Source organism: Typopeltis vanoorti, chromosome 4, assembly GCF_054136105.1.
Source record: "Typopeltis vanoorti isolate ZY-2024b chromosome 4, IOZ_Tvanoo_1.0, whole genome shotgun sequence".
NCBI lineage: Eukaryota > Metazoa > Arthropoda > Arachnida > Uropygi > Thelyphonidae > Typopeltis > Typopeltis vanoorti.
In genome coordinates, this window is record NC_143552.1 from 155,481,167 (window position 1) to 155,550,000 (window position 68,834).

At 36.5% G+C, this 68,834-nt stretch overlaps 1 protein-coding gene and 1 pseudogene across 2 annotated transcripts; one reads left to right on the top strand and one right to left on the bottom strand.

Moving 5' to 3' along the window:
• Positions 1-37,354: 37,354 nt before the first annotated feature.
• Positions 37,355-55,677, bottom strand: LOC150107779 (serine hydrolase-like protein 2). 2 transcript variants are annotated; one of them, XM_090391536.1, is made up of 3 exons: positions 55,594-55,677; positions 46,124-46,265; positions 37,355-40,780 (listed from the first exon to the last, which is right to left on the bottom strand). In XM_090391536.1, the coding sequence occupies exons 2-3, from the start codon at positions 46,156-46,158 to the stop codon at positions 39,814-39,816; spliced, it is 1,002 nt and encodes a 333-aa protein (XP_090247662.1). In that variant the 5' UTR covers positions 46,159-46,265; positions 55,594-55,677; the 3' UTR covers positions 37,355-39,813. The 2 variants fall into 2 exon arrangements, with proteins under 2 accessions (XP_090247662.1, XP_090247663.1); XM_090391537.1 differs by lacking the exon at positions 55,594-55,677 and adding an exon at positions 54,948-55,186.
• Positions 46,711-48,082, top strand: LOC150107780 (cytokine-like nuclear factor N-PAC pseudogene; annotated as a pseudogene).
• Positions 55,678-68,834: the final 13,157 nt, after the last annotated feature.

The window sequence follows — 68,834 nt, forward strand, 5'->3', positions numbered from 1 at the left end:
TTCTTTTCCCAACCTCCATAAATTGAAAAAATCCATCAATTGAAATCCTGTATGAACCTTTCAGAAGTTTGTATGTCTCAATCATATCACCCCTCTTTCTCCTATTTGATGGTGTCTGCAGCCTACAAATTCTCAATCTGTCTTCATAATCAGTATTCCACAATCCTGATATCATTTTTATCATTTTCCTTTGCACTCTCTCTCCAAAATATATCAGAATCACAATGGAAACCAGAAGACCAGACCTGCGCACAATAGTCCAAGTGAGGTCTTATCGAGGCCTTGTAAAGAGACAAAATAACATCCTTATCTTTAAATGTGAAAGTTCATTTCAGTATTGCAATTATCTTTTGAGTTGTATTTATAATCTTTGCCACATGGCCCCTGAACTTCAACTACCTATCTATTAATACTCCAAGATCCCTAGCCTCATCAGTTTCTTCTAGCCTAATGCCATTAATATATTACGACATTGGATATCTAAATCATGCCGAAGTGAATGACTACATTTACTCACATTGGACTGACACCCATTTTCCCATGCCCACAATTCCGGCCTATTCAAATCATTCTGCAAGTACTGCATATCAACAGCATTCCGGATTACCCTACCTATCTTTGCATCATCAGCGAATAGTTGTATGTCACTTATCAAATCCTTTCCAATATCATTAATGTACAGATTGAATAACAGTGGACCAACACACTTGTTACCTTAAACATTGCATTTCATGGGACTCAGATAACCCGTATACCACTTCTTGATATCTGTCAGTAGACCATCCTCTTATCCATGCTAATATTGTTTAACTCAAACTCATTTTCTCCAATTTATTCAACTGTCTGCCATGCTGTATTCTGTCAAAAGCCTTAGCAAAATCAATCCAAAAGTATCATAGTGTATCCATTCCCCTTGTCTAGTTCAATGGTAAAATTGTTATAGAATGTGAGGATGTTGCAAAAACATGACCTTCCATTAGTGAACCCATGTTGTTCATTGCAAACTAGAGATTCACGGTCAACCCATTTCTGAATGCGAGCCTTAACCAATTTTTCCAAAATCTTCACCACCGCTACTCCTGAGATACTGATTGATCAATAGTTTGATACATCTGTCTTTGATCCACAACTGTACAATGGAATTACCATACATTCCTTCCATTCCTGAGGAATCTTCCCTGTTTTGAGACTCATATTAAACTGCTTGTTCAAAGGAATGGTCAGTTCAGCTGGACACTCTTTTGGCACACGTGCTAAATTTCATTCCATCAGTCCCTATTGCTGAATTTTTATTCAATTTGTGCAACAGCTCTAATACCTCAGCCTCACACACACCTGCGTTTTTTCATCTAGTGAAGAGGTAACAGTGAGCTCAATGTTGCGTTCACCAGGTTGATAGCTTTTAACAAAATGGGCATTGATTAACTGAGCAACCTCTTCTGCATCTGTAACCCTCACGCCATCTGTATTCATACGTTATTCTTTAATATTCATTCTTTCTTTTACTTGCAGCATATCGATGGATTGTCTTTAGCATTCAGAGCCAGTTTCTTTTCATACTCAGACTTTGCTTTTCGTACAACATTTGTGACTATTCTAGCCTGCTGCTTATAAGTTCATAACGGACGTCATGCTTATGCAAACAGTATTCCTTCCATAACGTCCTTTTCTTACGAATCTCTTGCTTAATAAGATTCCACATCCATTTGACTCCTACCCTATTGATTCTTCGAACTCTCGGTACACATTCTGATATCGCATCATTTAAGTATTGTTTAAATGCTTCCATGCAATGTCTATATTCTTTCCATCCTGCAGCCGATCCCATTCCACTGAACTTAGTGTACATCTCAGTTGTTCTTAATTTCCTGCTTTGTAGTTCAGCATGCAACCTTTTCTGAATGGAAAATTCATAAACTTAGTCACTTCCCAAGTGAGTACTGCATGATCTCTGTCACCAACCAGAGACAGAATAGTTACCTCTTGTTACTTCTTTAACTGAAACGCCCTCTGACACTATAATCAAATCTAACACTCTTTGCCCTCGAGTTCCTTCTGTCAAATGATGCTTGAGGAAGTTGTCCAACAACAGCTCAATAAATTCATGAGATTCTACTGACTCCTAATCAATATTTGGATATTGATTGGGAAGCACTCTTTTCGTGCTCATCTTTTCTATTTGGTGTTGCATTTCTTCCTACCATCCACCAGGAAGGTGGATGGTAGGACACCAGGTCCGTAACAACACCACGCTATGTAATTGATCTTATTAGATTCCATCTTGCAACAGATGACTTCAAACTCACTTCCCAATGAAATACTGTTAGTAGTAGTACTACACCCATAGGTCTCAACTCTAATTGGATTCAAGTCATCCGATATCATTAGAAGCACGCTCCCTCCTCTCCTATCCTCTGTATCCTTCCTAAAACTACAGTACCCTTGACACTCGATACCAGTTAGTAGGTCTGATTCTAATAGCCAGGTCACGCTAATGCCTACAATCTGAGGTCGCAACATATTGACTAAGGCAACCAACTCTGCCCCTTCGTTTCTGATACTCTTAGTATTCGTGTACAGACATAATAATCTACCTGCATGTTCTTTTCTATACTGTTGTCTGCAGTCTGCATGACACATTTGCACAGCTTGCAGATCTCTATTCTTCTCTAGTGCCTTATACGTATTGACATCTTTGCACAGGTTTGATGGATCCGAACCGGACGAACACAGACCCAAAATCGTTCTCTCCTCGTCAACATTTCCATGACAATTATAGAAATTATGAAGGTGAAATTATGAAAGGCTATGAAAGGCTAATTATGAAATTATGAACGGCCAAAGGACATAATGCTGGTCTCACATCCTTCAAGGCGTTCAAGGATAAGTTCTTGAACGCATCCAGGGAGTTCAGGGACTCATCATGGGAGAGTACTCAATTCCACTAAACACAAAGCGCTCTCTCTCCAATAATCTTTCATCTGCTTACAACAACATTACTACTATCAATTTTAATTTCAATTTCAATTTAAAATTTTAAGTGTATGTCTTCAGGTATTTTTGAAAACAATGAAATGTCTGTCCTGCATACTAAATTCACGAATAGATGAAGACTCAATATACCTTTAACTTCAGGAAGCAATAATAATAATAATAATAATAATAATAATAATAATAATAATAATAATAATAATAATAAACTTTATATTGAAGTGTCTAATGGAAGCTGATTATAATTACTGAAATAAATTATTGTAATTCAAAAATGGTTTCCCATCAGATAGAACTCACAACTATATCTTTGATACTTCAAATCTTATCCAATCATATCAAATTCTGTAGCGTTTCTCCAGAAAGACATCATAAGAAACTTAATATCTTGGATACCAAAAAAGCTTCTGGTCCTGATGGTATTCCATCAGTGGTGTTCTCGAAAAAAAAAAAAAAAACACTGTAGAAATAGTATTGATAACGCAAGAATAAAAATTAAGAAAGAAATAGTAAGGTAAGTGTTTCTGTAAATTATATTTCTGAGATACATAAAAACTTCACGATTAGCAATAAAGTTAACATCGATTATTTTGTTGAATGCATTTGGGATCGAAACCGCAATTGAAGCACTGGCAATCTCACTACAAGTACTGTTGCACACACACACACACTCTCTCACACACACACACACACACACACACACATAATATATACATATATATATATATATATATATATATATATATATATATATATATATATATATATATATATATATATATACTAAATATATATATATACATACATATATATACTAAATATATATATATACATACATATTATATAACATTTTCATTCCAATCTGAAAGAAGGTATAGTGAGCAAGGATGAGTTTGTTGATGTAAATAAAAACGAATACTTCTGTGTTTTATGGAAAGACGAACTCTTCTTGGGAGTCTGTATCTATATGTATATAATCAATCAGCTAACTCCTTTTATTCCCGTATATAGGGAGTAGGCGAGGCCATTTAGCAGTATCTAACTTTTGGGGACTGAGTGGACAGTTCAATATCCACTGGTACCCAATCAGAGATAGCTGGCCAAAGGCACGCAGTGAAGAGAGAAGGCTCAACAAGTGCCTCCATCTCGTGGTCCCTAACCCTAACACAATATATTTAATGTCTGAAATAGTGTGGGTTCCACGGTCTATTTTCTTGAGTTTATATTATTATAAACTCAAGAAAATATATAGTTTCCGGGTTTTACGCCTCGGAAACTTGGGCCGTAAAAACCGAGTTTTCGGAATCAAAAACCCGCTTTTCCGTGCCAGGGATCCACTAACTAGGGAATCGGTAGAAAATATTTAGAAAATGTTCCTCGGCGACTAGATTCGAAAGCAACAAGTGTTCTTTCGTGCGGTCAAGCGCCGTGGTGTGTAAACGCTACAACCACTGAGCTGCACAGGTTCTTATTATTAATAATATAATATATTAATATATTAATACCAAGGTCCTTATAGTCCTTATAAGGACTGGCTTAAAGGGGCGAAGCAAGAATGCTTTTCATCTTCCCCGTTATCTGTAGAGGAGAGTGTATGGATAAGGTGTTATTGAGCAATTAAAGCTCTGATCATGGCAGGAGGATATTAGAACTTCATTGGCTACAGCATTACCCTCCACGGATATTGGATTGAATGAATCAATCACCGCATCTCACGGTCTCGTCATGCAAAGCTTATGAATTTTACCTAAATAAGTTGCCACAAGGTGCTTTGGACTTATTAAATAAAATCTCAGGATGATAGATAGATGTACAAAGTTTTTTAACCTGGGTATATTATGTATTCAAGATACCAAGTAATTTTATATAAACTTGGTTATATTAATATCTTAATAATAATAATAATAATAATAATAATATATATATATATATATATATATATATATATATATAAGCAGTCGTGTTCAATGGGACGGCATCTACCAACAAGAAGTGGTGAGATAGACAGTGGCATGGTTATCTCTATAAAAAGTCACACATTTCCACTGACGGGGATGCGACATGGCGAGATGTAACCGCCACTAATAAGTTACAGTCCGCTGGAAGTTGGGACAGCAACAACTTTCAATCTGATCAGCGGAAGATCACCATAAGTGACAACGGTGTAAAGGATACTGTGGTATGCAGATAATCATGAGGAATGAGAAACGGCTAGCACACTGAGCATCTCTAGAAGGCTATTGGTGGACAAAGAAGGCAAGAGGATACCACCTTGTTCTATTTTTCGATAGTAAGATAGCAGTATGGATGGACATTCTAAAAGACAGTAAAGCGCACAATGGCTCAATACTTGTGCACGGCAGGGGAAGAAGCAAGGCTTCCCAGGTCGTAAACCAGCGAAATCCTTCTACATTCATTGGGACGTGGAATGGGAGAACCCTCCTACAAATTGGAAAATTTGAAGAGAGAAATGGATAGATTAAAAATAGCCATATTGGGAATTAGTGAAATGAGATGGAATGGAACTGGAGACTTTTGGAGTGGTGATTACAGAATCATTTATTGGGGTGATGAGACAGCAAAGAATGGAGTCGCGGTGGTTCTCAATAAGGAATGGGGAAGCAGAGTAATCAACTGAGTAAAATGTAGTAGCAGATTGATAATGATAAAACTAGAAGAAAACTAACAAATATTATAATAATACAAGCTATTATTATTATATAATAGGATTCCGGAAACAGCAGGGGACAAGAGAAGCAATCCTAACTCTAAGAACAGTTATTGAAAGAAGATTGGAGAAGAATCAAAATACTCTGATAGTCTTTCTTGACTTGGAGAAAGCCTTCGATAGTATTGACTGGAATCAAATGTTTCACCTCCTAAAAACAATAAAGGTATATTGGAGAGATAGAAGGCTCATATAATCTTTACAAGAATCAAGAAGCCCTAATAGAAGCAGCCAGCAATACAAAAAAAACCGCAATAGCAAAAATACGTAGCTGTGTAAGACAGGGGTGCTCTCCTTCACCCATATTGTTTAATCTGTACATTGAAGATGCAATAAATAAACTGAAAGAACTCATAGAAACCGGAACTAAGATAAATGGAACGGTTTGCGGATGATATAGCAGTTTTAACTGATAACGAAAACAAACTGAAAGCCATCCTAACAAAGATGGAAGAAATCTTCACACAGTACAGCCTAAAAATTAATTATAAGAAAACAAAATAGGACTTAGCATCCAGCTCAAAAAAAGGCTAGTGAAAACATACATATGAGGCATTGCATTATATGGTTGTGAGGCCTGGACTCTAACAAAACAAGACATGAAAAAGTTGGAGGCATTTGAAATTTGGTGCTGGAGAAAGATGATGAAAATTAGTTGGACAGAAAAGAAAAGTAATGAAGAAGTTCTGAATATAGTTCGTGAAGAGCGGTCATTAATGAAACACATCAATGAGAGAAGAAAAAAGCCTAATTGGACACCATTTGAGGCATGGGGGACTGATTACAGAAATAATGGAGGGGACTGTAGAAGGAAAGAGGCCACGAGGCAGACCAAGAATTTTATATATAAATAACATAATGATTCTAACTGGCTAAGAGTTACGATGAGATAAAAAGGAAGTCACAAAACAGGATGTTGTGATGTGCTGCTATATTTACCAATTTTCGGATTGATGCACCAAAGAGATTATACATTAGTATTATTAATGCTTTTGATAATGACTTTTATTTAGTTAACATTTCTTTCAAACCAAGAGTTTGAAAGAAATGTTGAGTGAAGTTTCTTTCTGTTGGATTTAAATATTAATTGAATCATAATTCCCATTAACTTTGTTACCTTTTAATTTACTTTATTATATTAAATTAAAACTGCCAAGAAATTATAATCTTGGATTTTCCTTTATGTAAGCACACAAAGTTTGCGCGTGAAGTCACGACCGTATGTAGAGCCTAATGTGTTCACATTGATTAATGCGTAAAAGTACTTTATTATAATGTAGTAAGGGAAGCTATTATTTAAATATGAAATTATTATTTCACTTTATTATCAGATAATAAAGACTACAATCTTCGTATCTGAACATTCTGACTAAGATGAAAGTATAGCAACTGTTCTTATTAGCTTAATGTATGTGTCAGTCCAAAGATGAACTTTTTTTGCAAGGCAGACCTTTGTCACAAGTTACCTTTTATTGTACTACTGCGTTTCGTGCTATACACGACACCGACTGCACATTAACGACAATATTCCAGCAGGTAGCGGTGAGATCAGCCATATTTTCGTAGCTTCTAAGGATAATATCAATAAGCCAACCAAAAGCATCCCATATCATTAATTGTTCCTTGTTTGTACAAATACGAACGGAGTTGGATACACGAAACAATGATAAAGTATTTTTATTTATTTATTATTTTTAAACCTATTGTAGAGATAGTCGATCTATGGTTCAGGAAAGTGAGACGTCTCCCCGTAGAAATTAATAAATAAAATTAATAAACATTAATGAGATAACTGGAGCATCGTCGTGCAGAAGTAGCTCGCCTACCAACTTCTAAAAATAAAACAAAAATATTTAAAAGGTCCTCAATGGGTTTGATTAACGTTGTAAATTCAATGGCATTTTTCCAAAATCTTGGCTAGGTTTATTTAAGATTACAATCAAAAGCAGCTCATTGGAGATAAGAAGTGGCTATAAAAGTTGGAATTATTGCATTTATATTCTCACCCGTTGGTTATTGATAATTTTTAAGTGCATATGGCAGTAAGAAGCAGCCCTGTATGGTTTAAAAAACTTTATGTGAGATAATTTCTTCTCTTCAGGACTTTTATCATTTGCTTATTGAAATTTATAACCCTGTAACAAGTGGAATAAAACTCGCCATAAAAATTTCATGGCGAGTTTGATGCCATAAAACATGTGAATAAAAAGAGCAAACATCGTATCCCAGTAGATGATTCACGTACAGGTGATTTTTATTTTGAAATATTACTTTCTGCAAAATCATTTTCTGAGTTAAGGTAAAGTTTCCTTTTTTTATTTTTTATTTTTTAGTCTTAGTGTGTAGTGCGTGTAAAAACACGTCTGTTTATTGTGATGGTGATTAAGAATTACTAACTAAGGTCCGTAATAGAGAAATCAAAAAAAAAAAAAAAAAAACTAGATGTCCGAAAACAAATTTATGGAGATCACGTGATGTGTCTTTTAAATCAGTGAATTTTTTTTCTACTTTCAATATTCAAAAAAAAAAAAAAAAAAAGTCGTGTATTTGGTAAATAACCTGTTCATTGAAACGTGAGAGAAAAGAAACTGAATATTCCTTTCAAGATCATGAAATTTTCTAATTAATTTTAATTAGAAAATTCTATCCGAAGAACATTTATAGAATGATAAAAAACAAAAGAAGCAGGAAATGAATAGAAGACGAAGGCCGCTATACAATAGAGACGGATGCTATCCAATATCTATGTCAATGTAAGAGGAGTTCCCCACCCCTCACCAGTTATATACTGAAAAATTTCGTACGTATCGATCTTATAACCTTCCTTCCTTTAAGTAATTTATGTTTATATAATATCACCTTTTATCCACCTATCAAACTGACCCTCTAATACAGGATCTGGTTGATAGGCGGATAACAAATCTTCAATTCAATCTGTAACAAATCCTAAAACCCTGTAACAAATCTTCAATCTGTGTACATCACCTCACAGACCTGCCACCATCTTGATCACTGGCCTCTGGATGCATTCCATCTCTTCTACATCTCCAGTAAACCCGGGTGACCACACCTGTGCAAAAAAAGACCAGACAAGGACTTATCGAAAACTTTAAGAGGTAGAATGATCTGCTTGTCTTCAATAAGGATGTTCTTCAATAACCAGATAATGCTGCTTTAACCAATTTTGTATTATGCCCTCCGAACTTCAATTCCCTGTCCCACCAACTCTCAAATCCCTGGCTTCATCAACTTCCTGGAGCACAGTTCCAGCAATTTTCGACAGAGCTTGCAATTTTTATAACGCAAAATGCATAACCTTATACTTTTCTACATCACACTGATGTCCCACCTCCTTTGTCCATACTGCCAGTGTCTAAATCATCTTTATTGCTCTACCCAATTTCAATCATCTGCAAACAACCGAATATTTACCATCAAATCGTTTACTATACGATTAATGTACAAATTAACTAGCAGTGGCCCAAATACAGAGCGCTGCGCATCTCACTACACAGGTTTCTACGAGCATCTGTTCTTGAATAAACTACTGTCTGATATCTTTCAAACAACCATCCTCTAGGCCAGCGCTTCCCAAACTGTGGACAGCGGCCCTATTGGGGGCCGTTAGTTTTGATGAGGGGGAGCCGTGAAATAATGAAAGCAAATGTAAAATGTTTTAAGACTAAGTAGATATTATATCTACTTAACAATATATCTATCTATATAAAAATATGAGATAATGTGGCATGTCAAATGTGTATGTAAGATACTAAAAAGGTAATATTTGCATTTGAGTTTTGCGATATTCGCTGTGTATGTTTTGTATTGAATTTAAATACAATAAATATTATTATAATATATGTCTGTATTACTATTTGTTTTCGATGGGGGGGCCGTGAAATATTCTAATTTTTTCAAAGGGGCCTTTACATCCATAAGTTTGGGAAGCACTGTTCTAGGCAACTATTTACGAATGCTACTAGTCAATAACCGTGAATAGTGTTCATCACAATGGGAAAAACAAAGGACCTTCGGAAGTTCGATAAAGGGCTTGTTGGGGTGCCTGTCTGGCTGGAGCCACGATTTTGAAAACAGCAGAGCTGACTGGTTTCTCAAAAGATGAGATATCCCAGGTGTTTAATAAGTGAAAAAATGACCCCCATTGTTTGTCTAAGAGGTGTAACTGAAAGCTTGTACGGACAAACTGACTTTGACCGTACAAGCATTTAATGAACGCTGTTCCTGACCCATATCTCACTGAACTATGCGCAGGGAAGTGAAGATGGTGTGTATTGGTAGTCGCATGCCGATACGGAAACCACTGATTTCTGCGAAGAACCAGAACGTTCGCCTCCAGTGATGTCGGGAACAAACACAAGATGCCATCTTGTAAGGAGAATATTATATTTTTCTTATATATATTAAAGTAACGTTTACATATATTAGAAATATTAGTTTATAAAATAGATTATTCTTAAAATATGCTTAGAAATCTAAGAATATGTTTATATACCATCAAAATAATAATAATTGAAAACTATTACTACAGCTAAGTCAGTACATTCACCATGGAGTAGGAGAGGGCGCTGGTGCGTAATGGCGGTTGCGAAGTGTTTATATATGTAATCAGTGATTTAAATAGTTGTTATGAATAATATGGAGTGTTGATTCAGATTTTTGATATAACCGGAAAGCGAAGGTAAACAAGTAGCTGATGATTGTGTTGTTAATTAGTGATTGCGGTCTCGCGATAGTCCTTTAGTGTGTTATATTTTGTGTTTATACGCTATACGGAAATCCTTGAGATCCAGCTCAGTTAAGCATATATTTGAATATTTCAAACACGACCAGTTTAAGTCCCGATGACTTTATCAAATCGTTGGATAAGAAGCTAGCGCTCGACCTCCTCAAAAAAACTGTTGAAGAAATTTGAGGTAGAGTGGCCAGGGTTTCTAAACCTATATTCAGCGACAGACGACTCCACAGAACGGGACAACTCAACATCAGGAAAGATGAACCTGATAATCTCTGCTCCCATTCCAAAACATGATACAGAAACCCATGCACGGAAAAAACGTAAAACAGCGGAGACTCAGATAAACGAGGGGATGGAAGAAGATACCCCCAACACTGACCTCCCCACACCCAACAACGAAAAAGTTCTCCCAATTGTTCTACGGGAAAAAGGACGTTGGACGGCCCTTAGGCCTATTATGCCAAACCACCAAATTGCCTATTCATGGGCAAAAAACGTAGATGACGGAGTTAAAATCCAGCCTACCACAGTAGGCGACTACAGACTCCTCACAAAAACCATGGACGAGTCAAATATTAAATATTATACTTACTCACTGAAGTCGGAGAAAAACCTAAAAGTTGTACTCAGGGGAGTATCAGAAAACATCTGCACAGATGAAATTACTGAAGACCTCTGCCTCCACGATCTCCCACCTGTCAAAGTTAGCCGAATGCTACGGGCTGACAAGAGTCCAATGCCCCTAGTACTCGTTGAGATACCTAACACACACAAGAACATATACAACTTAACAACGATCTGTGGTCTGAAAATCACAACAGATTCACTAAGAAAAAGAGCCTCGTCAGGCCAGTGCTACACATGTCAGAAGTACGGACACGCACAGAAACTCTGCACAGCAGAATACAAATGCCTCAAATGTGGGCAAAACCACCCCACAGCAACCTGCTCAAAACCCAGGACCTCACCAGCCAAATGTGCGAACTGCGGGGGCCCCACCCGGCAAACTACAGAGGCTGCAGTCACTACCCTAAGAATAAAACAGACAACAAAAGGAAACAGATCTCTGAACCCTGCCCACAGGCACCTGAGTTGATGGCTCCCCAGTTGCCTGACACTCAACAAAAGACAACAAATTGCCAGATCTCACAAATGGAAAATACCAACAGTCTGGAAATCCACCGTCGAAGCAGGACATACGCCGAAGTAGCCCGCTCTTCCAAATATATCCAGCAGGACCAAATTCTTCCAAACATGACAACAGTCATCACAGCCTCATTGGCAAACATGCTTCAAGACTTCAGTAAGTCAAACCCTTCACCAAACTCCACAAAAAGTTTTCTAAAAGAAACTCAAACCATATTATCAATGATTGTTAATGAATAAAACTAGATTAATGTCAGACTCACTACAGATCGCCGCTTGGAACGCCAATGGCCTAAAAAACAAGACTCTGGAACTTCAAGAATTCTCTCACAGATACAACCCTGACGTCATCCTAATTAATGAAACTCATCTAAGACCTGCAGACAAACCAAAACTGAGAGGCTACACACTATATAGAAACGACTAACTGGACTACAGAGGTGGTGGTACAGCCATATTTATCAGGAACTGCATCAGGCACAATGGAATACTCCCTCCCCCCCAACCTCCAACCTAGAACTCACCGGTGTCGAAGTCCACACAAATTCAACTGGAAGACTTAAAATCTACGCTGCCTACAACTCCCCTGCTAAGACCCTGCTATTTTCTGACTTGGATGCTGTACTAGGCACAAATGAATCCATCATCGTCGCTGGGGACTTAAACTCCAAACATCCCTCCTGGAACAGCAGAACCACAAATAAAAATGGCCGTATCCTCTTCAGCTACACAGGATTAAACAATGCTGTCGTAACAGGACCCACTGAACCAACCCACCACAGCCCAACTGGCACAGCCGACATCCTAGACATCGCCATTCTACACAACATCAAATATCAGCACAGCATTCAAGCACTCAACGAATTATCATCAGATCACAACCCAATCCTACTTCACTTAGGGAACAAAGATCAGTCACCCGCCCCCTAAACCTCCATCATCTAGGAGAAACTCAAGAAAGTGCTACCAGAACACATTGGTCCAGTTCGCCATATAAAAGCCAAGGAAGAAATAGACATGGCAATAAAGAACCTCACCAATCAAATCAATAAAGCAGCCACAGTATCCACGATTACCCACAAACAAAATCGTCTCCCGGAAGAAATCATGGACTTCATAAGGGAAAAAACAAACAAAGAAAAGGATATCACAACAATCGTGCTCCCCAGGACAAAACAGCTCTCAACAGATTAAACAAATCTGTCCGAGAAGCTCTCCAGAACCACAGGAACCAACAATGGGACAACAAGCTCACCTCCATCTCCACAGGAGATCATTCTATATGGAAATTCTTCAACAACCTCAGGATCAAGCGCAAATCCCTCCCCCCCCCCCCCTCTGCAAGCAGAACAACACCTTGCATACACAGATGCTGACAAAGCCGAAGCCATAGCAAGAAACCTAGAGAAACAATGCATGGCCTGCATATGATAACCTAAACATCAGCCACGTATACAAGAGCCATCGTAAAGTCAGGTTCACATTAATCGTCCCGATGTCAATCCAAGTCCTATAATGCCTACCTCGCCTACTGAAATAATCGGCATCATCATCCATCTCAAGATCAAAAAAGCCCCAGGTCCTGACGGCATCACTAACCAAGTCATCAAGGCACTACCACGCAAAGCCATAGGATATCTGGCAAACATCATAAACTCCATCCTCAAATGGCAGCACTTCCCCCAGTCATGGAAAATAGCTGACATCATCCCAATTCACAAACCAGGCAAAGACCCACACCTACCTGAAAATTATCATCCGATCAGCCTGCTATCCAATTTAGGGAAAATAGCTGAGAAAATCATCCTCATGAGACTCCAAGATCATGTCAACCAATTAAATATCATTCCAGAAGAACAATTCGGCTTTCGTCAAAATTACAGCACCACCCATCAAATCCATAGACTGGTAGAATACATCACCACAGGATTCAATTGGAATCAACACACTGGAGCCGTCTTCCTGGACATCTCAAAGGCCTTCGATAAGATCTGGCACCAAGGCCTTCTCTACAAACTTATCATCGCTAAACCTTCCACTAAACATGATACACCTGATCAAATCATACCTCTCCAACAGGAGGATGCAAGTCAAAATCAATGAAACAGTCTCAACCCAACTGAAACTCCTCGCTGGAGTTCCTCAAGAATTACTGCTATCCCCGATCCTGTTTAACATCTATATGGAAGACATACCTCAAAATCCTCTCACATCCACCATCTCCCTTTATGCTGATGACACAGCTATTCTAGCCAGAAATCGTCAACCACTTCTCGTCACCAAAAAACTACAAGACACCATCCTGAATCTAGAAAAATCGTTTAAAGACTGGCGACTACAATTAAACCCCCAGAAAAGTACAACGATACTCTTCACAAGAAAACGAGCATCCCCCAAAGGAGACATCACCCTGTTCAACTCTAAAATTTCCTGGAAAACTGAAGCAAAATACCTAGGAATACTTCTCGATAAGCGATTATGCTTCAACAGCCACATCAAGAGCATATGCACCAAAGCTTCAAAAGTTATCGCCCAGCTATACCCCTTGATCAACAGACACAGCAAACTAAGCTCAACAAATAAAATACTACTGTACAAGACAGTGATCCGTCCCACAGTCATATACGCCTCCCCAGCCTGGAGCCATACCTCCAAGACAAACATCCTCAAGCTACAAAGACTACAGAACAAATGCCTGCGAATGATTCTGGACGCCCCGTGGTTCATCAGGAACGCGCCCAGATCCACCGGAACATAAATATCCCCTACATCTCTCCACTACTACGCTCCCTAGCAGAAAAATTCTTTATGAAGACATCTACGCATCCAAACCAACTGATACAACAAGCCGGAAACTATGACGGTAATGACTACTGGAAACATAAAAGACCGAAAGCCATCCTAACACTCAACGACGTGTAACCACTCCTGTCCTCTCAGGGCGAGTTAAAATAGTTCACAAATCTCTCCCATCACTGCTCCCGAGACAGACAACAGGGAATATGAAAAGCGTCAAGCTTCACCCTCTGCGCCATATATGTCCTGCGTCCTGCGTCCTTCACCATGGAATTAGGTAGGAATGAAAAAAGATGGCGTCTCGTGTGTTAGTGTTTCGTGTCGTGTATTATTGATGACGAATTGTAAATTTGATTGATATGTTTTTAGCGATTTATATTTACGCTTGTTCATCAGTAATAGTAGTTAATTGCTTGCTACCATAAACAGTCACTTTATTTTCCATAGTGCTTTATCCGGGTAAGTCATTTGTAATTACAAGGGCGATACGCTAGGCCCACAGCCACTAGTATCGCCTTTGTTTGTTTCTTATAGCGACATTTTATTGCTGGTAGACACCTAAGAGTGTCCACGGGATTTGCTAGTGGACCCTCAAAAGTCCACAGGATTATCTTTACCTGCTCGGGACACCTGAGAAATCTCTACTCTTTCTCCATATGTGTCTTGAAATGGCAAAACTTCTGAATGAGACCAAATTCGAGGAAGTATGCAAGAAATTCCTCAGACTAGGAAAGCTGCTGAGTGATAATTGGCCGGTAAAAGTGAAATTGTATGACACGTTTCCCCCCGAATGTGTCTCAGACGTTGTCGCTGAAGATCATTTAGAATCGGTGCCTTCTACTCCTTCAGACTTTGTAGAAGTGTGCGCATTCAAAAAGCGAAGAACAACAGATGAACCGCACATTGACAATACTGAAATGGAACAGGATTCTCAGGGTTCGGACGCCGTTATTTCTCCCAAAGAAAAGGTGCCTCCGATCATCCTTAGAGAAAAGCATAAGTGGGCAGCTTTAAGATCCACAATGTCCAATTGGCATATTGGCTTCATTAAGGCCAAAAACATGGATGAAGGCATAAAGATCCAGCCAGCAACAGTGACAGACTATAGAAGGTTGACCAAAGAACTGGACGACAGAGGCATCCACTATCATACCTTTGCGCTCAGCTCCGAAAAAAACTTAATAGTCCTTCTGGTGTCTGTGAAGACATTGACACAGCAGAAATAGCTGCTGACCTAAATTCTCAGGATCTGCCTCCAGTCAAAGTCAGCAGAATGTACAAAGCAGACAAGACTCCCATGCCATTAGTCTTTGTTGAGATTCATAAAATATACAAGGATATTTACAACTTAAAAACAGTCTGTGGTCTTATCGTCACACGTCACACCTCATCCAATCGTATTGCTTTATTGCCATCAACTTGGTTCAGTATAATAAAATTCGATTTTCGTGCTATTTTATCTGCTTCCACCACTGCTAAGGTGACCTTACATCCCTGTGTAATCTGTACAGCACCGGTTTCGGATCATATGTCCGATTTTTTAATGTACAATAAAAAAAAGTGAGGTCTTCTCGAATATAATTTATAATAATGAAATTGCATTAAATAGAAGAGATAAATAATCAACAAAAAAGTGGTAACAGTTATATGTCACTTCCTTCCTAGTCACTGAAACGTCAGTGTATCACGTCAGTGTATTACATAAATACTAGATTTATGTAATACACTAAAACGTCAGTGTATTACATAAATCTAGTAAACGGCGCCACTGTCCAAGCTTTTGCGCATGCGCGAGATTTACTAACTAAATATTACTGTAATCTCTCTGAATAATCATATTATGTTACCTACACAGCGATAATTGTGAGTATATTTACGAGAAATTGTAATAATTGTAATTAAATAAAATAATCTTTTATCCTAAGAGTAGTCAGTCTTTAGAATAAACTACTGTAAATTATTATAGTTAGAATGCGTCAAAAATTAGAATATATTAGTAACTGTGGGTAGATGAAGAATTCAAGAGAAAGAAGGTTAAAGGGATTGCCGATAGCAGATGCTCTGTTCTCATCGGATGTTTGGAAAGCGAATTATGGACTGTTCAATGGAGTCCCTCAAGCAGGTTTATTTCTTCATTTCTCAGTTCTTACACCCGTGGTATATATTCCGACCACAAGAGCAATTTCTACCGTTTACACACTCACACACAACTATTTTAATGACTTACATTCTCAGTACTTACCACCAGATGGGCGACGTTATTCTTGATGATACCACAGGATGGTACTCATTCCTTCGTATCTTCAGTCAGAACTCCAATAATACTTCGATGAAGTGTCTTGATCACGATATTATGAAAAAAAAAAATTTTTTTTTTTTAAAGTAAGTTTGAAACTTGCAACAAAAGGTAATTCAGTGGTTCGAAGTCATTCCAAAATCACAGAATGCTCGTAGTAGCAACGCAGCTTGCAATGATGCAACACGATAGAAAAATGAGTTTGAAACAAGCGATTTCTGAGTGATTCTCAGCCAACTGCTCCGAGATTAAAAAAAAAAATGCAATAACGCAAACGAGGATATATTTTGCTATTCCAAATAGACCGTAAAGTCAGTTATTGTGAAACGTAACTGAAGTTCTACCAATCGAACAGGTGAAGTATCCATTATTTTAGTTTTATTATTATTGCCCCTGTTTAACGAGGTTTTAAAAATGGAAATCAGCAATATCACTTCCATTAAGATCTGACAAATGATACTTTGTTAAAGTAAATATTGATCGATTAAAAAAAAAAAAAAAGCGACCAGACTTTTAGAAATACAAACCTGGATAAAATGGTTGTCAATCTAAGAAGGATCGCTACGAGATACTGAAAATATATCACTTAGTGTTCAATGTCAGATTTTATTTTTTTAAGTAAATGAATTCCTTTTGCGAGTCTTTAATTAAATTTCATTTTTTAGAGGCCAATATCATGGAAATTTCTAATAATTATCGTTTATCATAAACAAGCACCTTATCAATCGGAAGACCACTTAATATTATTCCACGCCATTGTTGGTTTCGTAGCCTGTCACGCATGCATATACACTTGGATTTAAAATCTGCATTTATTAGAAATAATTAAATAAATTGATAAATTGACAGAATAAGAAACTCAAAGACTGGAATCAGAGAGTTTCATGCCGAATATAGTAAACAATAAAAGTATCGGTGATACCCATCACCGAGCAGAACCGCTCATATTCCAGAGATTCCAGAGAACAGCATCCACCGACATAGCCCCTCACCGGGCCATGCCGGAAAACCTAGACCAAATTAATACCATACCCAAGGGTATAGCGAAAAGAACTTTTATACTCTGCTATACGAGTTGTCTAAAAGGTGCACCCATTAAGTTACTTAAACATAAAGAGCCAATAGGCTTCATTTCGGCGATATAAGCATTATTTAAATTAAGGGGATATTAACTCCCACATTGTTTTAAAACCGAATAAGAAACTCAAAGATTGGAATCATAAAGTTTCATGCCGAATATAGTAAACTATAAAAGTATATATTTCCTAGGAAATGTGTTTTACATTATGGAAAATACCAAGAAAAGTGATCAGAACTTTACCACCTTTGCAACGAGTTGCCCGAGTTTGTACTACGTACTTGGACTACGTGCATTAGCTCACGCTAGTAGTCGCCGATACTTTTATAGTTTACTATATTCAGCATGAAACGCTCTGATTCCAATCTTTGAGTTTCTAATTCGGTTTTAAAACAATGCGGGATTTAATATCCCCTTAATTTAAATAATGTTTATATCGCCGAAATGAAGCCTGTTGGCTCTTTATTTAAGTAAAATAAATTAACTTTTTATTTATTTTTTTTTTATTTTAATTTTTTTTTTAGTGTTAAGGAAGTGACATGTAAACTTCCTGGTTTCCTATCCATTATTTATTTCTTCGGTTTAATACAATTTCATTATTATAAAATGTATTCGAGAAGACTTTGCCTTTTTTATTATTATTATTATTATTATTGTACATTCAGTAACCAGAAATAAAGCACAAAAACTGGTATCTTCTAGAACACTGCGACAAACATCCGAAACCGCTACTGTCCTGGTCCCTTGGTCAAACCGGGAGGTATGATACTCTTACGTTATTATTGTCTTAAAAATTAACAAGGATAAGAAATTACTGAACCAGAAAGTACTGACTTCTTGTTGCATCTCGCTTGTCGTGCATTTTATTTGCTACAACAGACGGCTGATCTTAAACCAAACATTTACATGTGATAGAGCTAAAGCAGAAGATCGAATCGAAAATAAAATAAGAATCTGCAAAGTGCAAACGATACGTAGAGGATTTTTTTTGCTTAATCTCTTCTGATAAAGCGCAACCATACAAGTATATATAATAATTCCTGATTTTGTTTTAATTAATTAATTTCTTTATTTTTGTAAGGTAAGTAATGCTGTTTGCTTGTTTTGCTAATGTAGCCAGCTATCAACAGTAATGGCAGCTATCGATATTCTTTGAGTGGTCTTTCTTCTGGCGATCTAGCACAGTGGATGCGAACGTAATTCCCACAGAATTACATCATAATATGAATTTTCCTGGAGTCAAAAACTCACGAGCTCACGAGAGAGATTTATACCATTAACAATTATATACAATATACAGTACACACTATGTCCGCGCGGTTAGGCTAGTGGCTATGCGTTTCGCAACCATATGCCTGGGAAAAGAGTGTTCTAGGTTCGATTCCCGTCGACGACGCGAGGAGCTTAAGGATCTTCCTCAGGCATAGCGAAGTTAGCCGGTCTTGGGCGTGGACAGCAGAGCTTTTCTCCCCAGTGTATCTGTGGTTTTCAAACCGGCCCCATGAACACACACGGATTACAGTCATGAACACTACCCTTAGGGGATGCAGCAGAGGAGTGGCGAACCGGCTGCATTTAATACGCCAGTAACCCCTCATTAGGAGGGGACTCAATCCTCCTAGGACGGATGAGAAGGATAGGATGCACACTATATATGCTTAGCATTTATACATTTATTCGTTTTCATAGCGAGATCCTCAATATTTCAAGCTATTTTTTCTCGTATAAAATTGAAGAAATCTAAAATATGAAATATAATGTCGAAGGTCACCTTTTCAATCCCAACATTTAAAATAAATAAAACGTCGGAAATATACAATCCCTAACATCCGACGGATTTGTGCACAATAGTAGTAAGTTAGTTGTAACGAAAGAGTTAACTTGGTTAATTACTCCATTCGAGGAGTAATTAATTAATAATTAATTAAAATTAGCCCTTGGGGGAAAAAAGACAATCCGATAGGAATAACACACACAAACGTGTTTTTATTTTTTATTTTTGTTCTCCACACCAAACAAATCATTGTGCAACTCCAGGAAAGAGATTGACGTACTGTATATTTTTTGTGCTGCTGAAAAAAAATAATAATTATCCAATTTATGGTCCCACTGATTGGCTATTGATAATCTTTACGTGTGCAGTAAGAAGCAGCCCTGTGTGATGAACAAACTTCATGGGGATGATTTCATCTCTTCCTGGATTTTATTGTCTGCTTATTGCAATTTAATAGTGTATGAAACGCGCAATGAAAATTCTAGAATATTCCATGGCATGCTTTATGACGTAAAACACACCATAAAGTTAATGATAGCAAATATCGTGGATGACTCACGTGGATGACTCTTTCATTTTGAAATATTGTTTCCTGCAAAATCATTTTCCAATGATAAAGTGTAGTTTTCATTTATTAGCATTAATGTGTAGAGAACACCTTTGCTTTTATTGTTATGGTGAAATACGGGAAAATAATAATAATAAATCCCAAAACATTGAAATTTTGAACAAAATTTCTGAAGATCACGCCAGGTCCAAAATTTATGTTTTTAAATAAAACTTGTTATTGGCAGTGCATGACAATAAAAACAAAAGGTTCGTGTTTGATAGAAACGGTGCATTTTTGAAAAAGTGATAGAAGATTAATTGAATATTAGTTTTGAGACCAAGGATTAATTTTAACTGGAAAATTCTATTGGGAGAAAATTTATGGAAAGATTCAAAGAAAGGGGAAAAAAAAGTAAAATAGAATGAACAAGAAAAATTAAAGAAACAAAACATCGCATCCTAGAATATTTTGCACAATTCATTGGCTACCGTACGCGCAGTAGCGTTGCCATTACTACTACGAATAATAATAATAAAATAGCAAAGAACAAACCATCAAATCTATGCAATGGAAAATGTTCAGTTTTAAGTAATCATATTTCGAAATGAATTCGCTTGCTAACATTGAAATATACTGAAGCTCAAAGTATAAGGAATGTAACGTGGTTGTTACTCTGTTCGTGTTCTGCATTTTTGTTTTCTTTCGTTATTCTTATATTTGTATGGAGAGAGTTAAACATACAAATATAAGAATAACTCATTAGTCGTAGGGGGATCTTCAAGCTATGCCAGCAAGTCACCGAGTTCTTCCAATTCCAATGGTGAAAAGAAAAATCCACAAACACACTTTCAGACTTTTATTTCGTATACAAAACTTAACCAGAATCACAAAACACAATTTCCATTGTCGTTTTTGAAAGCAGGAAGATGGCGCAACAATACGTTCAAAGCTGCGCATGGCAATCGTCTCTGCCAATCGTGCAATGTCATTTTTATATTTTATATTTAAAGTCTTATGACTTTATATTTAGAGTCCTTATATCCATATAAGGACTGGCTTAAAGGGGCAAAGCAAGAATGCTTTTCATCTTCCCCGTTATCTGTAGAGGACAGTGTAGGGATAAGGTGGTATTGAGCTATTAAAGCCCTGATCATGGCAGAAGGGTAGCAACAATAGCCGAGCCTCAGTTAGAACTTCGTTGGCTACGGCACTGCAATCCATTACCCTCCAAGGGTATTAATCACCGCAACTCACGGTCTTATATTTAGAGATTTGTATGCAGTCTTATATAAAATCCACTTTAAACTTCGTTATTTCTTAAGGAATATTTAATGATTTAAAAAATAGTGAGAAATTTTCTGAATACTTTTAATAATATTCGAAACACGTTTTATGATGCGTACTAATTTTAATATATTAGATTAATGAAGAGGGTTTTGTAGCGGTGCTGTAAAGAATAAGTGTTATTAAAATCATTTATAATAATAGAAAAAAGAGTCTTATTAAATTAATTCATAATATGCGGGATAAACAGCAGCTGTTAAGAGAGCAATTTCTGCATTACAACATGTTGAAGCAGCAGCGTGTTTAACTTCAAGAACTCTATTTGGAAGATGATAAACACAATCCGGTGGTCTGTGGGAAGAAATGCCGTTTTCCAACAGATCACTGGCAACGATATGCATTTTCGCTATACAAGAGAATTAACGTATCAAATGTACTGGCATTATTGCCAGCTATGAAGTGCTAAGAGAGATTCACCTTCTGTGCCCCACACCTTTGCTGCAATGTGAACAAATGGATGAGGAATCTGCAACTCTCGAACTGCCCAAGAAAAAGCTGAAGTACTGTAAGATTTCTGTAGATAAGGAGAACCACTCTTGAAATGGAAACTGTTCGCGCAAAATGACCTGCAATGATAATCAAAAATTACTGCTTTCATATATCCACTCTTTATAAATAAAAAGATAAGCCGAAATTTGAAATTTTTTTATGTCACGTTTTTTGTCTCTTCATTGTTTGAAACGTACAACAGTGTGTTTGCCTTCATGAAACAACAATTTGTTGGACGTTTCAAAACAATGGAGAACCGACTTACCAGCAAAGAACTCGAAGGTTAGGCGCCTACGGCGCCTAACTCTCGAGTTCTTTGCTGGTAAGTCGGTTTCTTTGCTGGTATATATTTTATATACACCAGGGTATTAATACTCTGGTGTATATAAAATATTGTGTGATTGTGATATTCCTTATTTTGGGCAGACAGACAAATCTGTCGAATTGCGTATGGAAGAACACATGAGGGACATTACTTACAATAGACAGCGAGCCAGTGCGTTATCAAGTCATATCCTTTTCTCGGGCTAGTCCTAATGATGAAAACCAAAGTCACAAAGTCTGCTGGGAAAAATCTACTAACATCTTCCGTTGCAATGATGAACTAGAGAGAAAAATTGTGGAATCTAGAGAAATCATCTTCAATCCTGTTCATCTAAATAATAACTTGAGCAACAACCTCCCAGATAGTCATTCAGCTGTAATCCTGTACTGGCGTTCACGTGATGCTACAAGCACGCACTCTCCCAACAATGGAACAAACGAAAGAACAGCTTTAAATACAACTACGACGTTTTCATGCTAATTATGTATAAAGACTGTCTATGTTGTTCATTGGCTTTTAACCCTCAATGTTTAGTGTTTTTCTTCTTTTATAATGTCACCTGAAGAAAGCTGTTACAGGTCTTTTTACTTAAATAAATCTCGGTTCTAGTCATTCAATTCTTCATAAAAAAAAAAAAAAATAAAAAAAAAAAAATATATATATATATATATATATATATATATATATATATATATATATATATATATATATGACAGTCTTCAGTTCTAGCTACATTTGTATGCGTGCCGTGTGATCTTGCTAGAACGCCAGTACTGAACAGCAGAGCTAGAAAATCAGCTACTGGAACAAATCCCCAATTCAGTATCACCAAAGTTGAAGATTGGTACTATCAACATAGGAAGCCTGAATGGCAAAGAAATGGAGCTAGCTGAGGAATTGGATAAGTACCAGATCGAATGAAACAAACAAAAAAAAAAAAAAAAACTGGTGAGATCTTTCTGAGCAATAAATAGAAAATGTTATATTCATGCAATGACAATCAAGGAAAAGAACGAGTAGCCATAGTATTCAACAATAAATACGAGGCTAATCGTCTTAAACAGCAGTCAGTTTCAAGTAGAGTGATGTGGGCAAATATGAGAATGGGAAACTGGACAATGAGACTTCTTTGTTCCTATGGTCCTACAGCAGGTTCTACTAAGGTAGAAGTGGAGGAATTTTTTGATGCTTTAGAAAAAGCAACTGACACAATGAAAAGGGAAAAGTTGGTCCTTTTTGGGGATCTAAATAGAAGAGTAGGAAATGATTGTGAGACATACAAAAATATTTTGGGAAAATTTGGAGAAAAGAGCAAAGCTAATAATAATGGCAAATCCTGTTGGATTTCTGCTCAGGACATGGACTGGTTATTACTAACACCATGTTCCAACATAAAAATGTGCACAAATTCACATGGAGAGAAGAGGCTAGGAATAAGAAAAGTCTCATTGACTTTGTTATTGTTAATAGTGATGTTTTCTCCCTGGTGCAGGACAGCAGAGTATACAGGGGATTTGAAATTGGAAGTGATCACTATTTAGTCTTGAGCAGGATAAAATTGAATTTCATATTGAAAAGAATAACATGTAAGAAAGTTTTAAAGCGAATAAAAGTTGAGCAGCTCTCAGATGTAAACTGTAGACTAAAATACACAAAGATTATTGAAGGAAAAATGAAAGAGTTTGAGAACAGGAACCAAACCTTTGAGAATCAGTGGCAAGCCTTGAAGAAAACCCTGATTAATTCAGCCAGAGAGGCATGTGGTGAGGTTGTCTGTAAGGATAAAAAAATCAGAACTCCCTGGTGGATACAGGAAATTAAAGAGCCGAGAAGGAAGAGAAGAAAGCATATCAAATGTTCGTGGCAAATAAGTGAGCTTGTGCTCTTAGAGAATACAGAAACAAGTGTACGAAAGCTAAACACTGTGTAAAACTAGCCAAACAAAAGTCATGGGAAGACTTTGGTAAGAACATAGAAAATAAATATCAAGAAGGTTGGCAAGATATTCCGTTGAAGAAGCTTAGAAATGGAGGAAAGAGTGCTGTAAAAGGAGTTACAGATGATAAAGGTGACATGAAAACGGGAGAAAAAGATATCCTTGAAGTATGGAGTAATTACTTCGAAAAATTGCTAAATGAAACAAGCAGTGATAGCACAGTGGTAAAAAAAACAGTCATTCAGTCAGGAATACATATCCATACTTGAAGTAAAAAAGTCATCAAAGCCTTGAAATGTTGAAAGGCAGCAGGAGTAGATGGTATTCGACGAGAAATGCTCAAGTATGGGTATAAAAGTCTTGTAGTGGCTGCACTGCATAGTTCAGAAAGCCTGGACAGAGGGACGAATTCCTGATGATTGGACTAGAGCTCTCATAGTACCCATATATAAAAAGGGAAATGAAACTGAATGTGAGAATTATAGGGGTATTTATCTACTGTGTGTTCCTGGTAAGATTTCTGCAAGTATACTTGAGAAACGGTTGAGAAGAATTGTTTAAGAAAAGCTTGGTAAAGAACAAGCTGGATTCAGGCCAAAAAGAGGCTGACAGGATCAGATCTTCACTTTACGACAAATAGTTGAGAGAGCATGGGAGTATAATAAAGATCTGTATTTAAGTTTAGTCTATCTGTAAAAGGCATATGACAAGGTGCCAAGAGATAAGCTATTCGAAACGCTAGTTATGTCAAAGGGGCATTATATCAAGCAATAATTAGTCTTTACTTGAGTTGTAAGTCAGCAGTTAGAATTGAAGGAAGTACGGGAAGGTGGTTTAATGTTAAATCTGGTGTCAGAGAAGGATGTAGATTATCCCCTCTGTTATTCGTTATCTATATGGATCACATTATGAAGGAAAGTGGTATTAAACCTGACATCAAAATTGGAGATATTAATATCAACTCTTTGCTTTATGCAGACGAGGTTATACTGCTATATAAATCTGCTAGAAGTCTGCAAGATTCCCTGGCTAAATTGAATAACTGTTGTAATAGATATGGTATGAAGGTCAGCAATAAAAAGACAAAGACAGTGAAAATAGGCAGAATCATTGAAAAATATCAATTGCATTATGAATGGAGAACCTGTGGAGCAAGTAAAACATTTCAGCTACTTAGGCACGATTTTTACTGAAGATGGTAAATTAAATATGGAAATTATCAACAAAGCGGGTATGGTAGGTAGTCAATTGAATAAATTCATATGGAATAAGAGAGAAATTAGTCGCAACACTAAATTTGCTGTATACAAGACAGTGTTCAAACCAGTTTTAACTTATGAATCTGAGCGCTGGGTCAGAAGTAAAACACTTGACCAAACACTAGAGACCGCAGATATGAGAGTCCTGAGAAAGATTAGAGGCGTGAACAGATGGCATCAATGGCAATATCATATTAAAAATGAGGATATTAGGAAAGAACTTGATATTGTCAGCATCCAGGAATGCGTTAGCAGAGCTAATCTCAGGTGGTATGGTTACTTAAACAGAATGGGAGAGGAAAGATTAGCAAAACAAGTCTTCTCTGCCAAGTTAGCAGCAAAACGACCCAGAGGAAGACCAAGATATAGGTGGATTGATACGGTACAAAGTGCCTTAGATGATAGCAATATAAGACCTGATAATGTTGGAGTCTTGACAAGTAACAGACTGATTTGGAGGAAAATTGTAGATAGGAAGTTAGTAATGGTGTAAATTTTTTTCATGTAGTACTGTCATATCCTGTTCATTTACTGCATGAGTCATTTCCTGGTCGTGTAATTTCCCGTTTTGGTGATCAGAATTGGCCGCCTAGATCATGTGACTTTTTCTTTGGATTTTTTTGAAGTCTAAGGTTTATGCCAACAAGCCCACGACCACCCACGCCTTGAAGGAGGAAATTGAGTGCTGTATCAACGAAATTCAGCCACATTTATGCAAAACGGTCATGGAAAATTTCGACAAAAGAGTGCGTATGTGCCAGCAAAGCCGTGGAGGCCATTTACCCGATATGCTATTCCATGCATAACCCTATACTGTATACTTTATGAATCAATAAGAAATTACAATTTTTAATTAAAAACCTGTGTTTTCTATCAAAATTACTTCTTGCGTGAATTTTGGGACACTCTGTATATATATATATATATATATATATATATATATATATATATATATATATATATTATGGCCAAAAAAAACCTAAGATTAGGATGGGATTAATTGGTGAGATCGGGGGAATGATAACCGCTGTGGAGGATATAGTTGAGATATTTAATGAGCAATTAATAAAGCTATTTTCTCCTTATGAATGTGACATCGTGTAGAACTTGAAAGCAGTGGGAACGAAGGAGGAGGAGGTGGAGCTGTCAGTAAGTGGACAGGAGGCATATGGGGAATTGAATAGACTCGATGTAAATAAGGCTCTGGGACTTGATGCTATTTCACCACGTGTTTTTTGAGGGAATGCGCCAAAGAGCTTACAGCAGTTTTGCATATCTTTTCAACACGAGTCTCTCACTGGGTCAAGTTCCAAATGAGTGGAAAGAGGATAAAATTGTTCCAATTCATGAGGGACATGATAAGAGTAAGGCTTTGAATTATAGACCAGTCTGTGGGTCTGGAGTTGTGGGTAAGGTATTAGAGAAGTTAGTTAGGACTAAGATTCAGAATTGGGTTGACAACAGAAAAATGCTCTTTGTCGGCCCCGCATGGATTTACTGAAGGAAGACCGTTCTTTAGCAATCTGCTTACTTATTATAATAAAGTGACAAATGCGTTGTTTAATGATGTTGCATATACAGTGGTATATTTAGATATTTCAAAGTCCTTTGAAAAATTACCACATGACTAGCTGGTAATTAAATTGGAACGTATGAGGCTGAACAGTACATTAGTTTGCTGAATTGGAGATTGGCTGTCTGATAGGTATCAGAGAATTGTCTATGGAGCAGCGATATCTCAGAAGAGGAAAGTTACTAGTGGTATATCTCAAAGGTCTGTTTTGAGTCCATTGCTGTTTAATGTGTATGTAAATTATATTTGGAGAGGTCTGAGTGGTGTAACGCAACTGTTTGCAGATGACGCAAAATTGTGGAGAGCTATCAGGAGTAGAGCGGATGATGTAGCTTTGCAAAAGGACTTGAATAGACTGACTGAATGGGTACATGAGTGGGGGTTATCAATTCATTGTTTGCACCATATTCTATTAGATTTTTGTTTAGTTTTGTTTTTATGGGACTTTTAATTTTATCACTTTCTGATCATTTTTTTTTCAATTTAACTGTGATGTAACCAACGACCTCAAAACTAACTGCTCGCATGCCTACCCGAATACCAGCTAATCAAACTACAATCAAACATTAAGTCTCTTCCTGGCTGGTGGCTCTTACAAAATTCAATTCCTGAAGTTTGTTCTTGGGGACAATTCAGATCCCCTTCTGGTGTTGAGTTTTCTTCCTCCCGTACTCGCACATCCACTCTCTTCCACATGTTGTCTGGCATATTTGCTGTTTTGCAGGGATAAGAACCCACGTTTCTGATAGGGCAAGAACTTGTCGCTTCGTATGTGAATCTCACCTTCACATGCAAATAAAAATTCATCGGGTTTTAGATGGGATTAGAGCCTTGATTTTTTCAACCAAACGTGAATGTTGTAGGGTGACTGAGAGAAACACAAGTGGTTGCGTTTGATGTCGCTGAAAGCTTGTTAAAGCTCCAATATGATCTCTCGCCTCACCATTTGGGTTGTATACTTTCCCCCTCGCTGTGTTTGATGGTCTTTATCACTACCCAGAAACCTTTGCAACAGATCGGATACAACCACAGAGTTTAATTTGTTTACCTATTCTCTTTCTTTTGTATATAAACGACATTCTCCTAGTTCTTCACTTCGCTCCGTTATTATTGCTCTGAGATTATGCCAAGATGAATGACCGAGGAGGTGATAAAAGACAGCAAAGGTGCGTGGAAGAGTTATGGATTAAGAATAAGTCGCATGTTTCCTTGGTTTAACGGCTCGGACACAAATCCAAATCTGTAAATTTTATTATTTTATTAATTTGAGGACAAAAATGTATTCGTTTTATTTTTATTTATTTATTTATTTTTGGTCTGTGTGGCGGGGAGAGGAAACACCCCTAAGCCATTGGGTATTTAAGACGAATTTATTCTCCAATAAGCGAGCGTGGGTTTTCTAGAAGGTTCTACTTTTGAAGTAAAAAAGTGAAGTTTTGGGGACGGAGAAATCCTACCGATGAGATTGTCTGAATCTCTTTAAGCATTTTTTTTTTTAAATAAGCACGAAGATGTAATTATTCCATTATGTAAAAGTGTATTGAACTTCATTTAGATCACTTTGAAGACACTTGGTGTACATAAAATCTTTGTATAATAAAACAAAGGATTCGTTTTCGTAGGTGACAAGGCTTAGACCCAAGACAAATAAGAGATTTGACCGAAGTGGTTAATAAAACAGTCAAAGGAATTGAATTATAGACATATTTTTACAGTTTTCTGGGAATATCAAGATCAGGAGATACAGCAGAAACTGACGAAAGGCTTCCGATAGTAATTTTAAGAAAATAGTCTTAAATTTAGCGAAAGAGTAGCCCGTCTTTCGAATAAACTTTGGGAAAGTATTTACTTCGGTATTTATTCTTTATAAATGAGAGTCCCGCGCACGAAAAGGTTGTAAATTTATAATAACGAGTGTTTTAACCAGAGGTGAATGAGGGTTAGATAATGTGGAAACCCTGCCGGCTGAAATGATTCGGGCCACTTCCAGTGCTCAGTAAACAAGATGGTGATCTCTTAAGGCGCGATGAAAACCATTTACCATGTAAATACATTCCTAAACATGCCTGCTGAGAATAGCTGAGATTGGAAATAAGAGTAACAAGATTTCATCATGAAGGTATTTTCTTGATCATAAATTAGTATAATAATAATATTTGGTTGCAGATCAAGTGTCGATCAATTTGATCAACACTTGATCTGCAACCAAATATTATTACTATAGTAACAAGATTTGTTTTATGGACGTAACGATCCAGGAATAAATGGTTTGGCAATTGGAGTAAAATAGTAACTGCCGAAGGGCCAATGGTTAAGTGGGAAGAAAATTAAAGGGAAATGTGGATATGAGAGGATAATCCGATATTTGGGGAAGTAGCAACAAAGAAAAGAATGTCGATCAATAGTTACACAGTTTAAAGGGAATCTGTTCATTTCTCTACTTTTACACTAGCAGCATGTGACCAAACCATAAGAGAAATTTATACTGTTTACACACTTACATAGATTGTTTTCATGCCTATATTTTCAGAGCTTACCACCATTGGACAACATTATCCTTGATGATACTAAAGAATATCGAACAAAACTTATTCGCTCGTAAATTCAGTCAGCAATTCCTTCAACTCCCATAATACTCCAATGAAGCGCCTCGATATTCAAAGAATAATATCATGCGTTTCGCTTTGCCAGAAGATATTTCAATGGCGCGATGCCATTCAAAAACCACACCGGATCTTTACAGTGGGAGGGATGGGGTGATCAAATATAGTACGAGAATAATTGTGAGACAAACATAACATCTTTATGCGTGAGTCTCTCAGCGAAGTGCCACGCGTTGAAAACGAAAAAATCGAAAGCTTATAAACCTGTAATATTTCGAAGGAGGATGTTTCTTGTGTTTGCAAATAACGGACAGTAAAGTGTGAAACATAAGTGAAGTTCTACCAGTCGAACAGATCGCTGATTCTTTATTTCAGTTTTATTGTTATGGCCTGTGTTTATCGAGGATTTAAAAACGGCCAAACATCGATCGATCAGAGAAAACAACTTTAATTGACAAAACCCATTCTGAATAGTTTCTTTGCTGGTGCATGTAGCCGATTTTATATTCAGAAAAAGGCCGGTTATTACTGTTATAAAAATCGCTGTATTAATGAACGATTGTAGGATCTCAAATAAAAATGATTAAGATTCTTATTTTTGAAACAGATTTCTATTTAGTTTTCTCATTAATGTTCATGTTTATGTTGTTAACAGGAAATTGTAACGGCAAAAATACATCGCCTTTATGTATAGTCAAGGGCTCTTTGATTACTTCGTTTCCAACAATGCGTATGTTAAAACTGACGTAATATTCGGGAACGACATATACGCTTTTGTGATCATTTTTATGAGGGCTACAAAATGACAGGGAAGTAAAGATTTGCCGGTCTGAGTTGTCGATTTATATATATATAAATATATATATATAAATATATATATATATATATATATATTATATATAAATTGATAAAAATATAAATTGATAAAAAAGCCTTTTCCACGGTACAAAAAATAAATAAATAAATAAATAAATAAATAAAATAAAATAAAATAAAATAAAATATATATATAGAATGTAACTTCAGTTTCCTGTTTCAAAGTATGCTTTGTAAAGGTTTGTAATGGTAGCAAGTTTTATTTGTAGTTGGAAAAATGTTAAATCATTATTAAGAGTATTAAGAGCAAATACTTCTCTTCCAAACTAATCTCTGAAGTTAGAGTAGGAAATTCGGTTTGAATTATGCACATCGAAGTCTCCAAGGAAGATGGTGTTACTGTTTGAATAATTAGACTGCAGAAAATCAGTCGTTGGAGATAAAGAAATGAGGAGATCAGAGGGATTATCCGAATTGGGAGAGCAGTCAAGTCTACCAAGAAGAGCCAAAAGTGTGGAAAATTTCCAACCAGAGCAGATCACAAAGTGTGTATTCAAGTAATCATGCAGACTCTAGATGGATAGTTGAGGCGAAAAGAAGAAGTTAATATTCTATAAAGAATAACAAATCACATTCTGAAACATTAAATGGTGGTGCATGTCGTTAATATATATTTTGTTGAGGGCACAAAATGCCAGTGAAGTCAACGTAAAAGTATTATTATTTTTTAAAATGTTATTCATTATGATTTTAGTTGCATTTTTGATATTGTTGTGGAAGCTTTTTTTCAAAAGTGCACTTATTTTTAATAGTGTGTTTCATGGCTAGTTGTATCGGAAACTTATAGAGCAGAAAATGCAATGGAGTGAGCGAATTATGAACATGACTTTCAAAGATGGAGTGTCCGATCTCCTATCCATGCGTAGCCTCAACCATTTTCCGAAGTATACTTTTACTCTAGGACTCCATCCAGGCACCACAGTCTTGTAGGGTAAGTGGCCAGGCACGCCATCATTTGAAATGTCCTCTGATATGATACTATCTCGTGTGTGCTGACCTTCAGCCAGTCTGCCGAACTGCTTTACTGTGGTATCCTCAAATGGAGGAAGTAAATGCTTTTGTATGAAGCAATTAACTATAAGTTAATTGTAAGCGTGCCAAGGAAAGAAGTCACGCACAATGAATATGCGAAGAGAGGAAGGAAGGGGGGGGGGTAGAGTGAAACTGAAACCCAGTTCTAGAAAATTTAAATATAGCAATAGCTATTTACGGCCTCCAACAAGCAGGATGCCAGCATTATGTCAGAGACTAAAGTCACCTTCCAGAGGATCTGGTCGGAATTTCGTCCAATTAGGAAAGATACAGTACAGTAAGGTGGAGTTATGACCTGGAGTACAAGAGTCCTGTTTTTTTTTTGTTTTTTTCCCCTCCGAAAACAGACCACACTGCAAGGAAGTGAAGTTGTTTGATTTAGGAGTGATTCTCTACATTGCATATCAAACTCCCCCTCCCACTGTGACACAAATTTTATTTTAATCTCATTATTGTAAAGATGGGTAGTTCTGTCTTATTGTCACCCACTTTTTTTACATTTTCATAAAAATAAAAAAATATATTTTTTTATATTTTTTACTTTCTAGGATTTTATACCGTTGATGATGCTGTATAAATGTTATATCTGCTGACGATACGTATCCTTGTTGAAGCCAAAAAGTCGTACATCTTTCACTTCCGGATGGGTATATTTACGAATTCTAATCCTTTACAGTAAATTTGCTTAATTTTCTGTAACAAGTACATACGTATTCTGAACCAGTTTGTTTTCCTCTTTTCATTGCAAAATGAAGTATTCGGTAATTAATATATTTGTACGTACTACTGGCTCCACCACTACATTTTTTTTTTTTTTACTTACTGCGTATGAAATTATTTGTGCTGAATTCAGACCATGCTGTAGTGTGGTTCACTTTAAAGGTTTTTGTACTCAATAACTGAGTCATCTTGCACAAAACAGAATGCAATGGAAGAATCATATCAAGATGGCATGAGACACCTACGGGCATTGGACCCATGGTTGTTGATGATGATGTACTCAATAAATCTCAAGTACTGATGAAGCAAAAGGTTTGTTGTTGCAATTTCGAAGCGGCTAATTGACTGTCATTTTCATTAATAGTATTGTGTTGTAGCTATTATGGGACGGCTTGAATTTCTAACCAGTCCCATAATAGCTACAACACAATACTATTAATAAAAATGACAGAAAAAACTAAAGAGAAGCTTTAGCCACACCGAGATAAAGGATGCTACTGAAGCTATGTCTTCTCATTCTTCTTCTTCTTCTTCTTCCTCTTCCTCTGCTTTCCCGGTCTACGTAGGTCTCAAAACACCTTCCTTCCCTGACGGCGGGCTCTGCAACATGTTTGTTGCAGAACCTGACGTTAGGGAAGGAAGGTATCTTTCATTGGCTGCCGGTAAAAATTTAAAGTAGGGGTGCTGCATATACAAAATAAGAAAAATAATTCCTTTCTTTCCTAATCAGTAACCAATTTATTAATAAGCAAATTTACATATTAAAAAATTGCTTTTTTAAAAATATTATTTGAAAATAAAATCCATTCTTCTATTTTTGTCTTGACACAATTTTTCAATAACGTTTTCATTAAAATTTGTAATTTGCGAAATCGTGTTTTTTTGAATTGAAATCATAGACGGTGCTGTTAACGCTTTTGGTTCGTAGCATTCCTTCAATATGATTTCACTCTTTTTAAAGTGGAAAAACATCTTTCCGGTGGTTCTGCTGTGGTCATTGGAATTGTTACTAAAATTTGTATAAGTTTAATTATTTCACTAAAAACATTTGCTAAATTTTCTTCATTTAATACATTTAATAATGAAAGTAATCCTTTAAAATTGTGAAATTCTTTTCTAGAGTAAAAAATTTGTAATTCTGTTTCTAATTTTTGTTGAACAAGAATTGAATAAACTTGACATATTTCTTTTATTTCATAAGTTCGTAGCTATTTATGAAAACTCTCAAAATTTTCTTCTTCTTCTTCTTCTTCTTCTGATAAAACAGTTTAGCAGCCATTAAATGATTGGTAAATACAAATCTTTCTTTTGCTTCCGCGCAGATAATATCGCCCACTTCTTCACTTTCCGTAATTTCAGTAGTACTAGCAGACTCACAGCATTATGAATTACGGATATTTGAAATTGTTTTTTATAAAACTCATTTAATGCTCTCTGAATCTTATGAGCATCAAAGTTTGTAGATTGCATTTGATATAACATCTCAACACGAAACACGATTTCATGAAACAGTCCTAGCCAAAAATATAAACGATTCATTTTTCAGTAAACTTAAAAATCCTGTCGATGCTTGGATAGTTTTATCGGTGGTTCTTAAAGTCAGCAATTCCTCGAAACATTTAATAAGTTGATCCTTATATTCAAAAACTGTATTAATTGTTCTTAAATTAAAATTCCAACGTGTGTTTGATGATCTTGGAATGCGTGCATTTACATTCTTATCTAACATTGTCAATCTCTGTGGAGATTTTGAAAAAATGTGGCTATTCCTGAGAGATTTGCAAAAAATAATCGTACAGATTTAATTGATGCAGATTTAATTGATCCACCAACTAAATTTTATTCAACATAATAAAATTTAGTTGATGGGCATAGCAATGAATAAAACGAGCATTTTTGAAAACCTGTTGAATTTTATGTTGAACCCCTCCTTGCTCACCTTTCATAACATTAGCTCCATCATATGTTTGAGCTATTCGCTTAATCGAATCATTTTTCAATACTTTGTTTATTTCGTTAAGTAAACATTTTCACAAACCATCTGCAGTTGCATTTTCTGGAGTAAAAAATCCCCAAAATCGTTCACAAACTATACCTCGAAATTCATAACAGAAAACAATCACTTGTCAGAAACGTCGTCGGCCATGACTGTTACTTGCGATGTTTCATTGATTTCCGATGCTGTGTGATCGTGAAAAACTTGTAATATGCATTGTAATAATTATTCGTTTTGAATAGTTTTTGATGTCCTTTTAAACACCGAACTGTTATCTAAATATTTTGCAAAGGAGGATCAAAAGTTGCAATGAAATTTATTAACCCTTAAATACTCCCAGATTTTCAGACGACTCACTTTCATTATGTCCCCGAAGGGAAAATTTGCCACAAAATTTTATACAATCAATTATTTTCGATAATATTTCTCTGTTTTTCTTCACTTCTTCAATATGTTTCAATTATGATGTTCTGTAAGCCTCACTAAGTTCTTCGAAAATATTAACTTGTTCTAATGATGAACACGAAATAACATTTTCCATGTGTTTTCGAGAATTCTGATGCTTTTCACATTTTTCTTTTATTCTGTTTATATTTGTAAAACCACTTTGAGTCCATCCACTATCGCCGCCAAAAAAGTAAACAAGGAAAACAAAATAAAGCATTTCTAGTTTCGCAACCGCGAAGCCATTTAATTTTTTGATACCACTCACTGTTAAAAGACCAGATGTATTCTTTATTTTTACTTATTCCTTCTCGACTAATAATAATATCTGGAGTAAGACGACCTTTATTTTTTATTTCTATTTTTTCGTGTAACGATAATTGAGAAAATATAATTCTTTTCATACTTTCAACAGTGACACTCGTCATAATTCTTCCTTGTATTTATAATAAATAAATAATTATATGTTATTTTAACAGAATAAAATAACTGAAATAAAGAGCTAAAAAAGCTTCACTTCGGCGATGCAAAATTATACAAATTAAGTGGATATTGAATTCAACATTATTTTAAAGCAGAATGTAGAAACTCTAAGAGTTTTAGAAACTTTGAGTTTCATGCCGAATATATAGAAACTATAAAAGTTTTGGCAGATCCAAGCGTAAGCCAACCTAGTTCAGGTTAGGGCAACTCGTAGTAAAGGTGGAGTAAGTTCTGATCGCTATCCTTAGTATTTAGCGTCATATTAGTATTTAGTATTTATCTTAGTCTTTAGCACATCTCCTTACGGACATGTGCTTTACATTATGGAAAATACTAAGGATAGTGATCCGAACTTACTCCACCTTTACTACGAGTTGCCCTAGCCTGAACTAGGTTGCCTTACGCTTGGATCCGGCAAAACTTTTATAGTTTCTATATATAATCGGCATGAAAATCATAAGGTTTCTATTCGGCTTTGAAATAATGTAGGATTCAATATCCACTTAATTTGTATAAGAATAAAATAAGATTTGCAAAAAAATAGTTCACCCTCACCACGAACAATCACCAATAATAAAAGTTACGTAACTCACAGAATAACGCGCGCTAACATACAATTTATGTGAGCGACACTGCCCAAATGAGCAGTGTCGGATTCACTAGTTATGTGCAATGCCAAGCGCAAACGAATATCGGCGAATCTGGCTGCAATTGGTCGAACGTGATAATTCCGACACTGCGTTAGATCGCAGTGCATTTGTTTCGTAATCTAAAGCGTTAATCGAACAATTCCAATTATTAACTGTTCAATCAATGTCAAAACATAAGCTGTAACCTTTAACATGTTGCATTGCATTTATATAATGTTGTAAGCATTGTTATTATTTATAAACACCAACAAAATTGAAATTTTCCATTTTTTTTCCTTGGGGATGCTGAAGTATCGCAGTGCTTATTTACGAGCCGCCACTAGTATCATTGCCTGTAGAAGTGTTTGCCTGTAATGAAGGACGAAAAACCTCAGTTTCTGGAGAACCCCCCCCCCCCACACACACAAGACCGGATAACTCATTTTTAGTCGAAAGAAACCAGATGAAGGTTCCTCAAGTCTTGGAGGGAAGAACCCGGGTCTTTGCGACCAAAGAGCTTCGTCTATAACGACTAAGACGGAGGCTCTTAGCTATGCACTCTCATTGTATGCCAAAATACTGCCGATCGGTCTAAGCTGTAGGCCCACCTTGGGCTGTTAGAACACCATGCATTCGACGTGCAATAGACTGATACAAGTGGTGTACATGATAATGGAATTTGGGACCATTCTTCCTGCAAAATATGTCCCAATTGTGCCAGTGATGATGCAGGAGGAAATGTGATCGAACTTGGAGAACCTATTGGAGACAACGCCTTGTCCGTTTCCATACCTTGTCATAATCTTCGATACTGTGGATCGTAATACATCTACGAATTGTACCGTTTTCGTTACGGCAGCTCCTGCAAGCCGCACTCGAATGTCGTACCTTTTCGGAGGTCCCTGAGGTCTGATATTTTGCACACTAACTGCACAACAATAATCACAGATGTGACGGTGCAGCATGATATCGGCTATCACATAGCAGTGCCATAGTTGATGCTGAGTTAGCTGTTGTGCATTAGTTGGAACATATTTTGCAGGAAGAATGGTCTGAAAATTTCATTATCATATGTACATGACTTGTGTCAGTCTATTCCATGTCGAATTCATGGTGTCCTAGCAACGCGCGGTGGGCGTACAGCTTATTAATAAAAAAGTCTCCAAAAATATTTCTAGGCGTTTCCATTATTTTGATAACCCTCTGTACATGATAACTTTATAAAGATACATAACATTATAAAGATGAATAAATGACTTCCTTTTGTGGTTGTCTTACTTATCTACTTTCTTATACAAATTTAATAATCATCCCGTATCCCATTTCAAATATATTATTGTGATCGGTGCACAGTTTTAACCGCAGACTTACAGAATTCTATTCGCATTGGTCAGTCCTAACCATGAAAACCTAACTAATCACGAAACCAATTAACACCAAACTGATTTTTTTTTCCATCAGAGTAACCTGTCCATCAATTTCCAGTTACAATAGAAAAAGTGTTAAGGAATTAATAAAACACAGACTCCGTGTTGTAATATTTATTTATTTTTCATTCAAACTCTGAATAAATAACACTGCACAACTAACTGAAAAACAGCGTGTAATATTACGCACATTACAAACTCTTATCGAAAGAAAACATGATGCACAAAAAAGTAACATAATCGAGTTATATTTCGTTAGATCAAGTTATATTTTATATCTTTCGTAAGTGAATTATTTACTTATGAAGTACTTTTGAATTCCATTGACTCTGAAGACTATGATGCGAAAAATCGGTAGATAAGTACAGCCCATCGATGTCTCTCATCTTCCTAAACCCTAATTGGTATTACTGACTGAAAAATAGTGCGAGTTGTTACTTTTGAGTTTAAAAACGATGTTTCTTCAGGGAGGAAAACCCTTCTTATATCTGAAAGAGAGATCGATTAACTCGGTGAAAGAATTCAACTTCTAGTTTTCTTGTTTGCTGTTTAATAGAAGTTGCCAGGAGCTACACAGGCCCATTTTCAAACTTGGATTTTTTTCTTTTTTTTGGGGGGGGAGGGGTCGATGAATTAAACAAAGATTCTCGAAGATCTGATTTTCTTATTTAATTTAATTTTAGACAGTTATTTTCACTAATCCTTTTTCTTGACAGATTTTGTTTTCCTTACAATTGTATTTTCTTTTGAGTTCTTTGGGAGTTACTGGGTATCTTGTCGGAAACGGACTAATATTCTATCCCATTCATATTATCTTCAGTGAACCTGGATTTCCTTCGGAGAGATGCTTACTGCGTATTATACTGTTAAAGAGATATTCTCTTCGTAAGTAACTGGCGGTTTGGGTCGAATAACAGTAAATAAATAATATAAAAACAAAGCGCTTCAAATATAGTTATGGGATTAACGCTGAAATGAAGACCTCTAGATATAACAACTGACTGTTTTGTTTAGTTTTATTTTATTTCAATATTAAGTCAAGATTTTGCCTTTGTCACTATGGCAACTGTGTAGGCATAAAGATAAGGACACGCGTCTTTTTTTTTTTTTTTTTTAATGTGACTCACTCACGAAAGATTCGCAAATCTATAGTAGAATGTGAACTCGGGTATACAGAAAAAAGGTGAAGAACAGACCTAATACTAAATGGCGTACTCCTACAACTCTAATGAGCCCTCTATGGATGATGTAGATGTTGAGTTTTTGGCTTACGATTTTGTAATAACAGCATCCAGATTTCTGGCAGCATGAGGCAGTCATATTTACGACGAATGCTGTAAAGCTGTGACTGATTTCAAAAATCAGATTTAGATCTACATTTGTATAATGAAAGTTTTCTTTTTTCACTAAATACGACAGTCTGAAATAATGGCATGGTTTGCAATCCCGTCGCCCCCAAACGACTGTAGAGTAGATAGTGTTTTCGCTTGGTCCATATATGCCAATTTGAATGAGCAGACCTCTATATCGCAACCAGGATGATCCTAGTGATAGAGAGCCTGGTTTAGTGCATTTGGACAAATAGTCACTAATTTTTAGGGGTGGGGGTTAAGTTTTAGGAGATTAGTATAGCATTTTGTTGATTCTCTTAAGCGGGCAGCCATTGGCTGCCCGTTTAAGAGAATACCACGATGCTCTAGATAGAGAAGATAAATTTTCCATTGGATTGTACTACTCCATTTGCATACGAATGCCTTGAGTGTGAAGGAAGGACAGACAATTATTATCTTTTTAATGGTAAAACGGATCGGTGGACGTACTAAAAGTTTTCTAAAATATCTGCGCAATGTGGTGAAATGAGTGGTGTCTTATAATACGGGGATAACCTTTCCAGTGCCAAACGCTAGACCGCCAGGAGAAAGATTGTTACAGGTTCTTTGGACGCCAACCGGAAGAATGTTTTCCATGCCTTTATTTATTTTTATTTATTTTTTTTCCCCTCAGACAGTTGCTGAGATGGGCTATCTGGGTTAAGATTTTACAACGAAACTCGGCTTTTTAATCTTGCAACTCAAAAAAAAAAAATCGACTGTAAAACTGTAAAGAGGGCGACAGCTATCTGCATTGTCTTGCCTGATTCTTTCAAAATCATCGATGGCCATGAGCTCAGCAGTCCATGACAATTAAAGGTAGAACAGTTATTTATGAAATGTGTATTTTATTTAGAGGACGGCCAAATTTCTAACACATGTATAACACAGCTTTGCCATGCAGTGGATTTGAGTGAAGCGGTGTCAGGAAATTTTTCTTATATTTTTGTAATGTGTGTGTGTGTGTGTGTGTGTGTGTGTGTGTGTGTGTGTGTGTGTGTGTGTTACTCCAACACACGAGAGGCATCAAGTCCTATAGCAAATGAATAATGTGTGCGGGGGATTAACGTAAAATTTGCTCAATAATTATGTAATAGTTACTTATTTATCATTAAGATGCGTATTTCTTCCTTTAAACCTAATAAACTAAAACCGAGTATGAAAATTCTTTTTTGAAGTTAGCCATATAAAATTATCTAATACGAGAAGTCATTAAGCTATCAAAGAAAGAATTTATAACAGGAGCAACTAGTTCGGGGTTGTTAAGATGAACAAAATGGCTGTCTTTTACTTTTACCGATTCAACGTTTTTACAGTGTGTTTTATAAACTTCAATTAAGCCATCTATTCCTTCTTCTAAAATTTCATAACTAGAATTCTCTGCTTTAATTAACAGCAAGTTGCATTTTATATTCGAAACATATACTTTCATAGCCTCAAGTGGAAGGGTATTCATTTCTGGGCAGCAAACGCGAGGATCTCTCGCGAATACAACTCCTTTCCCGCAAGGATTAATTCTTAACCCTCTTTTCAAAAGAATTTTGGCAGATTCTTCGGTCAGCTGATTGCTAACACTAGCAATAAGTTTTTTGACGGCTTCATTCTCGGTATACACCCGAGGAGAGCCGTTTAGTTTCTTTTCACTTTCAAAAAAACAATCGCAGGCATCTCGCATCAGAGTTGGCAGCATTTCCATGGGTCTACTAGGAGGTTTCACCATATCTATTGCAATTACTGTCTCTATTAGCTCAGGATATGCAGCAGCTGTCAACAGAGCAGTTCCTGCCCCATAACTGTGTCCCAGAATAGAAAACTGCTTCCATCCAAAGTAATCAGCAACGTGTTTTACTTCAAGAACCTTATCTGGAAGATGATAAACACAGCCCCTTGGCTTGTGGGAAGAAAAGCCGTGGCCCAAAAAATCAAAGGCAACAATATGCAGTTCACGTGATAATAGAGGAATTAATCTGTCAAAAGAATTAGCGTTGTCTTGCCAGCCGTGAAGTGCTAGGACAGGCTCACCTTCTGTGCCCCACTCCTTTGCTGCAATGTGACCAAATGGATGAGGAATCTGCAACTCTCGAACTGGCCAAGAAGAAGCTGAAGTACTGTAAAATTTCTCTGGATGGTAGCATTGCCATTTATGAAATATAAACGAGCTGAAATGAAAATAAAAATAAAAACGCATTATTGCATTTTTCAATGACCCTTTGATTCATTAATTTTCAATACGAAAAAATATCAAAATTTTGCATCCTATTTTTTATTTATTTTTCTACTGGTGAATTCAAGGAATTTTTATGCTTTGATTGCATATTCCATATCCGGTACTTGAGTGATTCAACAGAGTATTTGTCAATCATCGCCGTTGAGAAGGTATTTTATACAGAAGTCGCCAATGATTCAGAAATTGTCTCCTTATGCGTCGTGCCTTAATCCACAGAGCAGGGAAAGGAAGAATGGAAATGCAAGTCGGCTATAACTTATTCACTTCATTGTGATAATAAGTAAGAAACAATTTCCGACATTGCAAGAGATGGCGGCAACTTCGACGTCAATGGGGGGGGGAGGAAACAGTGGCTTCAAAAAAGTCTAAAATTCTTCTGCTTTCCCTGTAAGAAATACTCGTGCAGAAGGGGTATTTCAATAACAGTATGATTGCGACTTAATTTTTCTTGTTAATCACAAGTCAAGAAAAGCGTCTGAATGTTTTTAGAAACCTTCATATAATACTACTACTAATAATCTGTTCATCCATAATCATTATACAAGCTTTTTTATTTTAAACAAATAAAGATTTCAATAAATGTGAAGATCCAAGTTTGACAAAATACTCAATCATTCCACGATTCAGACATTTCTGCATTGTGATCTTTGGATAATTTCGGAAATAGAAGGGGCAAGATTTTTCGGTTGGTTAAGAAGTATATTACACCTTACATCCCATTTCTGTACTGACAAGAATTCTGTTCATTCCAAGTTTGTAAGCAAACCAAGACTGCGCATGAAGTACCTTCACCACGGGGCTACTTTAAACTGTTTAAAGACAGTTGCCTTCACATCAGTAGCCTCACTATCACATAATGTAAAGCACACTTCCATTCGGACGTGGGTATTGCTATGCATTATGGGAAGTTACACTATATATTCATTAGTTATATATATATATATATATATATATATATATATATATATATATATATATATATACAGTTATATATATATATATATATATACTATATATATAATGCATAATGCATTATATATATAATTAATTATGCATTATATATATATATATATATAATGCTTATATCTCGTGACGCGTACCTCATCACATCATAGTTAACATACAAAAAGAACGAACGGTTAGTAACATGAAGCGAGAATGGAATGACTTTACCGAATGAATCTATTCTGCCGTTCTCTGGCAGTCACATGATACTATCAGGAATAGGTGAACGCTACTAACATGGTCATTAACCTAAACTATAAATAAACTTAGCCAAAAGGCAATGGAGCGTAAAAAAGGGGTGCAACAGTGTATGTAAGGACAGAGTTGCAAAAGAAAACTTTTACTAAATTAAAAAGAAAATAAAATTCAAATTATAATAACACCTGCATAAAAATTGCATATAGATTTCGTACACAATTAATTAAAACGAATATCAAAATGTATGTGAAATGAATTAATACATTTATATATAATTTCTCAGAATTTTGACACTTTTAGACCATCACTGGTGAAGAGCTTCGTAGCATTCTTTAAGAGCTTCTCAATATCGAAAGGGCTAGTGCGAAGAATATTTTGGTTGTCCCACAGGTTTATGTAGCTAGAAGAAACTCATATTCTGTAAAACCAGATTTCTCAGTTTGCAGAAAACTGATGTAATCCGCATGCTTTGATTGTGGGATGTTTAGTGTAGGACCTGTCTGGCCAATATAGAAAAGATTGCGGGGGGAACATGGAATCTAGTACAGTCCCGATTGAGTCAAGGGGAGAAGTTTGTCTTTCATGGAAGGAGGAAATAACTGCAGTTTGAAGTCAGTATGACGTTTATTATTTGGATGTTTCTCTATCCGTTTGTTTTGTGGACGGAACAAACCCACTACCTAAAATATGCCATAAGTAGCATGCCCAACATACTTTGGGCTCGATAACCTGCTCCATTTCGAAGGTACATCAATAAAAACAGTGCCATAAGCCAGCCGCCACTTGGTATGCACGGATTCGAACCTTACGGTAACGAGTCAGGAGTGTTTCCGATCAACTGGTGCATAATCCCGCTGTCACATATTCTGCCAGGTCGTGCCCGGAGAGGGAGTCCGAGTAGTGGGGTTGCTGTCTCACGTCATACAGGGTTACTCTCCGTGCATGACATAGTCTCACATCATGCAAGAAGACTAGTTTCTCTCTGTATGGATGTCATGTCCAAGAGTCTCTCTTCTCTCATTGCCCGTCCCCACTATATCCTTCAGTCTAATCAAACTTATGAAGTCACAAACAATAACAGTGACACTGCAACATACGCGAAGCTCTTTCGTAAACTGATTCCATCAAAAAGTCGCATGCCAGAACCTCTCCACTAAAATCTCACTTTCACATCCACTTTACTAACATCCGTGGCATTAACACAAACATAAATGACGTCCACATTACTTATAGTCATCCAGACCGGACATCTTATTATTAACAAGAACACAGATCACAGCTGCATCTGTAGACTGGCTAATTTAGAATCCCCTGCTTTTGTCCTTCTTTGGATAAAGGCTTCCTTGTCCCATTTAGTTACTTTCATTTGTTACATTTACCGGTCTCCAAACGCTAATGACCATTCAGATCTCTTCACATTCCTTTCCATGAAACTTGATCATCTGCAATCAAGCTATCCAAATAGTGAGATTATCTTTTTGGACGATCTCAACTTCTATAATTCCAACTGGCTCCCGTACTTCAACACTACCCACCAAGCAAGACGGGAAGCAGGTCTTTGCTCTAAGTAATGTCCTAATACAAATCGTACATCTACCTACTCGAACCCCTGATAACCCTCCTCACTCTCCAAATACTCTTGGATTTCTTTTTGACTAGTTCTCCTTCCAGATACACTGCAGAGATCACCTTTGCTCTCGGCAACTCAGACCTCAATCCTGTACAAGTGTCCGCTCTTACAGAACATCCGTCCTCCGACCAATGCTAACCTCGCATCCTCTGGCACTACAAAGAAGCTAATTTAGATGACCTCCAGAATTTCTACTCCTACTTTCGTTAGTCTGACTCTTGCTTCCACTCATCAGTCCCTAAACCTGCTGTGAATGAGCCACATAAATTATTCTTATTGGCATGAAAGCCTTCATCCTCCATTAAACCCATAATCCATATCCACTTTCCAAGCCCTAGTTCAACCGAAAATGTGTCAAAGTAGTCAAAGAAAAAAAAAATCATCTTACCGCATATGACTCGCATCAAGAACTACATCTTCATATTCTGTCTATACCAAGCATGCCACATATGCAAATCAGACATCATCAGATCCAAATCTGATTTCATAAAGGTCACCATCAGAAAACTTGTCTCCAGTCCAAATGGAAGCTGTGCTGTCTATTCGCTTGCTGAGGCCTCCTGGCACAACGTCTGCTCTCCTGCACTTCCACCATTCTCTCTCTCTCTCTCTCTCTCTCTCGACGCACCACGTTAATTCATTCATAGATAAATCTGACCTCCTGGCATCACACTTTTCGTCAAACTCATACACAAATGATCAAGGGAAATCACTTTCTACCATACAGGAATTCAAGCACTGTATGCTTTCGACAAAAAGGCACCAGTAAACTATTAAATAACTAAAAAGCCTTCTGATACAGATGGCATCTCTCCAGTTGTTCTCAAACATCGAGCTCCAGAGATAATCCGGTTCAGTCTCTGTAATTTGTTATACACATCTGGTACCTAACCCAATGCATGGAAGCAATCTCATCTCCATCCTTTTCCAAAAAAGGATGATAGAAGTCTATCGTCAAACTACTGACCAACTGCCATCACCTCAATCCTCTCCAAAATAATGGAAAGATTCGTCAATAACCAATCCCTCCACTACTTGTGAGGCTCATCAATTAATCAGCGATCACCAGTGCGGATTTCGCCATTCAAGATCCGCAGCTGACCTTGTAGCTTTCATCGCCCACTACTAGACATGTACCATGGAAAGGTTAGGAGAAACTTGTGCTGTCGCTCCTGACATTTCCAAAGTTTTTGACCGTGTGTGGCATCGAAGCCTACTAAACAAATTGCTATCCTTCAGTCTCCCTGTCGCCCTCTGTAATTGATCAGCCAGCTTTCTCTCTAGTCATTCTCTGCAAGTTATGGTAGATGGCTCCCTCTCTTCAAGCTTCACCATCACTGACGGAGTGTCTTGAGGCACTTCGTCAGTGATGGTGAAGTCGTCTCTTTCTCCTGTACATAAATGAACTACTCTCAATCACCACTAATCCTATCCACAAATTCACAGAAGATAGCACTCTTCATTCATTCTACTCATTTGACCAACCATGCAGTACTTGTCCATCCCCCGGCTACAAGATCATCTACAACCAATGCCTTAAACATTGATCTATGTACTATGATCCAATGGAGCGAGGACAACTTTCTCATATTCAATACCACGAAAACACAGTCTTGCCTTTTCTCGCGCAAAAGAATCTCAATTCGACTATGCTTACCCTCAGCAATACATAAATCATCAGACAAAATCAGATCTCTCTCTCTCTCTCTCTCTCTCTCTGATTGAAGTAAGGTTTTCCTCCAGTTTTTCTTCGCATAAACACATCACATCAGTAGCCTTCTCAGCATCCAACAAACTAGGCATTCTATTTCGTTCAAGAGCCTATTTTATGCCCAACCATTTGCAATACAAATCCCAAATCCGCCCATATTTAGAATACTGGTCACATGTTTGGGAGTGGTGTACCTAAAACTTCCCTTAAAATCCTTGACGCCGTCCAGCGGCGAGCAATGAGGCTGATAGATGATCCCTCTCTTACATATTCACTTCATCCTCTATCTCACAGGCGCAGTGTGTCAGCACTGTGTCTATTCTCTACAGGTACTTGATTGGTCATTGCTCCAGTGAATTGACAACCATCATTCCTCCACTTTCTGTTTCATCTGTTAATACAAGAGCAGCAGCTGTCCAGCATCCCTTCACTGCGCAACTGCAAACTTCACCGAACCTGCTTCTATTTATTGTTTGTCATTCCGTCCATCTCTGTCCTCTGGAAGAGTCTTCCTCATGAAGTATTCCCAAACATCTACAACCAGCAACTCTTCAAAAAAATAAATAAAATAAAATAAAATACTTTATCTTAGTTTTTAAAAAAAAATTAAATCTAATTATTTACATTGATATGAGATGATACCTTTGTATATCCAAAGTGCTTACAAAGAAAAAAATCGTGATGTTATAGAGAAGATAATTATCCTTACATAGACTCGTTTATGTACTTACCAGTAATTCAACAACCTTATTCTTGAGGGGAACATGTTCACAGCTGATATTCGCTCCCTCGAAACGTCAGTAAAACAATTAGCAGTTTTTTTTGTTTTTTTTTTATCCAATGTTACTTAGATGAAGATTCGTTGTCACAATGCTATAATCAAAAGAATAAGAAAACATATCTTTCACATCTTCTAAGAGTAAGCAATTAACTAGTGTGATATCACAAGATAAGTACCTTCTACAAATCGCTCTCTCTCTCTCTCTCTCTCTCACTTTATTTTCCACCACCCGACTTCATCCAGAAGAAAAGGATATCATACTTTTATGGTAACGTGGCCTAATGCGAAAATTAATCATCTTTCTTCCATAAAAATTCAAATTACGGAGTCAGCTGCTAAGTTTCAACACCTCACTTCCGCCTCCATCAGCAAGGACAAACACTCCTCTTCGCTAACAATATTACTCTGTGGAACAGCGGAAGATTGTCATTCATGTACGCTACATATTATTATTATTATTATTATTATTACGGGCGATTCCAGGGAGTCCTTAGACTCATCGAGGGAATTCTTTGGCATCATCTATGGAGCGGGAAAGACAACTAAATTTTAGTTCACTAACAATCCCGTCATGCATTCGCATGTTTTTCGTTCAGCATGGAGTCGAAATTTAACGTCGGTGATCTTGTGTGGGCAAAAATGAAGGGATTTTCCCCTTGGCCTGCTCGGATTGTGGAACCCAAAAATGATGTTAGAAAACCAAATATAAAGAAGTCCATGCAGTTTGTGTTTTTCTTTGGCTCCAATAATTATGCATGGATTCAAAGTGAGTTTATTAAATCGTATGAGGACAATAAAGAGCAGTTTACTCGAAATGCTAAAGCTGGTGCTTTTAAAGAGGCACTTGAAGCGAGTGATGACTATGCGCGTAACGCACCCAAGGTAAAACCATTACAGAATGAAGTGAACAGCAAACCTACTGTTCCTGTTAAAGTAAAAAAACACAAAGAAATGAAAAATTAAGTAAACAAATAGTGAAGAAAAAAAAAGCAAAAAAAGAAAAGGCGCAATCTCCGACTAATTTAAAGAAAAAGAGAACATCAAATAGCATTACCACTAGTTCCGGATCAAATAAACGACAAAAGCTAGTTGACAAATACACTTCACTCCTTTCTAACACCACATCCAATACTGAATCTGCTTACCCAGAGTCAAATTTATCTGCAGGATCATTGTTTTCGCCACCATTATCCCAGTCATATGTAAACTCAAGTCCGAGTAAACCATCTGGATTGCTTGCTCGGCCACCATATATTACAAGACCAGCAACGCCTCCTCTGAATGTCGAACAGCCATCAGAAACACTAAAACAAAAAAAGTAACACTTTCTTCCTTAAAATTTAGTTTTCTTGGGCTTGGAATTATGGGAAGAGGCATTGTAAAAAATCTCCTTAATTCAGACCATTACATCACCGTCTGGAATCGCACTCCATCCAAGTGCCGAGGCTTTGTCAAAGCTGGAGCAGTCAAAGGGCAAACTCCAGCTGATGTTGTTGCAGCATCTGATATTACATTTTGCTGTGTATCTGATCCTCAAGCTGCAAAAAAAGTGGTGTTTGGTAATTGCGGAGTCTTAGAAGAAATACGATCTGGCAAAGGGTATGTTGAAATGACATCAATTAATCCAGAAACATCACAGAATATTGCTGAGGCTATCATAGCAAGAGGAGGAAGGTATCTAGAAGCTCCATTATCAGGATCTAGAAGGCCTGCAGAAGAAGGAACACTGATAATTCTTCCTGCTGGAGACCGTTCACTCTTCAATGACTGTTCTACTTCCTTTCAAGCGATGGGAAAGCATGCCTTTTCAAGAAGCAAATTTCTTCCATTCTGTACGTGTTTGCAAGCACAAATGAGTTGGTCTCACTGGAGGTTCATTTCTATAGAAAAAATAATGCAAGAGGTTTAATAAAAAATGATCGTTCTAAAATGATCTCCTAAAATCGCTGTCCAACTCTTGTATAACATTGCAGGGATTCAGTGGAATTTCACCTAAACAGCTTACTGAAAGAAACTTAAGAATACAAATGGTAACTAAAATGAGATTTCGACCATGTTGCAGAGGAGATCAAATTACAGTTTGACACTAAAAGAACATTGTTTTTAAAAGCAGGAAATTATGTGTATGATTACAAGTACAGAATAAAGTGATATCATAAAATCATTCATTTGTTAGCAAAAATGATACAGTACTGCTGAATTCAAAATTCTTTTTACTACCCTAATCACAGGAACTATTTATAGAATTTTTGTTCTTAAAATTGCATTGACAGAAGATTAGTATTATATGCAGGTTGAAATTATTTAATGTCATTGATTCCTTGGCAGTTCTCATAAGCTCTTTAAAGTTACTTATACATTTGAATGTATTCAAATTATTTAATTAGTTATTAAAGAAACAAATGTGCAACGTGGTAACTTGTACAATAAGCATATTTGTGATTTTGTGTATCAATGAATGATCATCCCATGCTATTTTTGATCCTCATCGTCATCCTCATCACATCATCAGTTTTCCTTCCTGAAGCACTTTTTATTCATTTTTATTATTAATTTTATGTGACTTCAGCAAGAATCCTTCATATTGATAGTTTCTTATATACATAAGTTTTGTAAATTGGGGAGAAAGTAAAAAAAAATAAAAAAACTGCTCTCATATTTCTAAGCCATCTCTGCATTTTCTTATTCTTGCAGAGTGCTTCCATAATAATATTGCAAAATTTCCTATAGGAATATTTGTTAATAAAAGTATTGACATTTTCAACATTTTAACAAATGTGTAAAATATTATATTAAAAAAAAGTGCAATAGAATTCATGTGTAATTCGTAATAAAATCACAATATTGAATATCAGAATGATGATTTATCTGTGATGTCAAGTTTTATATTTTTTGCTATGTGGAAAAAAAAAAAAAGAAGAGGAAATAAATCAGCTCAAAATTGCAGTTTACCAATCGTAATTACACATCTAAATCGGAATATTTGCAGTGTGCTCATCTTACAATATATTTTGATATAATTACATTAAAATTAAACTATAACAAAAGGCCAGCAAAAATCACTATTCAAAACATTTATCTTTGTTGAACTTCAACTAAATTAAAAAAGTACCTTGTTGAAAGTTTCCTCACTTAAAAAACCTTGTTTTAAATATGAACATCGTATAATAATCAGTACATCTTAGAAACACTGTAAATAGGCCAGCAAATCCTTTTGTAAAGCATTGTGGTTTTTTTAATTGGATATGTGCTAGCTTTGAACATGTTCTTCATTTTGTTTATTTTAACACAGAAAAGCATAAGACATTTTCTTTAAATCACAAAAACAATAGTAAATACATGAAAATTTCCTTAGAGAAGTAAAATTCTGCGGTGCATTTTCCCCACTCAAAATCTTTTGTATTTTTTGTTTGTACTTTTATTTAAAACAAATAATAAATCTGTTCTATTAAAATAACAATTGAGTTTTCTAATTTGATAACTGGTAGTTAAGATTGCCATACAAATAATTTGGCTATCATCGCTAAAAAGACATTTTCTGTATTCTGTGACAGTTTCACGTGTCACTCAATTGTACAAGAATTTACGTTTGGAGTGACAATAAAAGTTTATCTCATTTATATACAAGAAAATAATAATAAAAAATTATACTGTTTAAAAAATAATAATAAAATGAAAAAAATTATTACGGGCGACTCCAAGGCGTCCTTTAGACTCATCGAGGGAGGCCGTAAACATCATGTCCACACAACTATTCAACATTCTCACAGTATCTATCATACCTTGCCTTGAACTCATTCACCGTCATAGCACCCACAACAGACACTGGCAGCTTATTCCACTCATTTACCACTCTAAAAGTAAAAAATCTAGCTCTAACATCCTTGCTAACCACACTCAGTTTCTGAATGGCCCCTAGCCCTCCCACCAGTAGTCCTGTTCTCAAAAATATCCTCTGAATTAATCCTATAGAAACTCTTCAGCAATTTGAATGTCTCAATCATATCTCCTCTTTTCCGCCTATCAACCAATTTCTGCAACACACAAATCTTCAACCTGTTCTCATAAGGTTCATTCCATAGACCTGCTATCATCTTAGTCACTCGCCTCTGGATCCTCTCCACCTCCTCCCCATCAAGAAGAAACCCTGGCACTCAAATCTGTGCACAGCAGTCAAGATGGGGTCTTATCTAGGCTCGATAAAGAGGAATTATATTTTGATAATTAACTTACTTTAAAAGAAATATATTTTTTTAAAAAAATAGACAAACTTGGTAGATGTTAGATTCATGATTCCCCTCACTTCGATAATGGAGTAATATTATTACTCCATTATCAATTCTATTTTCTAGTAATAATTAAAATTCACTTGTCTTTCGTCCCCACTAAATAAAATAAAAATTAAAGATAACAAAATCAGTTTGCAAGATTTATAGTTGTTTGTACAAAAAACTAAAATAAGATAAATAAATAAATAAATATGAAAATAATTTATTGTTTTCTATCGCTAAACGTTTGAGATGTTTCGTAATTGCGACAGAGATAATACAAGGAATTGATAGCTTTTAACTTTAAAATAGCACTTAATATCAATATCACACTATTACTTTATTTTAATAGGCTAAAATGTGTACTGTAGCTGAAACTTTATTTTACACATAAATCACAGGCTTGATCTTCGTTGGAATGTGGATGGTTTTCAGTAAGGGTCAGGTTAGATTGAGCCTGGTTCGATGTTATTTAAGGTTTTTCGTGAATTCACATTGCACTGGCGCTGACACAGTTTGATTCCTACTGTCTCCCCCTCTGCATGAAAAGTGCACGAGGTCTGATGGCCATGTAGGCCCCACCCGATACGAGGACCAGTGGTAGATTTATGGTTTCTTAGGGAGGGAGGCTTTCATACTGTGGCCAAGTGAATTTTCGACACTCCTTCCCCATTTAATAGGGTATTCTAAACTTATGTATTGATTTGTTGGTAGACACATTGTGTGTGTGTGTGTGTGTGTGTGTGTGTGTGTGTGTGTGTGTGTGTGTGTGTGTGTGTGTGTGTGTGTGTGTGTGTGTGTGTGTGTGTGTGTGTGTGTGTGTGTGTGTGTCTACGGAATTTAGCTGGAAGATTGCAAAATCTTCGAGATTTGCAAGTAGATCCTCCAACGTCTACAAGATTAAGTACAGTTGTTCGAGGCTCCGGAGTGTTCTTCAGCAGCAAACACTGAACAACGATGGAGAGCATGAAAGACTTTAAGGACGCCATTCACAGTCTAAACAGAGACCAGGCACCTGATCTCTTTAAACTTCTTTTAAAAAAGTATGAGGCAGAATGGCCTGGATTCCTGAATATCTACACACAGATTAATGATGTTGAAGGAGATGATGAGAACACGGGGGAGGGTCCCTACACATGATACCCAACACAGAAAAGAAAGGTCCCTCCAGTCATCTTCTGAGACAAAGAAAAGTGGACCTCAGTCCCTAGGTCCTTTGGAGAACAAAACATCAACTTCTCCTGAGCCAGAAATACAGAGAAGGGAGTAAAAATTCAGCCCAAAACTGTAACAGATTACCGCAAGATGACAAAAATGCTGAATAACTCCAAGTTGCCTTTCCACACCTTCAAACTGGCTAGCGAAAAGAACCTCAAAGTCGTATTTAGAGGGGTTACGGAGGAAGTCACGATTGATTAAGTCACTGCTGACTTCTTCAACCAAGGCTTTGCCCCAGTCAAAGTGAGTACGATGTTAAGATCAGATAGACACCAATAGAAACCAATGCCACTCGTGTTGGTGGAAATAAGCAACAAACAAAAAAAAATTTACGAACTAAAAAATGTATGCAGACTCAAAATTACAACTGAGCCACTAAAGAAAGAAGGAATCTGCAGGGCAATGCCATTGATGCCAAATGTTTGGGCATGCCCAAAAACTCTGTAAAGTCACCTACAGATGTTTAAAATGCGGCTATGGACACTAGACCAGCATCTGCACCAAGCCATAAAGCATTCCGGCGTGTTGCGAAAACTGCGGAGGACCCTCAACCAGCTAATTACAAGGGGTGTATTTTCCACAAAAAAATCGTGGATCAACAAGAACTAATCTTACCCCCCCCCCCCTTAACGATTCCATAACCAGTCAAACAAATCGCCCTCCAGCTCGAATCACCCCAACAATACAGGAAGAAATGCGGTCCACAATCATGACCAAAACATATGCTGAGGCTGCACGAATTAAGACTCCTACACCTCACGAGCAAGCAGACTCTAACCTAACTTCTATTTTAACTGCTTCACTTACCACCATGCTCCAGGAATTCAGTAAAACAATCCCCTCACTATCTTCAAGAAAGAGATTCCAACAAGGAACACAATCTATTTTGGCAGCTCTCTGCCATGAGTAAAAAATTCAAACTCAATTCACTTATGATTGTAGCATGGAATGCTAATGGATTAAGAATGGTTCCAGATACAGTCCTGACAGCATTCTAATTAATGAGACACACCTAAGGCCAGCAAATAACCCAAGATTCCGAGGCTTTACCATGTACAGAAACGATCGACTGGGCACAAGAGGTGAAGGCACTGCCATCTACATTAAAGTCTGCCTGAAACACAATACAGTACCCAACAAACAAACTACGAACTTGAAGGTAACAGGTGTGGAGGTACATACCAGCAACGCTGGCAGTCTCAAAATTTATCAAGCTTACAATCCTCCTAGCATTCCACTATTGACATCTGATTTGAACTTTATCCTTGGATCCAAAGACTCCATAATCCTAGCAGGTGATCTCAACTCCAAACATACAGCTTGGCTTAGCTCTTCAGTCAACACCAAAGGTCACACTTTATACAACTACTCAATGCTCAACTCAGCTGTTATGGCTAGAACCATCGAGCCCACCCATTACAGTCCAACAGGAAATACAGATGTTCTAGATATTGCAATTTTCAAAAACATCAGATACCAATACCAACTAGAAACAGTAGAGAAACTTTTATCTTACCACAACCCATCCAGCTTAGGCTGGGTACTCAAGAACAGCTTTCACCTCAGCACTCCTTTATGGCATGGGACAAACTCACCAAAATTCTCCCAGAGTACATCGGCCCACCGCCCATCATTCACAATAGAGAGGAGATAGGCATAGCTGCAAACAAACTAACAAGCCAAATTTACAAAGCACTAGCTTCAGTTACGCAAACCACTATCAACAACTCGACCAATCGGATCCTAGAAAAAATCATGGACCTAATCAGAGCAAAAAATAAAGCTAGAAAGAAATACCACAATACAGGAGCCCCCACAGGATTTAACAATATCAAACGACCTTAATAGAAAAGTCAGAAAAGCTCTTCAAAACCGCCAAATCACGAATGGGAAACCAAATTAGCCACAATCAACTCAGAAGACTATTCTCTCTGGAAATTTCTAAAAATCCTTCGCCCAGAAGACAACCTCTACCTCCCATACAGACCATGCAAGGAATAGTTCACACAGATAAGGAAAAGGCAAAAGCTCTTATAGATAATTTGGAGGGGCAGTGTAATCCATCGCGTGAAAACTTAAACATTAGCTTCATCTATAAAATTCATTGCCAGGTCAGAAAAGCTTTAAATGATCATGTGGATAACTTAGAACCCATCTCTCCCCCTACTCTCGCAGAAATGATGAACATTATAACTCATTTGAACGACAAAAAGGCTCCAGGTCCAGACGGCATCACAAATAGGGTAATAAAGATGCTACCAAGAAAAGCTATAATACACATGGTTAATATAACAAATGCAATCATCAGATTTCAGAACTTTCCGATAACCTGGAAAACGGCAGGCATTATACCTATAAAAAAGCCAGGCAAGAATATTCTAGACCTATTAGTCTCATATCAAGCCTTGGAAAGGTCACAGAAAAGGTTATCATCACAAGGCTACAAGCAATTGCTGACAAACTTGGAATAATCCCTGACGAACAATGTGGATTGCGTAGGGATTCCACAGCGCAACAGATACATAGATTGGTAGAACATATAGCAGGTGGATTTAATTGGAACCTCCACACAGCAGCTGTCTTCATTGATATTGCGAAGGCCTTTGATAAAGTTCGGTGACTTCATCAAAGATTATATGACTTATAGACTTTAAGTTTCCAATAAAATTAGTTAAACTAATCATATCATATCTCAATGACAGACATATGCAAATCAAACTAAATGGAGCAGTGTCACCCAAACTCAAGATCCGTGCAGGTGTGCCACAGGACTCTCTTCTTGCATCACTTCTGTTCTCGATTACGTAGCCGACATCCTGCCAAACCCGAGAACGATGATCTCAGTACTATATGCAGATGATACTGTAATACTCTCCAGATCTCTCAGTTCCCCCCCCCCCCCAATTGGCTATCAGAAGACTTCAAGGCAATATCAATACACTAGAAACTTGGCTGACGGACTGGAGGATCAAAGTACCCCCCCCACACACACACACCAAAAAAAAAAAAAAAAAAGCTCAGCCGTACTATTCTCCAGAAGTAACGTCCCCAGCAAGGACGACATTCAGCTCAACGGAGTCAAGATACCATGAGAGAAAGAAGTTACATACCTTGGAGTGAAACTAGATAATAAACTAGATAATATTTAACAGCCACATCAAACTAATAGGATCGAAAACATCCAGAGTAATTGCACACTACATATATTATAAAGACAATATTTTGTTCCAACATACTTAATCGTATAAAATAAATTATAGACACTAATCTAGAAGATTTAAAATATACCTTGAAGTTTCATAAGCACAACACTGCGGAGATCTGTGGACGCTCTTTGTAAGAATCTTAGAAAATATACGGTGTTTCATAAAAATCCCGAATAAGTGAAGTCGTCAAGATTAACAAAACACGTTCTGAGTGCAACGCAAACTGGCTCGACAAAGAATGCTTTCTGAAGTTATTTGTCGTAATCCGAAATAAAAGATAATAAACAAACTTTTATGAGAAAAATAACTTTCCTTCTGCCAATGAAAGAAATCTCTCCTCACTCATTTCGTTTTTATTAGTTTAATAATCAAGTGGCCTTTAAAGGGAGACCTTTTTCAGTAATATTTCGAACAATCCTTGGTAATTATCAATTGAGAATTGGTCAACTGCATGTAATTTCATGTATTTGACTAACAAATTGATATAATACAATATACGAGGAATATAATATACATGTTCAAAAACCATATATTATAATGAAAAATAAGTGTAAATCTTTTGAACACAGTGAATTTATAGAACACTTAAAGGTTGCTTCAGTTCTTTCACTTTTGCTACTTCTAAAGGAATTAGCAAAAATGAAATTAAAAATTACAGATCCATATCAACATTATCTGCAACCTCAAAAGTTATCGAAATCCTAATAAAAATACGATTAAATAGATACCTAAATTCCATAACCTTTTACGCGCTTTATCAATTCGACAGATTCGGAAGTTACAGGAAAAAACAGGGGCTGTTGGAGTTTCATGAAAAACGTTTTTAGTGGGATAAACAAAGGAATGTACACAGCAGCTGTTTTTCTTGATACGTGTAAAGCGTTCGACTGTTGCAAATGGCTGCATATGGCATTAGCCGCGTTACAAATGATTGGTTCAAATCTTATTTAAATAGCAGGAAACAATATATCAACTATGGAACCACAATCAGTGCTAGAATCTATTTTATTTTTAATTTGTGTAAATGATCTGTGTGAGCTTTTTTTTTTTTTTTTTTTTTTTTTCGGAAAATGATATATTTCGCTGATGCATTTAATGCATACCGAAAATATAAACATACGAAAGAATACACAAACGATCCTTGAGGATTTAGAAATATGTTGAATAAATATGTTGAAACTAACTAAGTATTATGCTAGAAGAAACTGATCAGAATAGGGATATTGGAGTCAGGGCCGGCTCTATCGACTGTGCGACACTTGCATTTTCACGGGGCAGCAAGCTTTTGGAGGCGGCTAAATTGGCCTAACGATAGGAAAAATAAATCCTAAAAAAGTCATTTATTCTTTCTGTGTTGAAACCTGACTTCAGGATGTGAGTTACATTAAATGTTTACGTAATAAAACTTCATTGTACTATCTGTTTTTTTTTAAAGCATAACCATTTAAAATTATGTAGTATTATTATAAATAAATTTAGTTTAATCCTTTATCCAAGTGTAAGCAAACAAATTTTGCGCCTGAGGACTGAGGGAACTCGTGGTAAAGGTGGACCAAGCTGTTATCACTCCTTGTCTCAGTATCTCCCATAATGCAAAGCACATCTCCTTGCGGACATGTATAATGCTATGCATTAAGGGAAGGGTCACCACCCATGTAGTATTATGTTGCGTTTAATATCGCACTGTCAGTGTTAATATCAGACGACGTGACAATAGCAGAACACCTTCTATCTTGCATTTATTTCCGAATCCATTGATGGCCGTGAGTTGACCTTGACCTGAGAGTAAATCTCATTTGACCGATGAGGAATTTCTTTTGACTACACTTAGATTAGAGAAATTAGACTGCACTATGATTTTGAGAATATGAAACAAGAAAAGTTTCGTTTTAAACACAGTACGTTTACATTTTAACAGTGAAAATGTAAATTAACTTATGTTAAGACATGACACGTGTTCTAAAATCTTAATATATATATATATATATATAGCATACTTACGTGTTTGTGATTTTGCAGTTCATTCTACATGACGTGATGAGCATTACTTACATATAAGTTAATAGTAATACATTATTTTCTTTCTTTCTTTTAACCTTTTAACGGTGTTCGACATGTGAAAAAATAAATTACCCTTCGTGACAATACATATTTCTCTTATTATTATAAAGGAATCTAATAAAATACCATTGTACGCAATTCAAATAATTTCTTGTGAGAACTGTGCAAACGGCACCTAATTTTCCCCGGAAAATAACGAAAACTACGAAAAACTTCAAAAAAAAAAAAAAGAAAAGAAAAGAAAAAAAAAAGAAAAAGAAAAAACTCACTCTCAATTTGTGTTGTTTTTAAGCAAGTCGAATCCGATTTTTTTATAAACTATAATAGTACCTCAGATTGCTATACTTTTTTCTATGTTCGTGGATATTTCATGGTTTTTTTTTTTAAAAAAAAAACATTTTTTAGGTTGTATTGATAATATTTCTGATATCAATCAATTTTGGAGCAATAAAATTATTGATTTTTCAAATAAACTAACTTTTAATAATTGCCACTTTATTATAATTTAATTAAAATTTACAGCAGATGCATTTACTCTGCGTTCGCTTGATTTCAATTATCCATGCAGATGCACATTTTCAGAACAAAATTCCACGGTTAAAGAGTTAATTATCTCTCTCTTTTTGTAAAAAATATAGTTCATGTTCATTTTTCATTAGCTAATGCTACTATTTAGAATTTATGATGTTGAAGCCTAGCTTAACATCATAGCTTTTAAGACTCATTAAAAGTTTTTTTAGGGAGAAGGGGCGACAAAATATGCTATTACATGGGGCGACAAAATTCCTAGGGTCGGCCCTAGTTGCAGGCTGTTCACAGAGTGATGTATAGAGATAAGGGTGTTCCAAGTGTGGACTGATACCGAGCAGAATAGTAATCGAGGGCCAACTGTGGGAAAGAATACAGGTCGTCTGCTTTGGGCAAGTCCACAAACCAAAAACTTGCAGAATGGCTGACATTGGAATTTAAGCAGGGTAAGAATACTAGTGTTTTACACACCCAGTTCAAAATACCCTCCTCTGTATCCCCCCCCCCCCAAAGTACATTCACGGTATTCTGCATGCACCTAATCCTTAACGACTACGTTTTGAGTTTGCATCTGAGATATGTCACTGGACCATTGAAGACTGGAAAAAAAGTTGCTTTCTCAGATGAATCATGTTTGTAGATATGCTGTATGGGTGACAGATGGAGAGCATCCCGGTTGTTTGGCAAGAGGCACAAGCCTTAGTATTGGGGATGTTTTCGTTGGAATGTCTTGGAGTCTTAGTACCCATAGGCAATACTACCGGGGGTCATAAAATAACTTTCCCTCTTTGGAGGCATCTATAGCTAAAACCAATAAACGAAATGAGACCAAATGTTTATATTGAGACTTTTGAAAGCATGGGGAGACGATTTCCGCGAAAAAAAGATTTAGTACCAAAAGTCGCCGATAAGTGAAATTTTGGCGCTGGCGAAGCCGAAAACAAGCGGATAATTACATTAAAGGCAGATAAAATGGAATAATAACATTTCGACGGTATAAGCGATAGTCGCGTCACTCATTCCAGCTGGATATGTGGCGCACTACAATGATGATGATAATAATAATAATAATAATAATAATAATAATAATAATAATAATAATAATAATAAAACAATAACTTGCGAGAGACACAGAAATTAATGTAGTGATTGAACTCACAGGAAATAATGTTTTATTCATCAGAATCAGGGGACCCTGATTCTGATGAATAAAACAAGTTGGGAACAAGTTGGGAACGCCACCAACATACACAACGGATTTCAAATACCCCCACAGCCAAAGGTCACATGGAGTGATGTCCGGGGATCGAGGCTGCCATGTCGTCGGAAAGAAGTGACTGATAACCCTCTCATTACTGAAATGCTGGCGTAAAAGGCGGTGTACTGAACGTTCAATGTGTGGCCGTGCTCCATCCTGCATAAAAATTATGGAGTCCAAACATTGTCTTTGCTGCAATTCAGGAATGATAAAATTTTCCAGCATTCGTCGATAAATCTCTCCAGTAATGGAGGAGGCTACAGGACCTGTATGGGTAATATGCTCAAAAAAGTATGGTCCTATTATGAAATCGACTGTGAAGCCACACCACACGGTTACTTTTGGGGAATGCAGTGGTACTTACTGGATCTCTTGGGGATGTTCAGATGCCCAAATCTGCAGTTGCGAGTGTTGGCCGACCCATTCAGATAAAAATGAGCCTCATCACGGCACAATATTCTCCAAGGACAGTGATTTCGACCTCCAGAAGTTAACGAATGGTGGCATCAACCTCTTAGTTTACCGCAAACCTACCAATACAGGAAGTTATTTACATTTCACTTCCTCCCACCACATTTCTCAGAAACTTAGCATTGTGCACATGCTGAAGAACCGTGCTTCTCTCCTTACAACAGAGCAACAGGACCTCCAGGAAGAACTATCCCTGATATCCAACAACCTTACCATGAATGGATTTCCTCGAAGACTCGTACACAAGATACTTTTCTCTGACCCCCAACAAAGACAACGAGATGACATACATTATATTTCTACCATCGTCATTCCATACTTAGGGACAGTTTCGAATAAGATTGCAAAACTCCTTTGACCACATAAAATAAGTGTGGCCTTGAAACCTACAGAAACGATTAGACAAGTGTTAAGATCTCCAAAGATAGCTATCCTTTCTTCAAATATGCTGGAGTTTACAACATACCCTGCTTGTGCGGCTTGAATTATATCGACCAGACTTCAAGGAGCCTTGAAATTAGGCAAAAAAAACACATAGGTGACGTCAATAATAACAGAGAAGTAAAATGGGGGTTAGCTTTTCACTTCTCAAGAACGAACCATGTAATAGAGTGGGATAGAAGCACAATTCCTTATATAGAGGAAAACTTGCGCTCCTGATTTATTTAAAGAAGCCACAGTAATTGCCCGCTGTACACAAAACCTTAACAGGAATCAAGGACTAATCTTGCCCGTGATCTGGAAGACCCTTATTAGATCTCTTAACTCACCAGAACTGAATTACAGTGCCAACCATAGAACGTTCCTAAATAACAAGTGAGTTGATGCACGCTCAATGCATGTTTTGTACGCGCTATGTAATTATTCAAATTATTCAATATGTAAATATTCAAATTATATTTTGTCTAATATAATTTGAATCGATTGATTATAGTTTGTAACAGTTTTTTACTTTTTAGTGCCTTACATCGGTTATGTACCCTGCAGATGCCAACAGCCTTAGTTGGTGAAACCATTAGAAGTCTTTTTATAAAAGTAATACTATCTATTTAAGGACATAAACTGTATTTTAGCCTGAATATAATGATATCCAGCCTGAATACTGTAGGATATCATTAGTGTAGGCTGACCATACGTACCGTTTTGAACGGGACAGTACCTTTTTTTTAGAATTTCCCGGCAGTCCCGTCGTTTTAATAAAAATGTCCATTTTGTCCCGTTTTCAGTTAAAACTATAAATATACTTTAATATTGGTCAATCATAAATTATTATTCATAACCTATAATCGTATAACAGTATCATAAATACCAATAATTTGTATAATCATGGAGTCGCATTGTTCGATACTAAATATCGATATCTGCAGTGCAGAGAAAATAATAAAAATGCATGTCGGCAACAGTTGCACGTTTCAGACGCGGCGTCTGTTTTGCTGTAGCGTTAGTTTTTGTTTAACCTGTATGCTAACCGGTAGCTTTGTTATTCAATGCCGGTGGTTTAAATTTCATATTTTTTTAAAAGTTTTAAGTCTTATTTTTTAAAATTTTAAGTCTATCCTTGCAATATCAAAGAGGCGAAACTGCAGTTTTAATGACTATCTCCAGAAAGAATTCAAATTCATTAAACTGGACAAGCTGTGTAGCGATGGAACAAAAGTAGTATGCCAACATTGTATTGTCCATTTTTTCCGTTGCTCATGGAGGCAGAAGCGGCATCAACCAACATCTACGTAGCCAGGAACATAACGATGCTGAAAAGACTTGATTCAGTTCATTTATGGTGAGACGTGATGGTGAAAGCGATAAAATTGCAGGAGTGAAGCTCTTCTTGCTTATCATACTGTGTGTCAGGGCCAAAGTTTTCGCGCAAGTGACTGCTTGTCGACATTAATAAATAAAATTTAGAACCAAAATTTTCATCAGCACGTAACAAATCAGAAGCAATAATTACCAACGTTTTATCACCGTACATACTGGGCAAGTAATAGAGGATTTGAATAAAACAAAAAGCATCATAATCAGTTTAGATGCATCAAACTTTTTCCAGTCGTTGTGCGGTATTTTTTGCCAAATTGTGGTGTTCAAGACAAAATTATAGACTTTATTTCCTTACCTGAAATACAGCCCCCCACCCCTCTACGTCTACCTAAATTTTTGTATGGGTTCTGTCACTGATGAATAATGGTAAGCTCAATATGTTTATGTAATAAAACTTTTTTGTTGTCTTACTTTTTAATGAATACAGAATATTACATACCCCCTTTCCCGTTTTTCCCATCCCAATGTCCCGTTTTTGTCTAAAGGAATGGTCAGCTTACATTAGTGGCAAATTGCAATTAAAAACGTAGAACAGGAACAATGTTTTACATAGACTATTGCAAAGGAGCAACTCAAGAGACTGTATTATTAATTTAAAAAATTGATATGTGATTATAATAAGCCGCTTCGAAATCTTCGATACTGGAAGGCAGTCTTTTCGATTTCGGTTTAGTCGATGGAGTGAGGCCTCGGCTAAATAATAGAGGATTTGAAAACCTTTCTTTAAATAAACGTTCGAATTTATGGCGGCAACGATAGATTAAATGAGTTTCGGAGCGTAGGTTACTGTGGTCGCTATCTATTCCATGTTGTACGAGGCCATTTTTCTCAGATTTCCAATTAATGACGTAAGATTGGTGTTTTTGCATTCATCACTGAACGTCGAGTTTGTCCGAAGTAAGAAGACATTCGCAAGAAAATTAGACGCCAGGAAGGGCAAGAGGGGATCGTTTATCTTTAGAAGATGGGAAGTAAGCTGAGTTTGTTGAAAGGAATGAATGTAGACACTATATTATACTTTTTAGGATTCTAGAAATTGGTTCTAAGATTCCAGAAATGTACAGAATAAGAATTCTTCGTACTTTTTCATTATTGTTTGAGCTCGGATTATAGGAATCAAAAATACGTTGTGTGATCCGCATCATAAAGATGAGAAGCCAAAAGAACTAGAATATAAGAACTATAATTTAGACACTTTGGGAAGAGAAAGAATAATTTGTATTGAACGGTAAATAGTTTGGAGTTGAAGTGAATGTTTTGAGTAGCCATAAATGTATTTCACCCCATAAAGGAGAACAGGGAAATTGCTACATCCGGTAATAATGAAAATATTTGACGAAAATACAAGCGGCACAAACTGAAAATGAAAGAGTGAAGATTGTGAGAGAAAGTCGGTAAACGACATACTTGTCCTCTTCTGTCTACAATTCTTTATTATTTAGACTGAGTTAGTCTAAATTTAGCATAATAAAGTTTTACTTAATTTTTTTCCATTTTTAATTTTTGGGAAGCGACTCAAGTTGTAGAGAATCTGGTATATATATATATATATATACACATACATACCAGATTCTGAAATTGAACTGAGAAAAACTGGACAACAATTTAATTAAGAATTATAAATTATAATTAATTTCCAATTCTTAATGCCTGGTCAGTGATAAAAAACACTGACCAGGCATGCAGTCAGGAATACATATCCATACTTGAAGTAGAAAAAGCCATCAAAGGCTTGAAATGTGGAAAGGCAGCAGGCATAGATGATATTCGACCAGAAATGCTGAAGTATGGTGGTATAAGAGTCTTACAGTGACTGCACTGCATAGTTCAGAAAGCCTGGACAGAGGGACGAATTCCCGATGATTGGAGTAGAGCTCTCATAGTACCCATATATAAAAAGGGAAATAAAACTGAATGTGAGAATTACAGAGGTATTTCCCTACTGAGTGTTCCTGGCAAGATCTATGCAAGTATACTTGAGAAACGGTTGAGAAGAATTGTGGAAGAAAAGCTTGGTGAAGAACAAGCTGGATTCAGGCCAAATAGAGGCTGTCAGGATCAGAGCTTCACTTTATGACAAATAGTCGAGAAAGCATGGGAATATAACAAAGATCTGTATTTAAGTTTTGTCGATTTGGAAAAGGCATATGACAAGGTGCCAAGAGAGAAGCTATTCAATACGCTGCAGTTATATGGTGTCAATGGGGCATTATATCAAGCAATACTTAGTCTTTATTTGAGTTGTAAGCCAGCAGTTAGAATTGAAGAATGTACAGGAAGATGTTTTAATGTTAAATCTGATGTTAGACAAAGATGTACATTATCCCCTCTGTTATTCATTATCTATATAGATCACATTATGAAGGAAAGTGGTATTAAAAATGATAACAGAATTGGAGATGTTAATGTCAGCTCTTTGCTTTATGCGACGATGTTATACTTCTAAATAAATCTGCTACAAGTGTGCAAGATTCCCTAACTAAATTGAATAACTGTTGTAATAGATATGGTATAAAGGTCAGCATTAAAAAGACAAAGAAAATAGGCAGAATCATTGAAAATGTCAACTGTGTTGTGAATGGAGAACCTGTGGAACAAGTAAAACATTTCAGCTACTTAGGCACGATTTTTACTGAAGATGGTAAATTAAATATAGAAATAGACAACAGAATCAGCAAAGCTGGTATGGTGGGAAGTCAATTGAATAAATTCATATGGAATAAGAAAGAAATTAGTCGGAACACTAAATTAGCATACAAGACAGTGTTCAAACCAGTTTTAACTTATAGATCTGAGAGCTGGGTCAGAAGTAAAACACTTGACCAAAGACTAGAGACCGCAGATATGAGAGTCCTGAGAAAGATTAGAGGCGTGAACATATGGCATCATATTAAAAATGAGATTATTAGGAAAGAACTTGACATTGTCAGCATCCAGGAATGCGTTAGCAGAGCTAATCTCAGGTGGTATGGTCACTTAAATAGAATGGGAGAGGAAAGATTAGCAAAACAAGTGTTCTCTGCCAGGTTGGCAGGAAAACGACCCAGAGGAAGACCAAGATATAGGTGGATTGATACGGTACAAAGTGCCTTAGACGATAGAAATATAAGATCTGATAATGTTGGAGTCTTGACAAGTAACAGACTGATTTGGAGGAAAATTGTAGATAGGAAGTTAGTAATGATGTAATTTTTTCATGTAGTACTGTCATATCCTGTACACCCCTTGAGGGTACATGGCAGGAATTTGATGATGATGATGAATTAATTTCCAAGTTACAGGATCTAGTGGAATATGAGCTAAATAACAAGACAGAACGGGACTTGTGTGAAGCACAAACCGGCAAAATAATCGAATAAATACTATCAAAACCAAGAAACGTTTTGGTAACCAGTTTGTACAGGATTTTTCTTTTTTAACCACAACAAAAGAATGTTCTGAATGATGTAGGAGGTCAAATACCAAGATCTCCAATGCACGAAGGAAAAGTAGAAGCTAGGCGATTAGTTCCTTCCTCCACCATCCGAGCGCAAAAGTGGTGGAAGTATTGACCAAAAGAAAGCTGTAGCAATGAACTCTGAAAACATCCATACATTTCGATATGATGGAAATTTCCTGCTCTTCGCACTTTCAAAATCAGTTTTTGATGTAATGATAACATGACTGGAATTATTTCAAAAGACTGTTTGCATTCAGTGCAAATATTTGGATCAGATTGAAACTGTAATCTAATCAAACAAATGAAGTATATAAATCATGATCATCTTGTTCGGCATTCTAATAATGGCATACAGTACTTGGACGAGAATGAGTGCTGTTCCATGGGAGAACAAATAAACACTGTTACGACCATAAGTGCTTGTAAGAGAGAAAAAAATGGCCACGCTATACTTCAGAGTCCCAAATAAAAGAAAAAAAAGGAAGTGTTTGGAGTTATCGCAGAAGTGTCGCATAAAAAAAATCGTCTTTTTTTTTATGCGACCATTGATAAAAAATTCTGTGACATCTCCATTCGCTGGATCAGGGAAGTTGGAATTGGAAACATTAGCCTCTTCAAGGAATATGACAACGTTAAAGTGGGGCTGGAATGGTGCATTGATTTGTGATTTTTTGGCACGAGGATAGCAAAGGCGATAATGCACGAAACGAAAGGTTACAAGTAAAAAGTAACATGTTATGTACTAAATCAAATTAAGAAAAAAAGTTAAAGCCGTATCTACACATAAATGAAATTTATAATCGAATGTGATCTTTTGGAAGAGAAAGGGAATAAGTAACGGATGAAAACATTGAAAAATAATCAAAGACAAGAAAGAAGCATATAAATAACGGATAAATACAAAATCGCTAGAAGCAAACAAAGAACAATAGCAAAAAAAAAAAAAAAAAAATAGAGAAACGTGGGATAACTTCATAGCAAAACTGGAAAGAGAATCTTACAGTGAAGAGATGAAATACATACAAAATTCTAATGAATGTGAATGAAGAGGTAATAGAAAAATTTTGTAAAACTTAAAATAATGAAAAAGAAATCCTGGCTGGACTTCTTTCAAAACTTACCGCAAGATAGTAGTTAGCATTATGTCAGTTTTATATTCGTTACTATTTTCACACTGGAAGAAACATTACAAGAAATCCAACAAGCAATACAGCAAAGCAAATCAGGAAAATCCACTGGAGAAGATGGAATAAATATATAGAAGTTATAGAATATGCAGGCATACTATTCATCAAACAATTTTGAACATTATTTAACAATATCTGGCAGCAAAGCAAAATCCCAGAAAGTTGGAATAAGGCAATTAGTCTCTCAATATATAAAAATGGAATAAGTGCAACTGTGAAAAATACAGAGGAATAAATCTCCTAAATACTGGTTATAAGTTATATGCACTAATAGTAACTGTAAAACTTATATTATATTATACGTAGAAGATAAACTTTGCGAAGAACAAAATGGCTTCCAAAAAAGGACGATCTTGCAATGACCCAGCTTTTACACGAAAAATCTTAATGGAAAACATTATGAATGCAATATAGAAACACAAAGCATGTGTAGACCCAGAATATTTTTGACAGTCTTAAGAAACAATCTATGGACTGTACTCAAGTATCTAAACATTCCAAATCAGTTGCTTGCTTCTATGACTAACATGCATCAGAACAACTACATAGCTGGAAGAATCAATGAAGAGTTACAGAAGTGAAATCAATAAACAGAAGGGTCTGTCAAGGATGCCCAATGTCACTACTCTTATGTAATATCTATGTAGACCAAATAGGACAGAAATTAAAGAAAAATATAAAATTGACATGCAAACTGGATCGTGGAACTATACTTAGTACCCTTTTGTTTGCAAATGACAGATAATCATAGCCAGAAGTGACGGTGAACTGCAAAGATCAATATACGCTTTTTAAACATTAAGTAAAAAAAATGGATTGCAAATATCTACAGACAAAACAAAAATCATGGATTTTGAAGAATCGCCTCCAGTCGGAAGTAAAATCGTGACTGTTAAAATAAAATTTTAGAACAAACTAACTGCTTCAAATACCTTGGATGTGCTGTATCAATACAAAAGAAGATGACATTGACATAATTTCAACCTTTTTAAAGATAATAGGAATGATCAATATTTTCAAGCCTAACCATGTTCAAAACTGTACGGGAGTGAATTAAACTGCAGAAGAAAAAAGAAAAGAAATTGGAGAAATGAAATTCCTGCGATGCATAAGCCTAAACTCTCTAGGACTAAAAAAAGCACAAAAATTAAAAAAAAAATAGACTCAATATTGAAGAAAGTATATGAATATCGAAAGAATGAACGGTGCAAAACTATCCAAAAAAAACACCCAGTTAGAGGATATAGAAGTCAGGGATGAAACAGGCCATTGGGCCTAAGTCCCTGAAATGATGATGATAATAATCAAATATGTTTGTATAAATTAATTCTTTGTAAAAATTTAAAAACTTCGTGCCATTTGTCCGAGTCGAAAACTTTCTCTCTGGCCTAATCTTCCAAGTCGGAAGCACATTATCGTGAACATCTTGCTAAATAGAAGGTGTTCCCAAAGGAGAGAAAGTTTCTGATAAATACAAGATGACCCTTATGCCTTAGAGATTAATATGCAACTTCTCCGAGCTGTGTTCTAAGTTTTTCCATATGAAAGAACACCGAAACCAGTTGTCATTTCTTATACATGTCTCTAAACGGCCAAATTGTCCAACGTTGATGGCGACACTGTGTGATGGAGAGAAGATCATTGCTTTCTAAAAATCACGAAGTCTGGCTTTTACCATTTCTTCCAATGTCTTACAAAGATAACTAGCTAGAATAATAGATCGGTAATCGTTTTCTTGTGTTGGATCCTTTCCTGGTTTTGGGATGGCAAAGACAATTGTCTTACGCAAAGAATTCGAAAATTCAACTTTAAGTATTCTGTTTCATAGTAAGAAGAGATCCACAGAAGTATGAAAGATGTTTTATCATCTCATAATGGATGGCATCAGATCTTACAGAACTAAAAAGAGTTTTAAATGCTTAAGAGCTTCAATTGCTACACTGCTGTGAGACATAAAAAACAGCTCTCTTCAGTTTCTCCTTAATGAATGTATGGCTCTTGTTCATTTTGCAGGAATTTGAACTGCTGTTTCTACTTTTGTTTCAATATTAAAAACTTCTGAATATGAAGCAGTTGCTGAGATTCTAGGAATCAGTATTCCAAAGTGTCTGCTATGGCTTGGGTTCAGCAACAACCCATTCATTATGTTCCAAGGTAGACAATTTTTTTTTTTAAGTCCACCATTCATTTTGCCAGACTGGTTGGCCGAGTGGTTAGTGTACCTGCTCTCTAGCCAAAAGGCTGAATGTTCGAATCCTGCCGTGGGCATGGATGTTTGTGATTGTCCTTCACCTTCATACATACATTCATTCATACAAATGTTGAATCTACTTCTCCCATAGTGACCCTTTCTATCTTAGGAGGGTGTTTATACATTTGTATGAATGAATGTATGTATGAAGGTGAAAGACAATCATCTCCAGCAATGGGAGAGGCCTTTTCGCAACAGTGGGGAATATATACATAATAGGCTGAAACCCTTCATTTTCTGGATAACCCCATATCACGTTTGCACTGGTTGTTTGATTAATAAGTGACGTAAATTTGATTGAAATTGCTTTTGACCCAGACGTCTAAGGTAATGTGGTTTGGTCCAACCATCTCTAAAAGCTATGATCTTTGATACGGTAGGATGCTCCATCTTGATTTCTTTTGCCTGTTTGGCACTTAGGGTTCCACAAGGATTTGGACAGAGTTGAAATCAAGACAGGTTTTGAAATTGCAGTTATTGCTATCAGCACAACAGTCTGCTACTGCTACAAACATCACTGCTTCATTGACAGGTGTTTGACTGACTGCTTCAGCATTACATTTTACAAGATGGGAAAAGTAAAGTAGTCAGCATTGGTCATTTTTTCACATGGACCCCAAATTATTAGAACATGGTTCCTTTGAGGTAGTAATAAATCACAGAAAAATATTCCCTTCCATATATTTTCAACATCCCGTGGGGCACACTGAAGTCTATTATTGAAGAAGGCACCGAGTCTGTTATTAAGAAGGGAGTAGGTAATATCGCCAAGCACATGCTCCATGATTCGGCCTCGTCCATTCATGTTGGCACTACCACCAGTGTTCTATCTGTCTGTTAAAAATTACCAATAAGAAGTATGGGTTGAGGCAGATGTAACATATCAGGGTATTTGATTTTAACTGAGAAGCCAATAGTAAATAAAGGAGAATATTATAATAACAGATCCCACTGTC

Excerpts from the sequence above, each read along its gene's own strand:
- LOC150107779 (XM_090391536.1), bottom strand. The coding sequence starts at position 46,158 with ATGTTCCCCTCAAGAATAAGGTTGTTGAATTACTG. Across the intron at positions 40,781-46,123 it reads ATAAGGTTGTTGAATTACTG|CTCGTTTATATTTCATAAAT; the intron begins GTAAGTACATAA and ends TTTTCATTTCAG.